Source organism: Panicum virgatum, chromosome 4N (genome assembly GCF_016808335.1).
Source record: "Panicum virgatum strain AP13 chromosome 4N, P.virgatum_v5, whole genome shotgun sequence".
Taxonomy (NCBI): domain Eukaryota; kingdom Viridiplantae; phylum Streptophyta; class Magnoliopsida; order Poales; family Poaceae; genus Panicum; species Panicum virgatum.
The window spans coordinates 46,477,626-46,547,054 of NC_053148.1; the positions used below are offsets into that span (position 1 = coordinate 46,477,626).

At 47.9% G+C, this 69,429-nt stretch overlaps 6 protein-coding genes across 8 annotated transcripts in view; 3 read left to right on the top strand and 3 right to left on the bottom strand.

Moving 5' to 3' along the window:
- Positions 1 to 2,757: 2,757 nt before the first annotated feature.
- Positions 2,758 to 7,081, top strand: LOC120668454 (probable beta-1,3-galactosyltransferase 2). The gene is made up of 11 exons (XM_039948171.1): positions 2,758 to 3,392; positions 4,002 to 4,098; positions 4,260 to 4,321; positions 4,419 to 4,630; positions 4,725 to 4,788; positions 5,298 to 5,370; positions 5,506 to 5,626; positions 5,929 to 6,016; positions 6,103 to 6,228; positions 6,327 to 6,436; positions 6,603 to 7,081. Exons 1-11 carry the CDS (start codon positions 3,286 to 3,288, stop codon positions 6,749 to 6,751), a joined length of 1,209 nt encoding a protein of 402 aa, XP_039804105.1. The 5' UTR covers positions 2,758 to 3,285; the 3' UTR covers positions 6,752 to 7,081.
- A 1,988-nt stretch (positions 7,082 to 9,069) lies between these two features.
- Positions 9,070 to 9,805, top strand: LOC120668456. Its single transcript, XM_039948173.1, has one exon. It carries the CDS (start codon positions 9,198 to 9,200, stop codon positions 9,600 to 9,602), a length of 405 nt encoding a protein of 134 aa, XP_039804107.1. The 5' UTR covers positions 9,070 to 9,197; the 3' UTR covers positions 9,603 to 9,805.
- A 151-nt stretch (positions 9,806 to 9,956) lies between these two features.
- Positions 9,957 to 13,531, bottom strand: LOC120668455. The gene is made up of 6 exons (XM_039948172.1): positions 13,184 to 13,531; positions 12,474 to 12,601; positions 11,616 to 11,785; positions 11,441 to 11,518; positions 10,706 to 10,850; positions 9,957 to 10,610 (listed from the first exon to the last, which is right to left on the bottom strand). The coding sequence occupies exons 1-6, from the start codon at positions 13,293 to 13,295 to the stop codon at positions 10,305 to 10,307; spliced, it is 939 nt and encodes a 312-aa protein (XP_039804106.1). The 5' UTR covers positions 13,296 to 13,531; the 3' UTR covers positions 9,957 to 10,304.
- A 1,514-nt stretch (positions 13,532 to 15,045) lies between these two features.
- Positions 15,046 to 28,625, top strand: LOC120668459 (heat shock 70 kDa protein 16-like). 2 transcript variants are annotated; one of them, XR_005672439.1, is made up of 10 exons: positions 15,171 to 16,337; positions 16,442 to 16,654; positions 25,320 to 25,412; positions 25,499 to 25,570; positions 26,085 to 26,285; positions 26,356 to 26,502; positions 27,212 to 27,340; positions 27,722 to 27,852; positions 27,967 to 28,126; positions 28,292 to 28,625. XR_005672439.1 is itself a non-coding variant. In XM_039948177.1 (9 exons), exons 1-9 carry the CDS (start codon positions 15,171 to 15,173, stop codon positions 28,058 to 28,060), a joined length of 2,247 nt encoding a protein of 748 aa, XP_039804111.1. In that variant the 5' UTR covers positions 15,046 to 15,170; the 3' UTR covers positions 28,061 to 28,617. The 2 variants fall into 2 exon arrangements, 1 of the variants encoding a protein (XP_039804111.1); XM_039948177.1 differs by having other exon boundaries at positions 15,046 to 16,337; positions 27,967 to 28,617.
- Positions 28,626 to 59,542: 30,917 nt separating this feature from the next.
- On the bottom strand, positions 59,543 to 61,214 carry LOC120670719. Its single transcript, XM_039950862.1, has 2 exons — positions 59,943 to 61,214; positions 59,543 to 59,706 (listed from the first exon to the last, which is right to left on the bottom strand). The coding sequence occupies exons 1-2, from the start codon at positions 61,138 to 61,140 to the stop codon at positions 59,672 to 59,674; spliced, it is 1,233 nt and encodes a 410-aa protein (XP_039806796.1). The 5' UTR covers positions 61,141 to 61,214; the 3' UTR covers positions 59,543 to 59,671.
- A 3,849-nt stretch (positions 61,215 to 65,063) lies between these two features.
- Positions 65,064 to 69,429, bottom strand: part of LOC120668466 — a 5,629-nt gene continuing 1,263 nt past the window's right edge. For both annotated transcript variants that reach the window (XM_039948180.1, XM_039948181.1), the window contains 8 exons: positions 68,950 to 69,060; positions 68,703 to 68,850; positions 67,952 to 68,139; positions 67,695 to 67,866; positions 66,873 to 67,084; positions 66,450 to 66,572; positions 66,266 to 66,369; positions 65,064 to 65,490 (listed from right to left, as the gene is read on the bottom strand). In XM_039948180.1, the coding sequence (XP_039804114.1) occupies positions 65,356 to 65,490; positions 66,266 to 66,369; positions 66,450 to 66,572; positions 66,873 to 67,084; positions 67,695 to 67,866; positions 67,952 to 68,139; positions 68,703 to 68,850; positions 68,950 to 69,022 (1,155 nt within the window). In that variant the 5' untranslated portion in view covers positions 69,023 to 69,060 and the 3' untranslated portion in view covers positions 65,064 to 65,355. The remainder of the gene's footprint in view (positions 65,491 to 66,265; positions 66,370 to 66,449; positions 66,573 to 66,872; positions 67,085 to 67,694; positions 67,867 to 67,951; positions 68,140 to 68,702; positions 68,851 to 68,949; positions 69,061 to 69,429) is intronic.

Sequence of the window (69,429 nt, forward strand, 5' to 3'; positions counted from 1 at the left end):
GGCGGCGGCGGCCCGCTCCTTCGCGGCCGCGGCGGTCTCGGCTTCAGCGTCGGCGGCGCGCTGAAGGGCAGCGGCGCGCGCGGCTTGGGCGGAGGTGGCGGCCGCCTTCTCCTAGGCGGCTGCATCGGCGGCTGCTTTGGCGGCGGCGTCCGCCTGCTGCTTGGCGGCTTCGGCCTGCGCGGCGCCAGGGGAGGAGGGGGCAGCCATGGCTAGGGTTTGGGGCGTAACACAGCAGAGCTGGTGTGCAGGGAAGGTGGGCGCGGCACGGCGGGAGGCCGGCGCGTGAGCGCTGCACGGCGAGGTGTTGGCGCGCTAGGGCAGCGGAAGACGAATCGGGAAGAAGACCAGCACTCGTGATACCATGAAAGCAAATATGGCACGGGAAATTGGTGATTGATTAACGAGAGTACATGTGGTACATTATATAGGCAAGGATCGGTATATAGGGTTTATAGAACACACCCAATCAACGGAGATCCTTGCCTAATCGAGAGATCAATTACCATAACCCATCTAACAGCCCTAGCCGCCTAGGCTGGGCGCCAAGGCCCAAAGGCCGGCCCACTATAAGCCTTGCTAACAGTTTAGATCCAAAGTTTTTACACCCCAAAACATCACATCGAATGTTTAGACAAATGCATGGAGTACTAAATGAAATCTATTTACAAAAATTTTTGCATTGATAGACTGTAAATCGCGAGACGAATCTAATGAGCTTACTTAATCCATGATTTGCAACAGTAATACTATAGTAACTATCCGCTAATTATGGATTAATTATAAATTAATTACCATCATTAGATTCGTCTCACAATTTACAACCCATCTGTGCAAAAAGTTTTGTAAATAGACTTCGTTTAGTACTTCAAATTAGCAAGATTCCGGTCCCAAAATTTTTGGGCCCATCATCTAAACACGGCCTTAGCTAGGAGCATAGGACTACAAAGTCCATGTGAGTATGTCGTAAGAGGAGGGTTCAGCAGCGTTTACATGGGAGAAAAATAACAATAATTTTGTAGTGGTTTACATATTGGAGCAAAAAATAGAACATTAGGCCTCAGCGACCTTCTTGTCTTGTCGTGGTAGTCTATAGCTCCAGAGAGACGAGTTTCTTCCTTGCAACTCAGCAGCAAGCGTAGGAGACGGTTCTCGGTTTATATAGACCACATCATGCCTGTGTTTCCACCGTTGCCAAGCACATAGGGCCTGTTTGGATGAAGGCCTGACTCAGGCAGCTGCTGCCAAGCAGCGATTTTGACCCCAGGGTACGAAATCGAGGGCCTGTATAAGCTGCTTGGCACAGGCAACTTTCCCAGGGTGCCATCCAAATAAGCTCATAGTAGCAGAAAGGTTTGGTACGGTTGAGTTGGTACCCCTACTGGCCTCTTGAGTAACCAGAATTGTGTCACCGACGCTACACTACTACAAAAACTGATTAACGACAACCTTTTGTTAGAGCTACGCGGGCACAAAAAATAATTGTCTCTGTTAATACCCATCATTATAATAGAGGTGGTCATGTCTTATTAACCGAGGCGGTTGAAGAAACCATATCACAAAATCGATTAACAGAGGCGGTCATCGTAAATGCGACCGCCTCTATTAATACTCATATTTTCTGAGGCAGTTTACTTATATGAGCCCGTCTCCGTTAAAAAACCGGACCCAATAAATTCAAATAGTCCGATTCTTCCACCAAACCCTAACCCTTTCTCTCTTCCTCTTTCTCCCTCCCTCCCCTCGCGCGCCACTCAAGGCCCGCCGGCTCCCCATCAGCATGACAAAAAAAAAACAAACACGTAGAACCCACCTAGATGTATAATTATTAAAATGTATCCATAGATTCGGACCCACGTAGGGCCCTGTGAGGGGCACATGCCCCCTCCAACGCATTTCTTCAAAACGAGCGCTACAACAATTAAATCTACCTACCTACGAAGAACATGGAATGCATCCATGAACTCTTAAAAGGCAAACATATAATTTTGAAGCATGTGTCATAATTAAAAGTTGATGATGACAACTTGTCATTTTAACTTGATCTTGATTGTTAACACATGAGTGAGGGATAATATATAATGTGTGGATTGTCGACATAAACTCTTATGTGGTGGTGAGTTAAGGTCGGGAGAGAGAACCAAAAGAATAGAATACATATCATTACTGCAAGCCACAAGAAACTGTCGATTTTGTATCAGGTATGCCTGAGGTTATGCATAGGAGGCCAGAGATTTTTAATACTGATTAACTGATGCTAAAAATATATAGTCTATACTTTTAATTAATGACACACCGGCTCATGCAACTACTATCAAATTGTGTATTTGAAAATTACGACAATTATTCTTTTCAAAAAAATTACGGCAACTAGAAACCAACTGTAACTTCTAAACTTCACGAACAAATAGAGATAGAGTCGGTAGAAGGTTTGATGCTTAGATACGCGGCAACCGGAAATGATGGCCAAAATGAGCATGTGTTCGTAGAACAAATGTTGTTTCGATAACCCTTTCATTATTGACTAGTGATGCTACAGTAATTATCTGCTAATTATAAATTAATTAGAATTATTAGATTCGTCTCGCGATATACAATCCATCCGCGCAAAAAAATTATAAATAAATTTTATTTAATACTTCAAATTAGTAAAATTTTCTTCCAAAATTTTTGAAAAAAATGATCTAAACACGGGCTAAGTGCAGCTCCCGACCCGTTCCCATTTGGATGGAGTCAACCTCCGACATGACATCACCGGCCGACGAGCAGAAGCGAAGCGCGCGCCCAGGAACGAGGTCGAGGAGACGACGATGTGCGGCGGCGGAAGGCGGCGGCGTACGGGGAAGCGAGATCCGCCTGCCCGATCCGGCCCGTGAACGGGAACGTCCTGGCATTCTGTACTGCGCCCAGCTGCTACGCCGTCCGAACTCTGAATCCGACGCGCGCCCTCCACCGATACGTCCACCAGAAAGCTCCAGCACCACCGCCAGCAAGCGAGCGAGGCGGAGCCTTCCATTAATTTACTCGCGGCAGGGCAGCCGGGCTGTACTGTGCCCTGCAGTGTCGGTGGCCGCCCCCCTCCCGCGCACATGGGCCTCATGGGGGAGGGTGGACTGTGGTGGCGCGCTCCCGGATTAAAGAATCCAGGACACGGATGGCTTGCTCGCCCCAACTCCCCCTCCTTCCTGGCCGTCCTGCTGCGGGAGCTGAGCGGAGGAAGGGGACGAGGAGCGGGCGGTGGCGGTCGTCGCTGCTGCTGCTTCTGGTGGCAGTGCGGCGGCGGCGGCCATGAGCTGGAGGAGGGGAGGCGGCGCCGGCGCGGATGGCGTGGCCAGGAGGTGGGTGCTGCTGCTCTGCGTCGGGAGCTTCTGCCTCGGCCTGCTCTTCACCAACAGGTACTCAATCACCTGTTGCTCCATGGGATTCGACCGGCTCCCAAGTGTTCTTACATCTTAGGATGCATAATGTGGGGGGAAGATCTGTGGATTTGTGGTCAACTTGCCTCTGCAATTCGGGGGAGGGAAGTAGGTAGGTTGGTTGGATCATACTGTTTAGCTCAACTCCTGAGTAGCATAGCAGCACTTCATTTGCATGAATTCCATGAGAGCGTTGCTAATTCGTGGATTGGGCGGGCTCAGTCATGGCTTCAAGCTTCAAGAATTCATTACGTTCAAAAAAAAAACTTCAAGAATTCAGACCCTGCAGCGTTACTGTGTTGGCTTGTTCGTTGACCTATTGAGCCTGAGCCCTGTGCGTCAGCGACCCTGCACATTTGGATTTTGCAATCGAATTGTTGAGTGCTGACGCCTAAACCAGAGATGGGGTTAGGCAATCGAATTGTCTGGTGCAATTGAATCGCAGGCACGTTTTGCTTCAATCCGATCATATTAATCGCTAATCGGCTTGGTTTCACTCTGATTGCAGCATGTGAATTCTTTCTGAACTATTTTTTAGTAGTGATTTCGCCAAATGTATGTGTACTTGATTGTGACTGTTTTCTCCAGGATGTGGACATTGCCTGAAGCAAGTGAGATAGCTATACCAAATGAAAGGAAGGGGAAAGAGTCTGAGCTTATGGCTGGAGACTGTAGTATACGAAAAGTATTTACTCTCGTCTCAGTTAGTTCTTGAAAGTATTTCAACATTAAAATGTAACTTTATGCCTCGTAACTATCGAATGAGCTACCTGCTATCAACATTCGAAACCCTGGTGTCATGTGGCCGATTGATCCTGATCAAAATTTATGCACTTATGTTACCAGGTTCAAGGAAAACGCGATTACGGTGACATGCTACATATGTCAGATACTCACCATGATGCACAGTATGTGATGATCATACGTATCTCCTTTCTGTTTCCTGTGATTCAGGTAAGCTTCAAGGAAGTTGTTTCTAATTGGTGTTGAACTGGCTTCTTGTAGGACTTTAGATAAGACCATAGCAAACTTGGAGACAGAACTCTCTGCCGCAAGGACTCTACAAGATTCTTTTCTCAATGGATCTCCAGTGTCAGAAGAGTACAAGGCTTCTGAGTCTACCGGTAGGCGCAAGTACCTTATGGTGATAGGTATCAATACTGCTTTTAGCAGCCGCAAGAGAAGGGATTCTATCCGCAACACCTGGATGCCTCAAGGTTTATTTCACAATGATTTCCCCTGAGTTCCCCATTCGTTCTTGATGCACTTGATGGTATGAAATATTGACAGTGAATTAATACTTAAAACCAGGAGAAATGAGGAAAAAGCTGGAGGAAGAGAAGGGGATCATAATTCGTTTTGTTATTGGTCACAGGTGTGCAACATCTCTCTTTTTGGTATAGATTCCATTGAATTTTCTCCATTAACTTACATAGGTTGTTGATTGCATGCATGATGCTTTCGCTTTGGCATACAAGATTTTATCTCGACATCATCGCAGTTGATAGTGGTGGTCCCTATCATGCACTATAGATATAACACTACAGCAGGAAGAAATCCAATTTATTACACATTGTACCTTGCAAAAACCTCTTTATTTGAACCACAATATCCTTTTTTACTATCTTTCAAGTGACTTAGCTTTGATAGCATATAAACTCAAAAAGCTTCTACCGAATATGCCAAATCAGCAAAATATGACATACTATGAGGAACATGATCAATAACAAATTAATCTCCGACTTAGGGAAACATCCTCTTACCTTTTGTGCCCAGCCTAAAACTTTGTTCAATTTTTTTTCTTTGTTTCACTCAAATAAATGTTTTCGATTTTATGTTGTTGTCAGCACAGGGAAGTGATACTTATCTATGCTTTTCTTTCAGTGCTATTTCTGGTGGAATTGTCGATAGAGCAATTGAGGCAGAGGATAAGAAACATGGAGACTTCATGAGGCTTGTAAGATACCACTTTATCTGCACTTACAGATACTTGATGCCTCATTCCCTTCTAGATCCACATGTAGTTTTGAAGCCATTATTACTTCCTATATGTTTTTTGCTCTAATTTTATCCATTTGCCCTTGAATTATAGGATCATGTGGAGGGATACCTTGAACTTTCGGGCAAAACAAGGACATACTTTGCAACAGCTGTTGCTTTATGGGATGCTAACTTCTATGTGAAGGTTGACGACGACGTGCATGTTAATATAGGTATTAAATTTTGGTCCAATGCCTTTTATCATTCTTAAGGTTGGGGCAGTGTGGTTACTATCAGTTGGTTCCAAGGTTCAATGAGGCCATTATTGTTGTCCTTTTGCTACCTGAAAATACTTCCTATGATAGGATAAGTATTTGAATGCTGATCTGAACTTTAAGTTTGATGTTGCCTAATCTGTTAATTCCAAGGGAACAAAGGAAAGTTTGTCAAGTTTTAAGACTGGTTGCGCTCCCAGCAATTGTCTTCTTATGTTCAGCAACACTCTGTTCCTAACATGAAAATTTTATGTTTGCAGCAACACTTGGAAATATCTTATCCAAACATATTTTGAAGCCCAGGGTATATATTGGATGCATGAAGTCTGGCCCTGTCCTATCTGACAAGTAAGTAAATGAAAAATAGTCTCTTTAATTTGTTACTTGTTCTACATGCTTTCACTAACTTGTTATATGTGATTGCTGCTGTCCAGGGATGTCAGATACTATGAACCTGAGCACTGGAAGTTCGGGGAAGTGGGTAACAAATATTTTCGACATGCCACCGGTCAACTATATGCCATTTCAAAAGATTTGGCAACCTACATATCAATAAACAAGTGAGATTCTACCTAGCCTTTCTGGAAAGCTAGCACCACTTAATCCTATTGCATGCCAGTTAGTACTAACCTCATCTCTGCTAATTCAATAATGGCAGGCATGTTTTGCACAAGTACATCAACGAAGATGTTTCTTTGGGATCTTGGTTGATAGGGTTAGATGTTGAGCATATTGATGACCGCAGACTATGCTGCGGCACTCCACCTGGTGAGTTTCTGTCACTCTGTCATCAGAATGAGTTCAGATTGACAGTCCGATTTACTCAAGGATTTACGTTACTTGCTCAAAAACTACAGCTGCAGTTACTAGGAAAAGTAATAATATCCCTTCTCATGCCAAATTTGCATCGTGAATTGATTGCTTGTTACCGCAGATTGCGAATGGAAAGCTCAGGCAGGGAACACCTGCGCAGCCTCGTTTGATTGGAAGTGCAGTGGTATCTGCAACTCTGTGCAGAACATCTGGGGTGTTCATAAGAAGTGTTCAGAAGGTGAAAAGGCACTGTTAACTGCCTCGTTCTAATCAAAGCAAGTAATCTCCGATTGAATTGAGATCTAAAGGGGACCATCGGCAAGACTGGAATGCGCTCTGTTGTGTACTTAGGTGTACATTGTGCAGAAAATGTCTGATTCATTTGTAGGCCTGTAACTAGCTAGATGCAGTTTAGGATTGGGCAACACTGCTGGAGCGGACCGGGATTTTACTCAGCGTCCGCTGGTGCCAATCGAGGATTTCTGAGGGGTGTAGAGCTGATTGATTCTTTTGTCTTGCTCCTATTTGGGTGGCCATTTTTGTAGACCTGATAAAAAGTACTAATATATTGCAGAACAGTGGTTCCGTGTTCTTTATTCAGTTGCATCTGATTTTGGTGTTCCGTCTGGTTATTATCACATAATAATACCAAAAAAATCCGCTTAAAATGAACATACTATATTCGAGCATTTCTACCCTTGGCACACCTTTTCCTCTTGGCATCCCTTTACTGTCTTCTTCAATTTTTGAAATGCGCGGGAGTGCTGCGCCAAGCCCAAAACAAATGGGCACTCTTTTGATCGGAGCGCCCCATTCTTCAATTGCAATGCATCATTTCAGTGTTTTTAAAAGGAAGTTTAAAAAGGAATACAGAGGCGCTCCTCAAGTGTACGTGTCAAGTGTTTTTTTTTTCTCGAGGGGTATGTACGTGTCAAGTGTTTTTTTAGGGGTATGTACGTGTCAAGTAGGGCGTCCTCGAACTCGAAGATCGGATCGGCTTACAGCCGCGCCTTTCCTGGCCCACACGCTGACACACCAAGTCGAGTGAACCCCCTTCCGCGTGGAGGGTTTTACATGTATACCATTACAGAAGATGGTCTCAACGTCCATACCACTAAAAAATTTGGTGACATCTCTATATCATCGTGTTTTTCGTTTTGACGTCTATACCATTACATCCACCATCCGTTAGAAGTTAACAGATCTAGAGCTCTGACATGTGCGCCTAACCTAGGAAAATGACCATTTTACCCTTGCATCAAATACTATCCTCCCAACTCTTCTCACGGGCACCACATCCACACATCTCACGCGCACCACCTCCACATTCCATGCCGCCGCCCCCATCCCACGCCGCCGCCGCCGGTTAGGCCGCCGGCCCCGCCCCTCTCCTCCCCTCCCTTCCGGATTCGCCTCGCCGCGGGGTGGGCCGCGCGTTGGGGGCGCGCGCGCACGGGGCCTGCGCGGCCTCTGGATTCGCCTCGCCGCGGGGCCTACGTGGGGGCCACGCACGACTGCTTCGTCGACGCGTACCTGGAGCTTCGGCTCGCGCGGAACCTCACGTTCGCGTTCGACCGGTTCGACGGCAACGCCGAGGCCGTCGTGGCCACGGACGGCATCATCTTCGAGGTGTTCGGCAAGGGCGACTTCCACGCCAGTTCCGAGGCGCTGCTGGAGGCCACCGGCGAGAAGCGGCGGTGGACGTACTACAAGCTGCTCGGCGTCTACCTCAGGAAGCAGCACAGGAGAAACCAAGTCTTCTGGAACTACTGAAGCTGATCAGTTAAGTAATAGGGCACTAGCAGTAGTCTGTGTTGGAATCAACATTGTAAATACAGTTATTAAAATGTGCTTGTAATCAAATTCAAAATGTGAAAAGAGTTTGGTTGGAGCATTCGGAGATTAAGATTTACTCACAAAAATATGGATTTATATTCACATCGACAATTTTGCGCATTTACTCACAAAAACCAAGTGTTTTCCTGTTAGCAGAGATCACACTAGATATGAAGACATGACATGATGATGCTGTCCAAATGATGGATAAAAAATATATTTTTATTTGTGTTGTCTAAATATAATTTATTTGTGCAAGAATTAAAAAATATATCGTATTGCAAAGCATATTACATTTTTGCGTGGAATGCCATGGAGTGGCATGGAGGACAAAAAAAAATTTAGTCATGTACTCAAACGTTGGAAGCAAAATAGAATAGCATGGAGAGTAAATCATTTTTTGGGCACCCAAGGGCGGCATCATGGACCTTTTACAGCTCTATTAGCATCTGTTACCCTCCAATTCATTTATGATGGTACAGACGTCAAAATAAAAAAAACACGATGATATAAAAGTGTCACCAAATTTTTTAATGATATAGACGTCGTTATCATTTTTTATAATGCTATACATGTAAAACCGTCCTCCGCATGCCTTCCTCGCCGCGTTGCCGCCTTGCCGGCGTGACGCCTAAGCCTCCCTGTCCCTGACACCCTTCCATTTTTTCGGTTTTCCAATCTCCCTCCGATTCATCGCCCTCCGCTCTCTTCCCGCCCGGCCTCGTTTTCGTTTCCCTCCACCATAAAACCCCCCTACTTCTCCCTCCCCGGCGCTCCCCACCACCTACCAAATCCGCGCTCAATTCCAAATCTCCCTCCCGCTTTTCCCACCGCTCCCCATCCCGATCCACTCCCCTCCGTCCACGCGCGCCCGCCGCCCATGGACCGCCGCCTCCGGTCCCCGGCGCACCGACCGCCGGCCCCGCGCGCGGACCAGCGCCAGCGCGGCGGCGCCAGCCCGCACCGCTTCCTCCGCCCGGGCGCCCTCGCGCGGCTCCGCGACTCCAAGGTCCTCGCCCGCTCCCTCCGCTGCGCCGCGCGGGCGCCGCTCCCGCCGCCGTCCTCATCCTCGCCTCCCCGCTCGCCCGCGCCTGCGGCGCCCGCGGGTGACGGCGTCCCGTGCTTCCTAGGCCCCGCCGCGCGCGTGATGCGGTACCCGCTGCGGAAGAAGCTCGCCGCGGCGCGGGGCGTGGTGTTCCTGCCCCCGCCGGAGGCCGCCGAGGCCTTCTTCGTGGACGCGCTCGCGTCGCCGCCGCCGTCGTCGGACCTCGTCGCCGCGCGCTGAGGGGTGCTCGGCGCTCGGTGCGCTCGTAGCTTGTGTAGGCGTTAATTAGATGGTGTGCAGACGGATCGGGTCGTGTTTCTAGCTTCTTGTAGGAATCTGGACAAGGAATATCCAAGATCTGATGCTCCGGTGTGTACAATATACAACTTTGCAATTCCCTCTCGTGCATTGATTTCGTTCCTGGCAGCAATTCACAGGAATCACGTCATCTGTATTCAAGAAACTTGCGTGCTGGCACTTAACATGAATCGGGTCGTCATGTTCAACAAATCAGATTAGGCAATTTGCAAGTATCGCTTCATTCAGATTCAATAGAAAACCAATCAACATGATCACATATCGGGCTAGTGGCAATTCACTCGAATGACCTTATATGTTCTTGTCAAGGAAAACTTTCCTTCCATTTTGGTGTATTCACAATTCACATTTTTCGTACATGATAGGGTAAAAGCTACCCCTGCTTGCCAATACAAAATTGTGTTTATATTATACCTTGTTTGACAAGATCAAACATCTCTCCAATCTCCTTTGTTTGACAAAACTATTGAGATACATACAACACCAAAAACATGCAAAGCAAAGCAGAGTTCCGCATCAGCTCTTGCGCAGATTTCTGCTTGCTTGAGCAGCAAGTGCGATCGACCTGGCATCTATATCATTCATCATGTTGTCCCTTTCAGCGCGGCGCCTCTGCTGCCTTTCTCACTTGGCTCTCTTGGGCGCCAGCCTTGCTTCCCTCTCCACATAGGTGAGTCGGAACCTCTCTGCTATCGGTATTTCAGGTGGAGCATTAGGATTTGACGAAGCAACAGGTCTTCGAGGGGCAGCAGAAACCGCCCAAGTTTTGGGGTCAATATCCTCAACTACGGAATGGTCAAGTGGTACGCTTGCCAATGCTTCAACTGGGACTCTGGATCCAGAGAGGTCATAAGGCGATGGCTGTGGGTTGATTGTAACACGAGGGCATTCGGCAGCTAGAGTTTCCTTTGAGTTATCATATATCCTTGGCTGCAAGCGAAAAGATTAAACACAAGACATGCATTAGTAAATTGTGAATACACAACATATCATTGTTAGAGATGAAGTGAACTTTGCAAGCATACCCAAACAAGCCATCTTAAAGACTCTGCACCACCTCCTATATCTAGTGTATCAAGTTCCTCCCACGAGTCCTCTTCAAGAGTATTTAATTTGGGTTTCAAGATATTCAAGCACCTCCTCGCAGTGAATTCACTCCTTGGACAGCCTCTGCAATCATGGGATTTAAACTCTTTTTAGTCAACAATGGAATGCCATATGATTTGCCAAAGTAAAAGAAAATTTTCACACAAGGATACTTGCTATTTTTTTTTTGAGGGGTAGGATACTTGCTATTCACTAGCATAATCTGGAATGCTGAAATAGACTTGTGCACACATGATCAAATATGCAATATGTGTACCCATAATTTTCAGTATCATAAATTAATGATTTAGAAGATGAGTTCACAAAAGGAAACCATTTATTGTAGTTGTCTATGAAGAGCCACCAAATTTTCAGTACCAGGCATCACATGTCCAGATGTCATGATTTCATCAAATATCAACCACTGCAGGTCTTACCATACTAGGTAAATCAAGATGCGGATATTGGAAAAGTCGTGCTTAAACATGAATAACCTAACACAAAATGGTATAGGCCTAAGGTTAATTTAATCTCAAACATGTCAATAACAAGGGCTCACACCAAGATCTTCATACTTGACCTATTCACAACAAAATTGGAGGCAAAATCATGAAGGCACAAATTTGAGATTGATCAACACTAAGGTTGCACATGCAATTTGTTGGAAGTCATACCCACATCTCAATATCTCCAAGGATGGGCTGTGGCACACAATTTCAGAAACACCAGCAGTAGTAATTTTTTCGCAGCGACTGCATGAGAAGATAACCATAAATGAGATGGATTCACTCATTGAAGTGTTTGTTCAACCTCTATTAAGTAATAACTCATGCAACAACAAAACCTTACCTAATATCAATAGCGCGTAAATTACTACAAACATTTGCCACAGTAGCTAAACCAACATCAGTTACATCAGAACCAGATATATCTAGGATCTCCCAGGAGCATTCAGCAAGAGAAGTCAAAACTTCATCATTCAGTAGTCTTCTTCTCCTCGCAATAGAAAGAATTGCCAACTGTATCATACAAGAAACTCAATTATCACTGTAACAGTAGATATCAGTATATTGCATGTCAATATGTGAACTAAATCAAACAATAATTGTTACTGGACTAGGCCTCTTCAAAACCTTAAAAATACATTGATGCATAATTCAGATTGATTTACTATTAGCTGTTGTTACAAGGTCATAAAACTAAAGAGCCTCGGGGCAGGTCACATCACGTCAACCTTATAATCAACAGTTTCTTCCTTCTACTGGTCCTAGTAGCAATTCCTATCTGGATTTTGCAAGTGTTTCCAACACTAAGTTACATTTGTGCCTTCTATCTATTATATGCTATTTGCATAAGAAGATTCGAATTCATCAGCAAGAAAAAAGAAAGAAAAAAAATGTAGATTTCTCACTTCTAGTTGTTGTTTAAACAAGAGTTACAACTTACACGTACAAAAAAGAGGAAAATCCTGTAAACCAAATTAATCAGTGTTGCAAGCCATCAGATCAACTAGAATTAACTACAAGAATGTGTACTTTCTTTTTGTCAGACAAAGAACTCTGCCACATCAATGAATTGTGCTACATTGTACAAACTAAAAAGTGTACTCTATCTAATGACAAAAAAGCTTACATACACATTTTAATCTGGCAGCATGGCAAGGGTGCATCAATAGAAAACCAAACAAAAAGTTCTGTTTATGGATACCTTAATGTGGGGTGGAAAGTAGGCAGCGAATTCAGAAATCTCAGTGATGATATCTTCAAGATGCTGACCAAGGGTGCCAAGGCACAAGCTCACCAATTTCCGAGGTTTAGCCTTCTTTGAGAAAGAATCTGAAGTAGTTACAATTTGCACATGAATACTGGAGATAATGTATGCATTTACAAGGACAATTGGATATGGAAGATTCAATCATTCCAGTCTGCACTATCAAACAGTTTGATAGCAAGCGCGTCATTCAATCTTTTCAAAGAAACAAAATTCATTCTCTGTTCAATAGAAATTAACTGTGGTATCCCTCAAAAAAAGAAATTAACTGTGGTATTCCTCAAGAAAAGAAATTAACTGTGGTATGTAACTTCTTGGCAGTATACCAGAACAAATATGTTAGCAGAATGATCAAAGTGAAGCACACAACACCAATTGAGCAAACTAAAGCCAATCGACCCCTTCACAGAGAATATTTCCACACTGTTTTATCACACTAGAAAGCTCTCAACTCATCCTTTACATCTTTCGCTTTGCAGGAGATACTAGCTCACTAAATCGATCATGGCAGCTGTAATCTGCCCTAACCAACACAAAATTCAGCTGACCACTCTTCATTTTGTTTTTCTAAATCACTTGAGAGACACAAGCACGGTTAATTACCCCGCATACGAGATGGATTAGGAGGAACAAGAACCGGAGCTTACAGAAGGATGCCGACGGTACGAAGCTCTTGGGCTTCGGGTTCTGGCGCGGCGTGACTCGGACATCGCTGAGCGACGCAGCCAGCTCGGCGACCACCGATTTCCCCTTGTCCATCCAGCCCCGTGGGGTCAGATCAAGGGCAGCCGGCGGGTCCTCGAGGCAGGGCGCGGGAGCGTACGGGACCGGACGCCGCGGCAGCAAGGTGGGCGCGGGCGAAGATGGCGGTGGCGCGCGAGCCGGTCGGGATGGGGCGCAGCCTGCCGAGCAGGGTAGCGAGGCACTAGGAGGTCGGCGACGGCGAGTGGGCGGGCGTTGGTCGGGCACGGTCGGCCGCCGAAATGGGAGAGAGAGGTCGTCAATTTCGGTCGGTCCCCTAATTCTTTATTATTTTTTACTCGAGTTAAACTAATGGGCTCGGATTATCTAATTTTTGGCCTTCTACATAAAAAGGTTGAACTTTCAATTCCAAGTGTGAAGTCCCACCTTTGAAATTAGACAGGCGTAAAAAAAGTAGTCCACGCAATTCTAGAGTCTACACCCTACTGTGATCTTTTTAGTAAACTCGAATTCATTTCCTCCCATCTCAGTGTTAATATTGTCACTGGCAAAAAAAAAAAACGTGTTAATATTGTTCCAACAATCATATACGCTTGATCACTGTGTATTTATAACCATGTTTAAAATCACGGGCTAAGACGTCACGGGCTAAGACGTTTAGCAGAAACTCTTCTAAAAAGAGAGCTATAGCAAAAGCTATAGCGGAGCTATTCATTTAGCAGTTTGCAAAAATAATATGCATAATGTGGCCAATAACATCAGTAATGCAACCAATTTCAGCAAACTTTTCATAGCCATACGTCCATAATACATACAAAATTAGAAGTATCATTGGTCTAACATTCTAAAATAAACTCAATATGTCTCTTGACTGCCTAACTGTGTCTGTGATGCTTTGTCTATGGTCCACCCTAATTATATTGATTCTTTATTTTTTTTGGCTACATCTTTAGCGGAAGTAGCGAATATTTATTATCACTAAATCCTGTAAAAAATTTTTAGCGGACAAATATTGTATAGCATAGCGGTAGATTTTTAAAAAGCTAACTATAGCGGACTATTAGCAAGCTATTTTGTACATGGATTTATAACAACACTAGAAATTTCATACATTACAAGTTTGTTAATTAAGCAAAGGTAGCGTTATTCTAATAACCATACATGATCCGCCCACCGGACTTTACTTTCGTCGAAATCACAAACACATCTCACGATTTCAATCATGTGCCGCAAAAATATTATTGCATTTCGTAATATTTTGCTGCGATAATAATTGAGATAAAAAGAGGTGCGTCAGAACTTTTCAAGATTAGCTAACGAATAATCTATTATTGCACTGACTGCTTATGGTAAAAGAGTTTGGCTCATGATGATGATTAGCAGCTCGAAATTACTCAATTAGGGTGTGTTTAGATGCCCCAAAACCCCCCAAAATCCAAATTTTCCATCACATCTCCATCACATCGAAACATTAAATATATCAAATGACCCATGCATGGAGTAGTAAATGTAGGTAAATAAAAAAACTAATTGCATAGTTTTGATGTACGTTGCGAGACGAATCTTGTGAGCCTAGTTAGGTCATGGTAGGACAATATTTACCACAAACAAATAAAAAATATTACAATGTACTACAGCGTCCGATGCGACTTTTCGCATCCCTTTTCTAAACACAGCCTTAGTAGGACAAGAAGAAAGAGACCGGAAGCTTTTGTGGCACCACGTCCCCACAGGCAAAAGGCAGCGGCCCCACCTGTCGGCGACAGGCGAGTAACCACGCCCCGGCCCTCCACCTCCGCGGCGTGCGCGGACCGTACCCTCCGGCGCACCGCTCCTCCTCCATCTCCATCTTCCATCGCATCGCGCCCCAAATCCAACCGCCCCGCCCCCATTCCCACCGATCGAACCCCGAATCGGCGGAGCCCGGCGGCGATGAGCGTGGTCGGGTTCGACGTCGGCAACGACACGCTGGTGGCGGCCGCCGCGCGGCAGCGGGGCATCGACGTGCTCCTCAACGCCGAGTCCAAGCGCGAGTCCCCCGCCGCCGTCGCCTTCTCCCACAACGCGCGCCTCATCGGCTCCCACGCGGCCTCCGCCTCCGCCTCCCACGCCCCCTTCTCCAGCGTCAAGCGCCTCCTCCTCGGCGCCACCGGCCGGGACCCGGCCTCCTCGCTCCTCCGCGACCTCCCGCGCCTCCCCTTCCCCGTCTTCTCCGCCGCCGCCGTCCACGCCGACCACATCGGCCGCCGCATCGCGCTCTCCCCGACCCACCTCCTCTCCATGCTGCTCGCCTACCTCAAGCAGGTCGCCGAGGCCGACCTCGGCGGCGCGCCCGTCGCCGACTGCGTGATCTCCGTGCCCTGCTACTTCACGCAGGCGCAGCGCCGCGCCTACCTCGACGCCGCAGCCGTCGCGGGGCTCAGGCCGCTCCGCCTCATGCACGACCTCGCCGCCACCGCGCTCGGCTACGGCCTCTACCGCTCCGACCTCGGCAGCGCCGGGGGCCCCACCCACGTCGCGTTCGTGGACGTCGGGCAATGCGACACGCAGGTCGCGGTGGTCGCCTTCGACGAGTCGGGGATGAAGGTGCTGTCGCACGGGTTCGATGCGGACCTGGGGGGCAGGGACTTCGACGAGGTTCTGTTCGAGCATTTTGCCGAGGAGTTCAGGGATAGGTATAAGATTGATGTCGTGGGGAATGTAAAGGCGAGTATGAGGTTGAGGGCAGCGTGCGAGAAGGCGAAGAAGGTTCTGAGCGCGAATGCAGAGGCTGTGGTGAACATCGAGTGCTTGATGGATGAGAAGGATGTCAGGGGGGTGATTCGGAGGGATGAATTCGAGAAGCTATGTGCTGGACTGCTGGAGAGGGTTGTTGAACCTTGCAAGAGGGCGGTGGCAGATTCAAGGATTGTATTGGGGAGCCTGCACTCTGTGGAACTCGTTGGGTCAGGTTCTCGGGTACCTTCCATTGCCAAGGTGCTTGCAGGATTCTTCAGAAGGGAACCTAGTCGCACACTCAATGCTAGTGAGTGTGTGGCTCGGGGGTGTGCATTACAGTGCGCAATGCTGAGTCCTGCATTCCGTGTTCGGGAGTATGAGGTATGATTGCACTTTATATTGTTGAGTATAACATGTATGTGGTAATTGAAGCAGGTGAGACTGCTGGTTGTATAGTGAGAATTGCGACATCCATTGTATTTCAGGTGCAAGATGCTATTCCTGCTTCCATAGGATTTAGCACGAGAGAAGGCTCAATTTCAACATTGTCAAGTAATGCATTGTTCCGGAGAGGCCTGCCATTTCCCAGTGTCAAAACCATTATTCTACAGAAGAACAGCAGTTTTAATTTGGATGCATATTATGTGGATGGGAGTGAATTGCCTCCTGGTACTTCAGCAAACATCGGTAGTTTCCAGGTATGCTGTTAGCTCATTGATCTATAAAAGATGATCATACTATAGTCTTGTTTTGCTCCAGATGTATGTTCCATTAGATTGCAATATTAATATTATTTTACTTCTGTATCGACACTATATCCTTACAACTCGCAAGACAGGTATACTTCATTTCATCACCAATGTTTCTGTATAAATGTTTGTGAATGCCTACCTCCTTATAGTGCCAAAAAGTAACTTGGACACCTGTGCCCAACTTTTTCATATGTGCTGATGGTTGGTGTCGGGTACCACGATTAGGGACACCCTAATCGGGGTACTAAGACCGCTTTTAAAAAAAACACAAACACCTGTTAAGGCAACTAAGCCCACGGCCTCCTTCCAATCTGGAAGAAAGGAAAGGACTCAAAGAAGCCCAGCGTGCGGCCCATTCGCATCCCTCTTGGGCCCGCCGGACAACCTCCGCCTCGCTCGAGGGTAGCGGACCAATCCTCGAGCGGGTGACTCATCTCCGCCTCGCTCGAGGGCTCCCCTCGGGACCCTCGACCGCGCAACACACCTCCGCCTCGCTCGAGGGTAGCGGATCTGCCCTCGAGCGGGTGACTCACCTCCGCCTCGCTCGAGGGTAGCGGATCTGCCATCGAGCGGGTGACTCATCTCCGCCTCGCTCGAGGCCGTCTCTCGGCACGAGGGACAAACAGCCCCGCCGCCCAACCGACCGCCGTACGAAGGCATTAAAGGCCAGCCACTCCGCCACGGCTCAAAGGACGGGCGGCGTCAGACTGCCACTCCCACAGTGGATGTGACCGGGGTCCCCATCCGCTGACTCCGGTCACCATTCCGCCATCCCGGATGCTGTAGCAGCACCTTGGGACTTGTAACACGGGATAGGACAGGCTCGGCACTGCTCCCGTTACTGTTCTGCCGACGCCAACCATCCAGACTCACCTCCCCGCTGGGGAAGGGGTCCGGCGATGTCACGTGTCCTTCCAAGAGGGGCACTCAGCACGCACGAGCGGAGTCCCGGACCTCCCCTCTTGTGGAGTCCGGGACCGCCGCGCGTCCCCCGAACCTCCTAGTGTGCACGCCCGCACTCCGACCGGGGGGGCCCGGGGCCGCCACGCACCCCGCTGCCGCTGGTGCATCCGGGACTCTAGTCCGCAGGGCCCACCGAACGCCACCGCGCCGTATATGGAAGACCATACATCAGCGACGACCATCCCTGCCTGCAGAGACACTGCAGGACGACCGGCGCGATCCTCGCAGAACCAAGGACGAAATCCAGGACGACAGCGACGCGCGCCGCCTTCCCACAGTGTACTTCCTACAGTATCCAACCACTGTACCCCCGCGATTCAGGAGAAAACGACGACTTCCATGCCCCCACTCATGTGCACCGCCCCTCCTTGTGACTATAAAAGGAGGAGGTGGGCTTCCTTTAGCCGGGCTGCTGGACTCTAGTCTGCTGGGTCTCTCTAGCTTCTTCCTTTCAAGAGAACTCTCAGCACTACTGAGCACTCATCTCAACCGACTCCACTCCTAGCAGAGACTTGGGAGCTTCCCTCCCTCTCTCGCCTCGCTTGTACCCCCTACTACAAGTACTTCGGGTGCAAGATAATACAGTGCCCTCGCACACCCCCTTTGCTGGACGTACGGCCCCGCGGCCGGAACCAGGATAAACCGTGCGTTACTGTGATTGCCTCTTGCATCATTATCTGGGACGAGGAAACACGCAGCATTTACTAGTTGTGATCCAGGCACCCGGGTCGGGACACCGACAGTTGGCGCGCCAGGTAGGGGCCGCTGCGTGACTTTTTTCTCTCTTTTTCCCATTTGATCTTCAGGGATGGCGGGCAGATCCAACCCATACCCTATGGGTGTTTCGGATCCGTTCCCGGCGGGACGCGTGATCTCGTTCGGGAGTCTCGACTCTCGAGTTCAGGGCAACCGGCAACGGTTACCTCATGCTGCTCCTCTCGCCCGGACGCAACCCCGTCACCCCGACTTCACCAGCCCGGCGCAACAGGCGCTCGGGCCAACGTTCGCGACAGGCACGGGCGGAGCGGCGTCGCGCGGCACGCCACAACTCCCCCGCGTGGGTCGAGGCTGGCATGTCGCTGCTCAGCATCACGACTAGCGGGGCCACCGCCTCGTCATCACGTGCCTCGGCGTCATCTGCGCCGACATCGTCACCTGCTGCGGCACTAGTGCCTCCCAGGGGGGGCTTGACTTCGGCGTCGCCCTTCCCCTTCGGGATGCGCAACGCTGCCGCCCACGCCTCGTTAACCAGCGCTAGCTTCATCGAGCATGAGGATCTGCCGGGTCATCATCTTCGGTCGATTCGCAGCCCCATCGCGTCGTCCCCTGACGAATCCTACCCCGAGACGGCGAGCTCGATCGCCGACGACATCGACTTCTTCATGAACAACTTCGTAGCCGAGGAGGCCGAGGCTACTCCGGGGTCCGCGACCCCGACACTCTCCGCACGTTCCAGCTGGCGACGGCTTACTGCCTCACCTGCTCCGAAGACTCCAGCGAGGGGGATTTCGATCCTTCCAGGGAATGCTTCATGGCGGACCTCGCGGACGAGCAAGACGACAATGCTCCAGCCAACGACGAGGACGGCAGGGCGGACGTGCGGGCAAAGCAACCGGTGGTCCCGCCTGCAGCCCCTTCCTCGTCAAGTTCAGCGGCGCGACAAGCTCAACTGGCGCAGCTCAACGAGCTTCAAGCCAAGCTCGACGAGCAGCGTCAACAAACCCAGGAGCTACGCGCCGCACTCGAGCAGCAGCGTACCGTGCGTGGTGCACACGCCCAGGCGGCGGGACGTGTTGCCCGGGAACGCATCCTGGCCGACGACAACGTCGACAAATCTCCAGAACTGAAGACGGCGGGCGAGAAGCTCGTCGTTGCGGCTTACCTACTCCAAGCTATGCCCGAGCCATCGACACCTTCGGGCCGCAATCTGCGCCGCGAGGCACAGGAGCTCATCGAGCAAGCTGCCGTGCAGCAGACCGAGAGTTCTGCGTCTCGTATGTGCTCGAATGCCCCGGAGCAGCGTGATGGGACTGCGCATCAGGACCGCGAGGTTTCTGTGCACGCACCCCCAGCGGGGAAGGGCAAGGCAGTCGTAGCGCCCGGCGCGAGGGCACCCTCGGTGCACGAGCGCATCGGAAGAGTTCCCGTAAGGGAGCGAATCCGTGATACTCGCGGGCACGCTGGCGACGGCGACGCCCGCAACGTCATCGACGGCAGGAGGTACACCCCTCGACGGGGTGGACGCTTCGACCCTGAGCACGACAGGGGTGAGTCACCGGAGCCTCCGGGCACCCGGGTGTTCAGCCGGGAGATTCGAACAGCATCTTTTCCCCCGCGCTTTCGACAACCCAACACCCTCGTCAAATACTCGGGCGTGACTGATCCTGCAGTTTGGCTCAATGACTACCGCCTAGCGTGCCAGCTAGGCGGCACGACGGAGGACGCGGCCATCATCCGCAACCTTCCTCTTCATCTTGCAGACGCCACACGAACGTGGCTCGAGCACCTGCCTGCTGATCAGATCCACAATTGGGCCGACTTGGTCCACATCTTCGTGGGCAATTTCCAGGGCACGTACGTGCGCCCTGGGAACTCCTGGGATCTCAAAGGGTGTCGCCAGAAGCCCCGCGAGTCCCTGCGTGACTATGTGCGGCGCTTCTCCAAGCAGTGCACCGAGCTCCCTAGCGTCACCCACGTCGAGGTCATCAACGCTTTCCTCGAGGGTACGACGTGCAGGAACCTGGTGCATGAGCTCGCGAGAAGCCGACCCGTCAACACTAATGAGCTGTTCGACGCTGCCACCAACTACGCCGCCGGTGAGGAGGCCGTTGGTGCCATCTTCGACGACAAATCGAGCAAGCGCAAGGACGATGCGCCCGCGGAGGGCAGCAACGCCAAGCCCAACGCCCCCGCCAAGAAACAGAAGCGGGGGAGGAAGGGAAAGAAGCCGGTCCCACCAAACCAGCGTGAGCCGGGGCGGGCAGAGGACTCCGAGGAGGCCTTCGCTGCCGCCCCAGACCGCAAAGGGCCTCGAGGCCCCCTCGAGGTGGTGGTGGCTAATTCGACGACATGCTCAAGAAGCCGTGCCCTTACCACAAGGGCCCGGTCAACCATACCCTCGAGCAGTGCGAAATGCTCAAGAAGTATTACAACCGCGTCGCGCATCGCGACGAAGACAAGAAGAAGGACGCGGGCGACAAAGGTGGAGATGACGAGTTCCCCCCAGTGGAGAACGCCTTCTTCATCTTTGGAGGAGCAATGACGAATATGACTTCTCGGCAGCGCAAGCGTGAGCGCCGCGAAGTCTTTTCCGTCACCAAATCCACGCCATCCTACCTCGACTGGTCGAAGGATACCATCGCCTTTGGCCGCGAGGACCACCCCGACTACGTCCCGCATTCGGGACGGTATCCGCTCGTTGTCGACCCCATCATCGGCAACACTCGCTTCTCCAAGGTGCTCATGGACGGGGGCAGCAGCCTCAACATCATGTACGCCCCTACCTTGGAGCTCATGGGGATCGGGCTGGACAAGCTCCGCCCCAGCAAGTCACCATTCCACGGCGTCGCGCCAGGGAAGCGGGTCCAACCCCTCGGCCAGATCGATCTGCCTGTGTGCTTCGGCACAGCAGCCAGCTTCCGCAAGGAGGTACTCACTTTCGAGGTGGTGGGATTTCGAGGGTCCTATCATGCCATCCTTGGTCGTCCTTGCTACGCCAAGTTTATGGCCGTCCCCAACTACACCTACCTCAAGCTCAAAATGCCGGGTCCGAAGGGCGTCATCACCATCGGCTCTTCGTTCGAGCACGCCTACGAGTGCGACGTCGAGTGTGTTGAGCGCGCGGAAGCTCAAGCGGAGGACGAGACCCTCGCAGCCACCCTCGACAAAATGGCGAGTGAGGCCTTGGACTCCACGCACCGACACGCCGGGAGCTTCGAACCCGCCGAGGTTATCAAGAAGGTGCCCCTCGACCCGAGCCACTCCGACGACAAGGCGTTGCAGATCAGCGCCACCCTCGACGACAAATAGGAAGTGGTGCTCGTCGATTTCCTTCGCGCCAACGCAGATATCTTTGCGTGGAGCCCCTCGGACATGCCTGGCATACCGAGGGAGGTCGCCGAGCACTCTCTTGATGTCCGACCCAACTCCAAGCCGGTGAAGCAGCGCCTAAGACGCTTCGACGAGCTCAAGCGCCGGGCGATCGGCGTGGAGTTGCAGAAACTTCTGGCGGCCGGATTCATCAAAAAGGTATTCCATCCCGAGTGGCTAGCTAATCCAGTATTAGTGAAGAAAAAGAGTGGAAACTGGAGCATGTGTGTAGACTACACTAGCTTAAATAAGACATGTCCGAAGGTTCCCTTTCCTTTGCCACGAATCGATCAGATTGTAGACACTACCGCGGGATGCGAACTCTTATCCTTTCTTGATGCTTATTCCGGTTACCACCAAATCAAGATGAAAGAGTCTGACCAGCTCGCGACTTCTTTTATCACACCCTTCGGCATGTACTGCTACGTCACGATGCCCTTTGGCCTCAGAAACGCCGGAGCCACATACCAGAGGTGTATGCTCCACGTTTTCGGAGACCATCTAGGGTGCAGCGTAGAGGCATACGTCGATGACATCGTTGTGAAATCCAGGAAGGCGGACAACCTGGTTGCTGATCTCAGGATCGCATTCGATTGACTACGAGCCAAAGGGGTAAAACTTAACCCCGAGAAGTGCGTGTTCGGGGTGCCTCGAGGCATGCTCTTGGGCTTCATCGTCTCCCAGCGGGGCATCGAACCCAACCCTGATAAAGTCTCGGCCATCACTCGGATGTGACCGATCCGAGACCTAAAAGGGGTACAGAGGGTCATGGGATGCCTGGCGTCCCTTAGTCGGTTCATCTCGCGTCTCGGCGAGAAAGGCTTACCCCTGTATCGACTCTTGAGGAAAACCGAGCACTTCGCGTGGACCCCCGAAGCTCAAGAAGCCCTCGAAAGGCTGAAGGCATCGCTCACTCGCGCCCCCATTCTCACACCACCCACGGACGGCGAGCCCCTCTACCTGTACGTAGCCGCGACGACCCAAGTGGTCAGCGCGGTGATCGTGGTCGAAAGACAAGAGGAGGGCCATGCATTGCCCGTCCAGCGGCCGGTGTACTACATTAGCGAGGTGTTGTCTGAAACTAAGACATGCTATCCGCAGATTCAGAAGCTGCTCTACGCAGTGGTTTTGGCTCGGCGCAAGCTGCGCCACTACTTCGAGGCTCACCCCGTCACCGTGGTCTCATCTTTCCCCTTGGGAGACATTCCGCAACCGGGAAGCCGATGGTAGAATTGCCAAATGGTCTGTGGAGCTGATGGGAGAAATACTCACCTACCCCCCGCAAGGCGATCAAGTCCCAAATCTTGGCTGACTTCGTGGCTGAGTGGACGGACACTCAGCTACCCCCACCACAAATCCAGGGCGAATGCTGGACTATGTACTTCGACGGATCGGTGATGAAAACCGGCGCCGGTGCCGGCCTACTCTTCATCTCACCCCTCGGAGAACACATGCGGTACGTGATACGTTTGCATTTCCCCGCCTCTAACAACATGGCGGAGTACGAGGCCCTTCTCAGTGGCCTTCGCATCGCCATCGAGCTCGGCGTCAAACGCCTCGACGCACGCGGTGACTCTCAGCTTGTCGACCAAGTAATGAATGAGTCTAGCTGTCGCGACCCGAAGATGGAGGCGTACTGCAATGCAGTGCGCCGTCTCGAAGACAAATTCGACGGCCTAGAGCTCAATCATGTCCCACGTAAGTACAACGAGGACGCCGACGAATTAGCGAAGATCGCGTCGGGGCGGACTACCGTCCCCCCGAATATCTTCGCTCAAGACATCATTAATCCCTCCGTCGAGTTCACGAACCCGACGGAGTCAGGCCCCTCGTCCGCTGGGCCCTCCGGCGGGAACCCTCCGGCGGACGAGGTCGAGCCCATGGACATTGACTTCGAGACCACCTCCGCGGACGAGGCCGAAGCAATGGAAGTCGACGAGGCCTCCGCATCGCGAGACTGGCGCGTCCAGTATCTAGACTGGATGATTCGGGGGGACCTACCCTTGAACCGCGCTCAGGCGCGGCGCCTCGCCAGGCGGGCCAAGTCCTTCGTTCTGATTGACAACGAGCTACACAAGCGCAGCCCCTCGGGTGTTTTACAGCGATGCATCCCCATCCCCGAGAGCAAGGAGCTGATCCGCGACATCCATGCTGGCATCTGCGGCCATCACGCCGCGCCACGTACCCTCGTGGGTAACGCGTTTCGGCAAGGATTTTACTGGCCCACCGCGCGCCGCCTTCCCACAGTGTACTTCCTACAGTATCCAACCACTGTACCCCCGCGATTCAGGGGAAAACGACGACTTCCATGCCCCCACTCATGTGCACCGCCCCTCCTTGTGACTATAAAAGGAGGAGGTGGGCTTCCTTTAGCCGGGCTGCTGGACTCTAGTCTGCTGGATCTCTCTAGCTTCTTCCTTTCAAGAGAACTCTCAGCACTACTGAGCATTCATCTCAACCGACTCCACTCCTAGCAGAGACTTGGGAGTTTCCCTCCCTCTCTCGCCTCGCTTGTACCCCCTACTACAAGCACTTCGGGTGCAAGATAATACAGTGTCCTCGCACACCCTCTTTGCTGGACGTACGGCCCCGCGGCCGGAACCACGATAAACCGTGCGTTACTGTGATTGCCTCTTACATCATCATCTGGGACGAGGAAACACGCAGCATTTACTAGTTGGGATCCAGGCCCCCGGGTCGGGACACCGACAGTTGGTCATCTAATGAATGCTATAGCTTATGGATCTTCTGCTGAGGACTTCAAGGGCCTTGTGCCTACTTAGTTGTCCTTGGTAGGTCAATGAATTCAACTTCTAGAGTGATCAAATAGCTGCACAGCACAATCTACAAATGACCTTCTTGGGGTTGATATTAATGCATAGCTTGCCTCTTCACAAATGTTTGTCTCACCAGTTGTAATTTGATCAGTTTCTTACAAAAAACTGACCATTGGAGCAGTAGGGTTCCTAGAAAATGTCTTATTTCGTAGTTTTGCCACTCCATTCTGTAAGAGCCAATGTGTGTTAGCAGAAAAACGAGTACTTTGATGTGTGGCAGTGAAGGACTGTTATGAAGCATGTAATCTAATACAAGTTCTGTGGAAATTGGCCTGTTGCAAGATGGCTACTGCTGTGGGGTGTACGACCAGCCCAGCAGGGTTTGATTTTGAGTCCAACTCTGTTGTTGTTTACTGATTGTAGGAGCACCCACATGCATGTGCGTTCAGTGGGAAAGGGCATACCCACGTTTTGTGAGGCCTTGTGTTGTCTTCATTCTTCAATGTACTAAAAAAATGTGTTGTACTCTGTCAAAATTTCTTTCACTCTGAACTCTAGGTTCTCAGGCCATAACTTTTCATTTATGCTAACTCCACATGATTCTTGACATTGTCTTTAAAACTTCTTATATTCTCTTGGTTAGTGCTAATCACATACGTCACCTGACTGTGGCCACAATCTCCTAGCGATTCATCCAATGATGTTGCACTGTTCTACTCTTTGATCCAAACCTTGATTTGTTGCAATATTAGTTATAATTCATTTGAGTTGTCTTGTTGCAGATTGGCCCATTCCAAGCACATAGCGAAGCTTCTAAAGTCAAAGTAAAAGTACGTTTGAATCTACATGGTCTCATTTCAGTCGAATCAGCTGCTGTAAGTGTCAATTTTCCTAGTCATAGCCAGCTTAGTTATATCTTGCAGTTGATGTATGCAATTCCTAACTTTTCAAATTTCCGCAGTTGATAGATGATTATCGAAGGGATGCGAATACTGCTGACCATATGGAGGTGGATTCCAGTGGTGATGACATGGTAATGAAATATTTATCATATATGGAACATGATAGTGTGTGTTCCTCGGATTACCACAATAGGTTCTTATGCGGATCCCACCATCAGCAGCTGGCATTCTTCTAATGTTTGCTTACAATAAGCAGTAAATGTTGTGTAGTTGTAGTAACTAGCAAACATGCAACATTTTGCTTGCATTGTTTCCGTACCAATTGGATTTACTATGCCAGTTTAACTATTTAAGATGATAAATGTGCAAGAACCTTATTAAATCTGCTTGTTGAAGAAGGTTTCTTATGATTAATTGTGTTAGGAAACTGAAAGTAATATGAAAAGTTCTGCCCGCAATTTTCTCTTGAGTTTCATCTTCTTGCGAGCGGCTGGTCTTTTTACATTGGCTCTGCAACCCTCATCCTTCTGCGGAAGGGGCCCTTCCACCTTTATCCAGGCTTGGGTCTACATAACATAATTATAGCTTTAGCATATCTCAAATTATGCCCAGTTATTGAGGTGCCTCAACTGCCATTATATGCAGGGTGACAAGTCAAGAAACGAAAGGTCTATCCAACGGCAGGATTTGCGAATCATTGAGTACATTTATGGTGCAATGAGCAAGCAGGAGTTGCTGGAGGCTCAAGAGGAAGAGCAACAACTGGCTTATCAGGATAAACTTATGGAACGAACAAAAGACAGGAAGAATGCATTAGAATCTTATGTATATGACACCCGCAATAAGGTAGTGATCTATAACCTTTTTTATTTCTCCCCCGTACCTAAAGTTTGTTGGCTTATAAGTTGTTTTCTAGCTTTCTGAGAGGTACCGGAGCTTTGCTACTGATTCAGAAAGGGAAGAAATATCAGCTAATCTACAACAGACTGAAGAATGGCTTTACGAAGAAGGTGATGATGAGACAGAAGAGGTTTACTGTAGTAAACTTGAGGAACTGAAAAAGGTAAAAGGAAATTCTTGTTGATCTTCTGTCTGGATGCATTGGACCTTGAGTCTTTCTTCAACTCATGCAATTATATTTTCTTGTTCTTTGCTCTGTAGTCTTCAGTCTTGTGTGGTTTTCTCAGTCACTGTTCTGACTGTCCTATCAGATGTACATCTTTCTACAGTATGTTGTTCTGTGACCTATCTTGGTATTCCATGCTATGTATTGCTATATAAGATGGTCTTATCTGCTTCCATCCATGAAGATTGTCATTATTTCCTTGTGTTGCATGGAAATATTCTACGTTTCCTTATGTATACCATATTGCTAGTAGATTACAGATAAACAGAAAGGGGCATACACTTGTCCTATGCTTACACTGATTCGAACTCTAGAGACAGTGGCAGCTCAAATTGCTCAACTGTAAACTGTCTTGACCCCAAGTTTTTGCATGAAAGAGGAGAGTAAGAAGTGGTAAAAAAACTTGAAGGCAAATGGTATCATTGCATCCAGAAAGTGATCAACCTTTGGATATTTGGTATTTGGACTCTAGTACTCTGCAATTGTGAAAAAAAAAATAGTAGTCAGTGATCAAGCATGTCAAGAACTAGTTTACCATTCTATTCTACACCTAATCCTGGTGGAGCATCCGCTTCTGAGCTTTTAACTTTTTTTTTCTTGCACCTCTCCATGGAACTTTTATTTATGTCTATGTTTATATTTAAAGCTTGTAGATCCTATTGAAAATCGTTGTAAAGATGATGAAGTGAGAGCTGTAGCCACGAGGGAGCTTTTGAAGTGCATTGTTGACCACAGGATGGCTGCCAAGTCATTATCCACATCCGAAAGAGAAGCTGTAAGTTATTTAAGATTCAGCTTTTATCTAGGTTAACATAATCTATAGGTCTACTGTTCTATTCTAATTTCAGCAAAGTGATAATATGTAAGACCACGTAGGATAATAACCTTGTTTTGCATTTTCCCCCACCCTTCAACATAGTGGATGTGCATAGGAAATCATTTATGATCTCACAATATGTTGGATATATGTAATTCATTTTCTTCGCTGAATTACAACATTGAGCTTTTAAAACGCTCTAGATTACTGAAAAAATATTCGAAGGTTGATGCTTAGCAATGATTCAATTTAATTGCTTTCTGTCTTTCATGTATGCTACCATAATATTGCGGTGTGGCTAACTTGTGATTCTGTTGATGGCTTGACTGTTACTATCAGGTCGACAATGAGTGCAATAAATCTGAGCAGTGGCTAAGGGAGGGGTTGCAACTTCAAGAGTCCTTGCCCAAGAATGTCGACCCTGTACTTTGGTCCTATCAAATTAAGAGAAGGGAAGAAGAGTTGGATATGTATGTATCCTTCCCTCCCTATGGCCACTTAGCAGCTGTTTGAGCTCTTTGGCAAAAATATTTATTGTTTTTGTTCCAGATGATATGAGAAGCTTTGCCTGATTCCACTTGTAGGTTCTGTCAAAACATAGCAAGGCACAAGGGCTCTCCAGCGAGAACGGATGGCAGCAGGGGTTCGGATCACATGCACACACCAGATAGAGATTAGATGTTCATGAGGTTTCTTCACTGTACGACCACGATTGTCTCACATTCTGTAGCAATATATGAATGAGTGAGTTTTTGCTAACACCATCATATAATCAACCCTGCATTATACCGGGCCCGCCATTGGGCAACTGCCTCGTGGTTCTCAAGGTTCAGGGTGCAGTTTTCACTTGAGAGCATACTAACCATGATTATTGATATCTGTGAATTCTTTTGCTGTACTCGGAGCAAGGTTGCTGTCTGTCTCAGTTTGTGCTGAATGAAAAGAACGAACAGAAGATTTGTACGCAAGCCACATGAGGCCAAGGGGTTCTTTAGCCTGGCAGATTTATTGTTTGTTGATCCAAGGAAGTTTCCCTGCATAGTTTTTCTTTCTTATATTTTAAAGACCTTGTATAGTGTACATTGGCCAGAGTTCCTTCATTTCAAATTTGAATATTGTATGGACGTTCCTTTTCTGGTGGAGGTTGTATGTGTACGTCAATCATAGCTCATCTTACTATTAGGAATTTGGATTGCTTCTACTTTAGAATAATTTTTCTTGTTCTTTGCGATTGATGAGCAAATGTTTGTAATGGGTTTTCAAGCTAATGGCACTCAAACCTATTTTGTGATCAATCTTACATGCGACTGGTTCGAGGTACGGTCAAAAAACTTCTTAGTGCTGCGACCGACGATCGTGTCTTCCACAGAGTTGTCCAGCAGCGCATCAGCTCCGTGACAATGTACATTCCTGAGAGCTCGCGCCTTCAAATTTCATCCTGCTAAGTGCCGCCTCCTATCAATTTAATCCTGGCACCTCCTATTCTCAACCAGAAAATCATAAAATGAATAATAGAGGAATACCCCCAACATCCTCCATACTATGGTTCCAGCCTTCCATGCTTCATGGATATGTACACACTAGGAATATTGGCGCGCTTCGCCGCGCCCGCTTATGAAGTCACGGGCTCACGGTCACGGCCCATGTCCAAGTTTGTTTCACCGATTTGCTGTTTTGGTGGCCAGTATTGTGAACGGCAGTCTATGTCGTGTAACTCATTCAAACTGTGTTAACTCGTCCGGTAGCTTTTCCTTACTAATGGATCAGAAACTAATATTGATGGAAGGCATGAAAGACTGCAAATATAAATATAAACATGAGAAAGGATCTATACGGATATCAGAAAGATTCTTGCAACTTAGGACATGCTTATTGTATACAGATCACTGTGAAATCAGTGTGAAAATTATCTCAACCGAGCAGGTATTATAGTAGCCATACAAAGGACGGATAAATTAACCAAATTTTGTACAAAGAAAAGGCTACTTCAGCTAGTGCAAACCATCAACTAACTTGGCGATGAAGAATATGTCAATCTTGGTCTCATTGATTGGTCACATGTTACCTGTGGAAACATAACACAAAGCTGAGGTAATCATAGTGAGTGCTGCAGTACAATAAGAAAATAGAAATTTCCAGTGGTAAAAATGAGAAAAAAATATATTTGTTGTACATGATGTAGTCAGTCAGCATGTAGGCAATGGACAAATGGATTATAATGGGCCACCACCTTGAAACATGTCAAAGCATTGAAATTGCAGGAAGGTAAGCTACACACGTTCTTTGGTCAGAAAGTGTCATGGTAGAGGAAATGCTATAGCAATCCAATTAAATTTATCAAACCAAAATATACTGAACTTATGTGCAAAGACAACTTCAATAAATAGATCACACAAAGAACTATCAGAGACTGCTGTCTATAGTTGAGACAATTCAATATACATCCCTGGCCTAGCTAATCAGTAAAGCTGAATCAGTAAATAGTTTTTTGCTGAATGTGTAACAGGGTAACATTGTCCATTGTGGTATTAGAACTATTTCTCCCAGGAAAAACACATGATGGCATGTCAACAGTATATCTCATCTACAGAAACACAGAGCACGACAAACACTAAAAAGCACAAGTCAGAACAATCTTATCGTCTATAAAATTAGCATGAAACCAAGTGGAGAACTGAAAGGTTAACAGATAAAATCCCTGAATCTGCATATATTATCTGTCATTTCATAACTGAGGTAATCAATGACAAAAGGCACCGATTTCACTACTACCGCAAGCTCGGAAAAAAGGCACTAATTTCTTGACGCTACAAATTTAAAACCACTGCATATCGTTTCATGCAGTCACTAATGAACACCATGAAGTATTGTAAAACCGAGAAAAGGCAAGGATGTGCAGTATCTCTGCTTTCGTCATCTTAGCCCAAATATTGCATCCCAGCAGCAAAAGGCAAGCTGAAATAGATGGAAAAGTAGAGAAAATCAGTATTGGCATATAGCAACGTATTAATTGATTAAATTGTTAGCTGAATCTGCGCGTTTGGCCGCCAAATCTGTTCAGATAGTGGCATTATGAACCTTTCTAAAACCCAGCCCTAAAGATAACATGAACTATGATCCATGACATTGATGCATCCTCATCATCGAGTAACATGACTTTATGCGTGCAAAAAAAAAGAGATGCACCTTAGGGGAAAAACAATTTAGTATTGTACTCAGCAAACAGCTAACTTAAGGAAATTTCAAGAGCTGGTTGCATTTAACACAAAGGACTCTTATCTTATGTTTCATGAAGTCCCAAAAAGGTAAATATAATGGAGAAACCTGAGAGCCCAAGTATTCACCTCTTGTTTAGTTACTTATAAATCTTCTACAGTAAAACACAATTAGAATGGTACAGAGGGGGAAATTGACAGTATGAACCAATGTGCAGGAACAAAATCAGATGGACTATGCAACCTAGGCACTGACTCAAGTAACCAACATGGGCAAAAAAAACAAATATTCTGCTGGTTCTACATAAGAAACATCAAGGTTCCATGGATACACTTTAGTCAGTCTTGTGATCTCCCTCTAGAATTGCAGGAAAGCATGCCATCAAAATAGGTGAAGGATCACCAACACTAAAGGCTACTAAACCGAAATTCATCTAAGTGAGTCAAGAGTTCTGAGAAAATATAAAAAAAATCAGTTGGAGGCCATGATGCATTTCCATACCATCCGAACCAAGAAGAAATGAGAATGGCTGTTTTTGCTCATGGTCCTTGTGGATCCATCGGCATCGTCAACAGCTTTGTTCACCCTGGCTGGGTCTCTCATTGATTCGCCATGCCGCGGCCACGCCCAACATGGTGTGCTCACCACAGCACAGCCGCACGGGTCCCAAAGATCTATCCTGCGGGCGGCCCAACGTCGCTCGACCACTAGCTTAGGCGGTGTTGATGCATAAATCGGAGGATAGAAAGGTGCCGACGGAGACAACGATGCGCAGCTCCACAACAGAGAGATGGCCGTAGGAGAGAACGGCGGCGGCGGATTCGTCGGGAAAGGGCGTGGGGACACTAAGCGGTGCCGTGCACGGGAACAGGCAAAGGGAGGTGCAGGATTGGGGAGCAGTATGGAAGTCGGCCATGTCCGATTTGGATGTTAATGGTAGGAGGAGGGAGCGGTGGTAAAGAGATCAACAACGGGCTCAAGCGCTCGATGGAGGACTCGAGGAACAAGCATCAATCAGGAAATGCGAGGGAACCGCACAATCGAGTGGATCTGGAACTTACCAATGGCCTGAAGAGAACCAAGGCAGTTCAGGAGAGGAGCTGCGGGCCAGCGGTACCGCGCCGGGAGCATGGCGGCGTCAGGCGGCCTCGGCGCCGACGCACCGCTGGTGGACTCCTCTGCCGCCGTCCTCCTCCTACGGCACCGAGATTTCGCCCTCCCCAAACCCTAGGCCGCCTCCATGAGAGGAAAAGGAAAACAAAAAAGAGGTGCAGTGAAGGCGGTGCGGCAGGAAGGAGCCCCACGCAGAGAGCGAAAAGAGGCCGGAGTGTCCATGGCGCAGCGAAGGCGGTGCGGCAGCAGGAGGCCCACACGCAGAGGGCGACGCGCGGGCGCGACGCCCGTGCGACCAATCCACAGCCCACGTCGGTCGTCCTCTCCCCGGCACGTGTCGATCGGCGAGCGTCCGAGTCCTCTCACGGCTCCCTCTTCACGGCGGATAGTAACAAGAGTATATATTTCTTTTGTGGCTGAAATCAACCACAACTAAATACCTAGAGCTCCCTTCAGCGAAGGGAGAGGAAGGAAGCAGGGATGGAGATGCTGAGAGGGAAAGTACATGAGTAAAGAGTGGTCATTCAAACCTATGCAGCACGGATACGGATACGTGTATCGGTATCGGAAGGATACGGATACGCGGATACGACAATTTTCTAAAAAAACCCGATACGCGGATACATTTTACTATTTTCTTTAAATAAATAAATAATGGTACATATTAAATTTGTGAAAGTAGTAAAATAGTAAATTACCTTGCAATAGCAATTACTAGCCAAAACAAAGACCAGAAGCAAAATCGACCGAAAATAGAAATAGGAGATTGCCTCAGTTAATAGACCAAGCCCAAATAAACCTATATGAGCCCTACTCAGAACAACTATATAAAAAGAAAACTCTACTCTCTCTTTCTCCACACCGTCCGCCGCCCCTTCCCTCCTCCTCCTCCTGCTCCCACCCCCGCCCCTCCCCTCCTGCTCCGGCCCTCCTTCCCCTCCCGCTCCCGCTCCCACCCCCGCCCTCCCCTCCTGCTCCGGCCGCCGCGCGGGGCCAGTCCGCTCTGGATCCGGCGGCGGCGCGGCTCCTCTCCCTCTCCCTCGAGTGATGGCGGCGGCTCCTCCATCTCCTCTCCCTCGAGCTCGGGCGGATCCGGCGGCGCGCGGCTCCTCTCCCTCTCCCTCGAGCGACGGTGGCGGCGGCTCCTCTCCCTTGAGCTCGAGCTCGGCCGGCGCTCGGGGAGGCTGGATCCAGCCCCGGCGCGGGCGGATCCGGCGGCGGAGCGGGGCCGCAGCGGTGCGGGGACGCGGTGGCAACGGCGGAGCGAGGCCGCGGCGGTGCGGGGACGCGGCAGAGCGGGGCCGAGGCGGAGTGGGGCCGGCGTGCGTGTGCAGCCATGCGAGGCGTCGCCGCATCGGGACATCGAGGCAGGGGAGCGTTGGCTTCTTGTTGGGCTGAGCCGTATCCGAACTGGGCCGAGACGTATCCATTCGTGAGTTTCCGGCCCAAATAAGCAGGGATATGCGGACACGCCGTGGATACGTATCCCTGCCGTATCCTGGCCGTATCCGTGTCGGATACATATCCGACACGAGATACGCACGTAACCTGCCGTGTCCGTGTTTCTGAGATTCAAACCACGGGGGAATAAATGAGCAATGCTCTCTCTCTCTCTCATCAATGTTTAGTGAGACAAGACACTGTATTAAATCTTGAGCAAAAGGCAGAGGCTAAACGAAGGTCTTATTCCAAATGGAACTTTAATAGAATGATTTCCCAAACGAAGCCTAATTACTGAGTATCTCCTATATATTCTAGGTGACTGAAATCTCACGAAGTTCAGGTCGATACTGAATTGAAGGTTCCAGCAACACGTAGTAACAAGGATGAGATTCCATTAGAGCTCACGAATCACGATCCAGTCCATCTGTCCATGCATGAGCTGAGCTGAATATAAGCTGATATGTGACTAATGGACCTGGGCATTCATCAGCTTCCTCTCAGCTCCTTTGGACCAAGGGCATTTTGTTTTAGTAGTACATGTGCTGATTGCTACAATTTGGAGAGAGTGTGTGTATCTATTAGCAAATGCTTTGGAATGGCTTTCATTTTCAACAGGGATTATATTGGGATTTCTAGTGGTTGCAACTTTGAGTAACAACTGAGACATGAGGAAAAGACTTGGGTTCAACAAGATGCTGCAACTAACTGATATGATCTTTTCTTTTCCTTCTGAGAGCGGGGGCGCTCTCTTGAAGGCGTCAGTGGCTTTGGCTCTTGCCTGTTCTCCACCACTACACTAGGAAGACCAAGCTCAAGAACACATGATCGATCAATTTCCCCATTCTGCTTCCCTGACATCAAGATGCTGCCTTTGTCCCTAGATGCAGAATCGATGATGGCTGAGACGCGCTGGTGCTTGAACTAGAACATTCAACGATCATCCGCAGCACACCAGATGTCCCGGTGCCTCCCTCTCCCAGACAACCATATCGATCTCGGACGTGTACTGGCGAATGGCGATTCAACGAAATCATGGAGGAAGCAAGCTCCAGTTCTCGTCACGCAGGGAATGGGAAGTCGAGGTCCTCTTGATCAAACTCTGAAACTCCGTTGGTTTATGTATGTCCCGTAGTGGCTGCGGCGGCGAATGGTATAAATAAGGGTCGCCGACAAGACGGAGTGGCCCAGCCCCGTGAACTGAATCCCTCCGGCGGCGGCGGCGGCGGCGGGCGGTGCACGACGGCAGCCCGTTCAGCGTCAGCCGTCAGGCCTCTCTCTCGCTCCTCTTCCGTCCCCGAGGTTGACTGGCGCTGTGCTCTCATCGGTCTTCACGCCGCCGCTGCCGATCCGCGTCCCGGGCGAGTGAGGTGAGCGACGCTGGGATCCTCAGCCAGGGAAGCTGATCCGCGAGCTCCTCCGCTCCGCTGCTGCGCTGCCGCTGCCAAGGTCGCCGTCGATCTCAGCGGCCGGAAGATTTGCAGAACGCCAATCCGAATATTTGCAATAAAACCCCTAATATTTTTCATACAGACTAGATTGGATCGCGATTAGTAACCACGATTCCAATATTTGCAAAAGAACCTCAATATTAAATACCTCCCTAATTTGGATTGTCATGAACTCATGATCCGAATATTTTTTTAAAAAAAACCTCAGTATTTGCATGTAGCTCCTTGGATGGGATGGAATTTTGCAGCTCCTTGCATGTAGCTCCTTGGATGGGATTTTGCATCTGTCGCTGAGGGGTTCAGTTCAGACTCCAGTTCAGGAAAGACGAGGCAGGAGCAGGAGCGTAGCGAGGTGGTCATGGCGAAGCTCGCCGCGAATCAATGCGTCCGCTGCATCATCACCGTTGAGAAGGTAACGCACCCATCCACCTCGCCCTCTCGCCCCCATCTCTGCCTCTTCGGCCGGCCAGATGACTACAACTTGAGGGTGCCACGGTGGCACGCACAGGCGCTCGCGTGCACCCCCTGTCTCGCTGCACGACACCTGCGCACCCAAAAAACATCCGACGGCGAAGCTGCTGCACACCCAAGCCGAGTCGAGCCGATCTCTACGTATGGGAAACTGAGCCGCAAGCCTCCTCCTCCGTGATCCATCTTCCATCAACGTCTAATGTTTTGGATGGCACACGTGTCGAGCATCGCGGCAGGGATGCACGCGAGCTCCTGGCACACCCCAGTTTTTTTTCCGCACGGTAGTTTGTAAGGGTAGATATTTCTGAGACACGCACGGTGGATGTGCCGTAAGCCTCATGTTTTAATAGTTGATCACCAAGGGCGGGTGAGTAAATAGTAAATCTTGTTCTACCAAGCCGCATGTCATCTACATTTAGTTTTTTTCTTAATCTTTAATGAATAGTCCAATGCCTATAGTGTTGGATTAACATCTCTAGGGAGTACATATATACAAAATCTATATACTTTTTTTTAGAAAAAGGATTATGAATCCAGCCTCTACACCCGTGTATATGTACACAACCAATTATTACCAAGTTTACATAGAAAGAAGAGCACAACCAGTCTCTAAATTGGACAAAAGACTACTGCAAACGATAGTTTTACTTCCACCCTCCCTTGACTAGCTCTATAGAGTTTGGCCAATTGAGTTTGTTTTTCTACTTAGTGATGAAGGAACATCAGCTTCCAATTTCCTGCCGCCTCCCATCCTCAGTCACTAGTAAACAATCATACAATCAAAAATAGAGGAATTGCCTCTCAACACTCAAAAATAGAGGAATTGTCTCAACATGTCCCCTCCAAACTATTGCTCTAACCTTCTAGCTAGGCTTATTTCTCTTGCGACCACAGTGACTGCAATGCATCGGATGATCAAGTTATATATATGCTTTGCAACTCCCACAACACTTCTAGTGAAGGGACATGAAGGAAGAGTGCCTGATATATAAGAGACGAACAACTTCAACTCCCCAGCTACCCTCTAGTATACTTGGTGGGCATGCCAAGAGGCTAGACCAATGCTTTATTTATTTGAGACAGGAATTTATTATAAATTCCCTAAAAACAATGAATAATGCGTGGACTTAAAGAACCCTGTGTAACGTTTCTACAGTCCGATACGTATGCTATCCTAGATGCTAGTATTTCATCTGATAAGTTTGGAATTAAGAAGTGCATTAGCTAAACAGTGCTCCATGAGGAGCCAATTGCTGCGAATCACTAGTTAAGAATTAAGCACACTACCTTGTAATCCTAGACATTTCATTTAGTAAGTTTGTTACTCTATATTTGGTAAGAAGCATACAATACAACGCTGCGCAGTGAAGAGATTTCTTGGAGAACGTCCGTTATCTTAGGGATTAGTCAAAGTTTTGTTCATATGTCATACTCATAAAGTACATGCCTGCGTCAAGCAGATTTCAGTATCGTCTAGAAGAAGACACTAGTTTTTGGCAGCTTAAATTGCATCTTGAGATTTCTTTTCCTGGAGAATCTTTTCCAACATCATCCCAGAATATGACCCTCACGAAAACCTGTGTGCGTTGAATCAGCGAACAACCGCCGGCAGCTTCTAACTTCGGCGATGGCGACGACGGCAAGTGTTCACGGTTCCTAGTCACCACAGCAGGACAGCGCCAGTTGGATCGAAGGCCATGATGATTAGAGGCCCGTTCATGCACATCCACCCTCCAATGAAGCCCAAAAGACAAAACCCACAAGATAAGATCAAAATACTTCGGAGCTAAGCAAAGCAAATAGATATTTAAGGAAGGATTTTCCATCCTATCCTTCTCCTCGAAGAAATCTCGAAGATAACGACGTCTAAAGGGGTGCAATCGTAAAAGACATAAACTCTAGAAGATTCCATGAGACTTGGGGAGAAAGATGAACACGAGCCGGCGAAGGAAAGTGCCAGGCTGGCCGGCCTAGGCTCATTGGGCCGGCCGGCCCAGCCCTTTTTTAGGTCGGTTCGACCTCCCCTTTGACCGAGGGTTCCCTGAGGCTATTTAAAGACCCCTCCCCAAGGTTCACGCAGAGATCAATTCGGGAGACGACGCCAAGGAGCAGAGAAGATAGAGGGACACCTCTCGGAGAACCGAGGGTCGTGCTAGTTGTCTAGGGTTCGCCTTAGCCGACGTGGGAACCTTGCAAGGAAGACCACGTCGGAGTTCTGGAGCTAGGATCATCAAGATCAAGGTAGGGCCCCGGTTGTGATCTTGTGATGTACTATCATTTATGGTGAAATTATTTGTGATTCCGAATGTTTAGCGACCATGTTCTCTCTTTCAATTTCGTTTTTTTCTTTGGGTTCGCTTCATCCTAGATCTATTATCGAGATAGATCACTTAGCATGATCTTGTAGTCATGGTGGCTAGAGGTTCATGGCAGAACTACCAAAGGGGGTTCGACTTGCTTCAAGGTATCTTTGTTGAAAGGGGTGGCGTCGTGACAGGCCGTTGCCACTAAGTAGGTGGGGTATCGAGGGATCGGATTGGAGATTTTGAGTTTAAATATGCTTTTCATTGAGATTCACATCTATCTTATTTCACTTCATCTAGCTGGAACTACAACATATGCATGATCTAGGTGATCTAGATTGGTTATCTCTAACTTTCTCTTGTTACCTTCGGTGTTTGTCGTGTTTTTAGTAGATTAGATTCGTTTTCACCATCTCAACACAAAGGAATCTCTATGCTAGTAGATTGTTTCTTGTCTCTTTGGTTCCGTGGATTGATAAACCTTGGGGGAATACTCTAAGGGAAAAGCTACACGAAACCGTGCGCTTACGGTATATAAATTGGGGGCGCTAAGGAGCGTCAACAACACTTGATTTTCACATTATTATGTTGTGCACACGCTTTGTGGAAAGCTTAGCTCATGTCATGCTAGTGTCATGTTTTTTGTTCCACCTTAGTAATCACTCAATTTGTATCTTCATTGATATTATACAATTGGATTATGATTCATGAGACTAACTCCCTAGGCTACTAACTTTTCCATTTGAGCTATATTGTTTTGCCAAAGTCTTTTTATGTGATTTGATTTAAAAGGGGGAGAATTTTGGATCAAAACAAGGTACAAATGAATATCTTCTCAAGGGGGAGCAACTTTGATTCAAAAGGGAAAAAAAGAAGAAAAAATTGAGAGAAACAAAGGGGATAATAGTTTTAGGGGGAGGCCAAGTCATCGTTGGATGATGGTAAGCATCCAAGCAAGTATAAGTGGTTTTTAATTGTTTTCAATTGGTATAAATTTGTCAATTTTTGCAAATTTATGCTTGTTTTGATTGTGTTGTCATCAATCACAAAAAAGGAGGAGATTGTAAGGAAAATGGCCTCATTAAGCCATTGTTTTGTGATTTTGTTGATTGAGTAACAATGCAATCAATGGGACTAATGCATTTGTCAAGTGAACATTAATAGATCCCAGGGATGAAGCAAAAAAGGCCAAGCAAAGCAAAACACGAAGAAGGAACTCAAAGAAATGCTAAATTGGACGAGTTCTGCAAAAATCAGTTGCACCGGTGAGCCAGCACCGGTCTATCCGGTGGGGCTCGGATGCACCGGTGCCCTAGCACCGGAGCAGGTTGCAGTGCTGGTGCCAGCAAGTCAGTGGCACCGGATGCACCGGTGATGCCAAATTGAAGCACGGGTGCAAGCACCATGCTACTACTCAGAGAGCATGTCAAGTGGCCTGGACGAAGTTCTTCAGCACCGGTTGAACCGGTAGTGCACCGGAGGAAGCACCGGTGTAATGCCGTGACAGTTGCAAAGGAGAGAAGCAGCACCGGATGCACCGGTGACTATGCACCGGTCTATCCGGTGATACCACGTCAGCTGTCAGAGACCCAACGGCTATCCCATGGCGCAGAGTGACCGGATGCGCCGGTGCTATATCTTCGGATACACCGGTGCATGCGCAGAAAGTTGGATAACGGCTCTAAACGGCTAGTTCGACTTGGAGGCCTATATATATGCCATCCCCCGGCCATTTGGAGTTTGCTGGAGTTCAAAGAAGTCACAAACACACCCAAAAACATCTCCTAGCCATCCAAGAGCTTAGCACTCTTATCCTTAGCGCTTAGCATACATTGAGAGTGTTGTGTAAAGGATTAGCTCTTAGTGAATGAGATTGCAAGGCCAAGTGACTTTGTGTGACATCCCGAAAAATCTACCAAATTAAAACACGCACTCAAAATAATTTTCAAAACTTTTCATCGTTGAGCTCGATCATCGCTAAACCCCTAATTCCTTCCCAGAAATTTACGTCGTCCCGACACCGAATCCAATCACCGTTCCATCTCCCTTTTTCCTCTCGTTCCGCGCAACACGCTGCGCATCGCCGACCGGCGCGCGTGCTCGTTCGGCCGCGGTTGCCGCCGCGAATCCCGCCGGCGCTTCTTTTTTTTCTCCTTTTTCCTCTTTTTCCCTTTTCTCCTTTTCTTTTTCCCTTCTCCTTTCTTCCTTCTTTTCCTTCTTTCCCTGCCCACGCACGTCCTGCTTCCTGCCCACGCGCGCACGCGTGCCCCTGCTGCCCACGCATTCCACGAGCCCGGATGCTCGTCGCGCCGCCCGTCGTTCAGCACAATGCCGCCCGCCCCTGCCTGACCTGTCCCATCGCCGCGCCGCCCGGCACAGCACCCCCTGCAGCCGTACCACCTCGACGCTTGCGCTCGCCGTGAACCGAGCTCGCACAGCACGCGCCGAGCAGCACAGCACCGAGGCCGCCCCTTCCCTGCGCCGCAACTCCCCTGGACGAGCCTCCCCCCCTACGCGCCACCGCCTCTGCACAGCAGTCACCTTGCCCTCGACGCTCACGCCACTCAGCGATGACCGCAAGTGGCCGCACGGCCACAGCGTCGCCATTGATGGCGAGCGGAGGAGCGTTGGCACAGCATGCCCCCTCCGGCCTATAAAGGGCGATGCCGAGCTGCTCTCCAACGCCGTCCCCAGCTCGCTGAGCCTCGCCGCTCCGCCAGCTCCCTGTCACTCTCAATTTCTCTCTCCGCTCCACGAAACAGAGCCACCAACGCCATTGTCGATCTCCTTCGCGAGGCCATCACAACTCGATTTCTTCGACGGTGAGCAGCCCCACACCCTCCTCGACCTTCCCCAAGCCGCGACCTTCTTCTTCCCTGCCGGAGCAGAGCTCCCCACGAGCTCCCGGGACAGCAACCATGGCCGCCCGACGCGGACCACCTTCCACCCCCTCTCCCATGCCCGGAGTCCCCGGAACGGAATCCCCTCACTCTCCTCTCTCTCCCCGAGCCCTCAGATTCTGGAACGGAGGCCGGGAGCGCCGTTCAGGCGATGCTCCGGCGAGCAGCACCGTGGCTACCGGCGGCGCAGCCTGAGAACGCCGTGTTCTGTCCCCTTCCCGTGAACACATGCCCATGGGCCCTGTGGACCAGGTGCCCACACATCACCAGCCCCAAAATACAGCCCAAAATATTAGCCGCAAAAGCCCAAACCAGCAGACCAATTGTGCCTCACGCAATAAGCCTTGCTGACAGCCGTTTACTCCTGTCCAAAATTATGTCATCTCAATTTTCGGAATTATTTAAGCATCCAATCTTATAACTGCAATATCTTACTCATCCCAGCTCCGATTCAAGTGATTCTTCTTTCTAAATTCCTATAGAATCATATACTATCCACTCATCCTAATTTCATCTCTCCTTGAACCCCGGTTTAGCCCAAAACCCCTCGTTAGCCTATCATTTTATGTAGCAAAAATCCTCCAATTTCTCCAAAACTCTACCACGCCCTTTCCAGTATTATTTCGGCCAACTTCATTCAAAAATACTTCCAAAAATATTTCCCCATCTTTATTTCTCCATTTTCTCCGATTCGAGCTCAACGATAAAACATTTATTTCTTTTTGTTTATTGTGTGTTTGTTTGTGTGTGCCGTAGATACCGGTGTGAACGAGGGAGAACCCGTCGAGGAGTTCGCCGAGCAGTATCGCGAGCCGGAGCCTGAAGAACTATACCACGAGCAGGAACTCCCGGAAGGCTTTGAAGATGGCAAGTTCAATCCCGCCCTTTGATGCATATTTTGTCCTAGTTTTTATAAACACAACCTATTGGCCTGTTTTATAAAACTGCATGTGTTTTGATTGCTGAAAACATGGTTGGATAGCCACCCCTTGATTTGTTATGACCATTCCTTGACACCTAGATTAATGTCTGAATATGATTTATTCTATTTGGATGTTAATCACTGCTAGAACGCTTAGAACTTTAAACACGGTACCACTTGTTTTATAAAAAGAAAACGTGTGAGTGCGTGTGGGAAGGGGAAAATGGGAGATTTTCGAAATATAAGTTTAGACGGGATGGATGACATTTCTGTGTGAATTGCCGAACGGTGTGCTCGTACCTGCATGGTTGAACAAGGAAGGGAGATACCCATCTTGTCACAACCAAGGACCGAGTTGGTGTGTCATCTCACCTAACTCCACTATCGTGCAAACCACTCGACCGTTGTATGGGCAACGGCTTAGCATAAACCCCACTAGTTAATCTGATAGCCATCAGGAGAGCTGAGAGCAATGGGTGATCAAGGAGAAGGGATTAGCTCTGTGTGACTTATGCCCTGGTTAAACCTCAGTGATTGGTGATGTCGGTCGAAACCCACCGGCGAGCAGCGACGGGCAACACGAAGAGCCGGGAGGTTGCTGGGGCGCTGGCAGGCACTGCTCCCTCGTCGACGGCCCACAATTCCGTCACGCGCCCGGAGGATGTGTGAAAGCCGGGTGTGCCACCTGACCTATACCCGATCAGGAGGGTGCAGACGTGCTCCGAACAATTTCCTGCATACAAAGACACGTGTAAATGTAAGTCCGAGCCGTGGTCGGCTCCCCGGGACGACTCTTGCATCGGCTTTAAAGAGCCGATCGAGTCCCGGTGTCAGATGGGATCTGATTGTATCTAGATATGATGAATAAAGCAAATGACTATAAAACTGCTTCAATTAAATCTAATTGATCTAATCCACGATGGTAACAGCTTCACTGCTAGATCGGAACATCCTACACGTGACTAGGCCTAATGAACATAACAAACAACTAAACCACAACCCACAACAGAGGCCTAAGAACTAGCAAGAGCCGATTCCCGGAACAATCCGTATCTGGGCTAAGATAAAGCATCTATTACACCACCGGATCATCCAATCCGTTTGCAAGGCCTAACCTAGCAGATATCACGCCAACTCTTAAAATAAGAGCAAACCATAACAGATCAGATCTACTAGACATAAAAGAAGCAAGGTGTTGCCTCTATGTAACTAATTCTATGCGATAAGAACTAGCATGAGATTGAAACGTGATTGCACAGAGACAACATGATATTCGTAGATGATAAGTAACGAAGCACAACAGATCTACTAAAAGCCATGCTACGAACATCAGGATAACTAGTACTACTCACCATCAAAAACGCTTCAGTACGAGTAATACCAAGGTAAAAGTAAGAACAATACTGCCCTGATCGCAAGAAGCGATCAGGGCAGCATGACACTTACTTGGATGAAACCCTAGGATTAGGGGTGGCGATGCGCCGAGAGTTGTTGTTTGCGAGATGTGATGACGCTCTCTTTTACGAATAACAAAGGATACATATTTATAGTCCGGAGACTTGGGAAACAATCTAAACTAATCTTGTCCCGATCGGACTCTATCTCTAACTTTGAACTAAATCTAAAGATACATGGCCCATGTGGCCCAGATGCTCACGTAGGAGCCGATTTACAAGTGTTCTTCAGTCTTCTGCTTTAAGCCCATCTTAATTTCGGCCCATAAATTAATCCTGTTAATTTATGGTGATAACACATGCCCCCTGGTTTTGGCAATGATAGTTCCAAAACCAATCCGTCGCTTTATCTTCTCGTTAATGCTCATTAAACACACTGTAACCACCAAGGAAGATGCAACGTCTCTGCAACTGGCTCCTCGTAGAATGTGAAACTGCCGATCCGTCTTCCATCTTTTCACTATTTAATCTCACCCGAATCGGCTCTTTTCCACAGCAAACTCCTTCTTCCTCCTAGAGCCAGTAGCGCAGAAACCCCAACTCTCCACCAGCCATGGCCATCTCCTCTTCCTCCGGCTCAAACTCTTTTGGAGATTCCTCTTCTTCCTCCTCCTCTCCTCCTTCTTCTTCCTCCCTCTCGGCCTCCTCCATCGACTCTATCCCAGAGAGCCGAGAGCCGACCCCCGAGTGGGACCCGACAGTAGCCTATGAGGCGCTGGCTCCTCTACACTGGGATGCAGAGGAGTTCGATTTCGGGGTCGCCTCCGAGGAGGACGAACCCACAACTGAGGGAGAAGACCTCCAGTTCCTGCTCCATGAGGAACTGGAAAGCAGCGAGGACGACACCTTCTCCTGGGAAGGAGCTGACTCCTCCGAAGAGATCGACTCTTCCACCAGTGACGACACGGCGGCAGGGGGAAACCCCCATCAATTCCTCAAGGCTCCCTCAGAGGGGAGCGAAGAAGGAAGCAGCAGCAGCAGTGGTGGACGAAGTAGCAGCAGCGCCGATGACAGCGGCGATGGCAGCAGCGACGACGACGATGATGACGATGACGGCGGAGACGCACCATCACGAAGCCCGAAGCGCCGTAGGTGTTCAAACACCTACGACTGGTAGATGTACGTAGCATCGTAAGAATAGGACCTCAAAGCCGAAGGATTAATTCCTTTGTAAAATCGGCTTTCCTTGTAATGAACTTTCCTTTAATGAAATCGAGTTCCTTTAAATTTTGTGTGTTCGATTACCTTCCAAAAAAGCCGATGGCAACGCATCAGGCTTCTATAAATATCCAAGAGCCGACGGAATTCAAAATAGAAGCAACCCGCAGAAGAATAGAGTAATACTTTCAGCCCGAACCGAACTCTTGAATCCGAGCAAAATTCGAAAACCACGCTCTACAAATCCGAGCAATAACTCTCCAAGCAGCCGGAATTCGAATCAGAATCTCCAGCAATCAAACCCTAAGTCAACAGATCTGACCATGGCAGATTCTGCAGCTCAAACGATAAGCTCTGCAATCAATGATGCGGCAATCCACGGCTTGAAGGTAATATTCGGCCTAATCCTTTAGTTTTCTTCAGCTTATTAAGCTTCTGAAACTAAAATTCTGAAACATGACACCATACGTATGCTTCTGAATCTCTGAACTTCAGGTGTCAAACATCCTTCTGCCGCATCCCTCCGATCCAAAATCCTTCTGTCTTGGCCCACAAACCCATGAAAACCCCATAGATTTGATCTCTTGTGAAGCAAATAGGATCCCTTTTGTGAGTCAAAACATTGATCTGAACCTCTGGGCCGACTGCTTAAGAGCCTGGCCTAATCCACCTGAGAGCTGGATTACATGGTACAACAGAGTAGCAAAAGCCCACATGCCCTTGTGGCAAGATCTGAACATAGCCGATGCACTTAGCTTATCACTGTCACCCCTTGACAAAGATGAAAATCTTCTGAAAACCATCGGCTATTTCTGGTCTGATGCTCTGAATTGTTTCCTTTTTGGTCATGGACCCATGACCCCTACTCTACTAGACATCACCATGATCACTGGACTAGACATTAGCTCTCCTAATCCTGCTGCTCACAAAATAGCAGAAGTCCCCTTTAAACTTTCTTCCAAAGTCAACTGCACAAACTGGGGTACTTACATGAGTCAGCACATGAAAACAAAAGGTCCAGTGACTGAGAAGGAACACACAGCCTTCTTAAATATTTGGCTAGAGCACTTCATCTTCTGTGGCCCTTCCTTAGCTCCAACTAAGAACTATCTCCCCTTGGCCTACCACCTGGCCCATGGTAATCACACCGGCCTAGGCAAACTCTTCCTTGGAGAAATTTATAGATATTTCCATTTGATGACATCTAACTTGCTTAATAAAAAGAAACTGAGAACTGGAGGCCCTTGGTGGTTCATTCAGTTGTGGGCACAACTGTACTTCCAACATCATATTCCCAACTTCCAAGGCCTGACCAAGAACTCTTTCCCCGATGAGAGTGGCAAACCAATCAGATGTACTAGTTACGGCCAAGCTTTGTTCAGTCTCCCTGGCAGTAAACTGAATTCAACAGATGCAGCAAACTGGTTTAGAGTCTTCTACAAAGGACTAGACAATCCTCTCTACTTCCCGTTTACTGAATCTGAATCCTTTGAGAACCCCACTGCCTTTAGATTAGATAACTTTGCCGATGACGACAGCACTCGGCATCTATATTCTTTGATGATTCGACCCGATTTCCTTCCTGTTGGCATCAGCACTTCTAACAGAATTATCAAGCCAGGTTATGAATCTTACCAACCAGTTATAGCAGCTCGGCAATTTGGCCTAGGACAGATCCCTCCCCACTTCCATATTCACCACTTGGTGGAGAGCAGAGCCGATCTGCCTGATGGTCTCACTAGCTCTAGATGCTACAACATGTTTGACAATCTCCACATTCCAATACCAGCCGATCTGTCCTTCACTTCTTCATCAATCGGCTTTGATACCTGGTGGAACATGTGGAAAACTCATGTCTTCAGAAAAGCTTTAGGTCCTCGACTGCAGCAAATCGACCTTGAATATGCAATTCCCGAGGAAGAGGTACTAAATTTATGCAATCATCCTTCTAAGTCCTCCATCCTTTGCATCTGTCTAATTCTAATCCACCCTGTTTGCAGCAACAAGATGGTCCAGAACTTATGACCAGCACTGGGGAGCCACTCCACTTTCTTCCAACTGCTCCTGATGTACTCTTTTGCAAAGGATCACCACCAATGAAGAAAGTGATAATGACTGTTCAGCCAGACTTACTTCAGTCGGCTTCCAAGCGAAGACAAACTTCTGCAAGCGTTGCCCCCCGAGTCTTGACCAAGAAAAGGAAGATGATCACAAGGCGAGTGGTCAAGAAACTAGCACCAGCATCCCCAAGTTCATCAGAGTCCAACACCAACCAGGTAACTCTTCTTTCTAAAACCCCCTTTTTATTTCGTATACGTATACTCCGGTTGACTGTAGTTCTATGTTCAGGATGCAGCTGAAGACATCCCCAATGTAGAAAGCCTGGATCAACATGAGATGGCTGCAACTCCTGATGCACTGTCGGATGCAAACGAGGAACAAGCCGATGCAGTAGATGCTCTTGACGTCAACACCAGCTCTGATAGGACGATTGCTTCTGAACCGCCCAACACTTCTTCTTCAGAACAGGTAACATTACAAAACCAATTCTGAACCAGCCGATAACTCCATAAATACATCTTGCACTAACTCCAGACATGCCCATAGAGTTTCGATATTTCAGGTTTGCTTTCCTTTGACCCCGCATCAATGGGCCTGACTACCCCTGGAGCAGAAACATCTTCTCTGCAATAATCGGCTAACTTGGCACATCAGCTTCAACTTATGAAGGATCTTCTATCTGCTCCGATCATTGCTCTAGTTAACGACTCCAGCAAGACAAAGAACATCTTCGAGCAAATAGAATCCTAACTCCCGGAGCCATTGCAAATCAAGCTCTGGTCAGCCAGCAACCTTTCATTCTTTCGGATAGAAGTGAGTAAAGCACAACAAAGAATGATAGCACGTCGCTCCCAAGCTTCTCTGAAAGCTGACATTATCCAAAAGTGCAAAGCCCTTAACCAGAAGAAAGCAACTCTAGATATCAAAGATGATGTGTCTGCCAACATGAATCGACTCGACCTCCTGAAGAAAGAACTGTCGGAACTTGAAGAAAAGGTCCGCACTACCAAGGAACTCATCCAGGCCGAGGAAACTTCCATTGCAAACTCCAAACAAGAAACCCAGAAAATATCTGAGCAGATACAAGCAGAGTTTGCAGAGATCAGCACCTTGAGTCGGCAGATAGTTTCAGGCAATGACAAGGATGACGAAGCGATTGTAGCACGAGCAGATGCCGTCCGTACTGAAGCCATCCATGCCATAGAAGAATTCCTGAACCAATAGATAAGCTCAAGAGACAATCAGTACTGCCTGTTAACCTGAAACTTGTACTTGTTTAAAAACATCTTAAGTCGATGGTTACACATCGGCTATCTTACTTCTCATATGCATTTTTTCTTTACCGGCCAACTCAATGTGTTGGCCTATCATCAATTTTTTTACCGGCCAACTCAACGTGTTGGCCTATTACACTGCAGCCAGATGGATCTCATCGGCTTTTCATTTTTTTTTACCGGCCAACTCAACGTGTTGGCATATTACACTGTAGCCAGATGGATCTCATCGGCTTTTCGTTACTCGCCTTTCCACATGCTCGGGAAATACTTCTTCAGATGCTGACCATTGACAGCAACAGGAAACTTGACGCCGTCCAATTCCTCGAGCATGTACGCATTCCCAGGCAAAACCTGATCAACCTTGTACGGCCCATGCCAAGTTGGAGACCATTTACCGAACTTTTTATCTTTAGTTCCCAACGGCAATACTGCCTCCCAAACCAAGTCTCCCACCTAGAAATCCTTAGACTTGACCTTCTTGTTGTATGCACGGGCGACTTTAGCCTTATTTTCTTTGATCTTTTCCAACGACCAAAGCCTTAGTTCCGTTAGGTCCTCCACGTTGTCATTCATCAAGGCTGCATACTGTTCAGCAGATAGACCATTCTGAAATTCAACACGCCTTGATCCGGCCGTGATCTCCCACGGTAGCACAGCATCCTGGCCGTAGACTAGATGGTACGGCGACGTCTTGGTGGACCCATGACACGAAATACGATATGCCCACAAAGCTTCTGACAACACCTCATGCCAGCGCCTAGGATATTCATCGATCTTTCTTTTTATGAGCTTGATGAGGCTCTGGTTGGATGCTTCAGCCTGTCCATTAGCTTGGGCATAATATGGAGATGATCTAATCAGCTTAATCCCCATGTCATCGGCAAACTTTCTGAATTCCTCTGATATAAAGACCGATCCTCCATCGGTCGTAATGGTCTGAGGGATCCCAAATCTGTGAATGATGTGCTCTTTGACAAAGCTGATCACATCTCTCGATGCTACCGACCTCATGGGCACTGCCTCTACCCACTTTGTGAAATAATCTGTGGCAGCTAAAACCCATTGGTGACCCTTGCTGGACGACGGGTTGATTTGTTCGATCATGTCCATGCCCCAACCTCTGAATGGCCACGGTTTGATGATCGGATTCATCACTGACGCCGGCACTATCTGAATTTTGCCAAACTTCTGACATGCCTGACATCCTTTATAGTATTTGAAACAATCTTCCAGCATACTGGGCCAGTAATAACCCGATCGCCTAATCAGCCACTTCATCTTATGAGCCGATTGGTGAGTACCGCAGGCTCCTTCATGAACCTCATACAAGAGCCGATTTGACTCTGAAGGTCCCAGACATTTAAGTAGTAGCCCTTCCAAGGTCCTGTAGAACATGTCATCCCCTATCAGAACATACTTCATGGCCTTGAGTCTTATCCTTCTGGGTGCCCCCCCGAGCCGAATCCTTCAAGTAATTGAAGATATCGGCTCTCCAGTCTCCGGGTTCTAGAAACTGAACCTCCACCTCGACTCCATCGGCTGTCTCCTTGTAGCCAGAAGCCATCTGTGCCAAATCATTGGCTTCATTGTTCAGAGTCCTGCGTATCCAGTGGAAATTGATGTACCTGAATCGTGACATCAACTCACGGCACTGCATCCATATCGGGAAAAGAGCCTCGCTCTCACACCTATATTCCTCCGTGAGCTGAGAAATCACCAGCTTCGAATCTCCAAAAATTTCCACCGCTTCTACACCGGCTTCGAGAAGCAATTCCATCCCTTTGCGAATGGCTTCATATTCCACCAGATTATTGGTGCACAGGGCAGTCATTCTGATGGAGAAGGAGTAAGTCGCCCCACGAGGCGACACCAGCAGAATTCCCACACCGCACCCAGCATCACAAGCCGATCCGTCAAAGAACATAGCCCAAGCACGAATAAATAATGCAGCAATATCAGTACTGATCCTGTCCGCAACAAGATCCGCCAGTGCTTGTCCTTTGACTGCTTTTGCAAGCTGGTACTGGATATCGAACTCTGACAATGCAAACATCTATTTTCCAAGTCGGCCTTTAAGGACAGGAGCCGACAGCATATGCTTTATGACATCCGATTTGCATATGACAATTGTTTCCGCCGAGAGCAAAATATGGCGAAGCTTCGTACATATAAAGTATAAGCAAAGACAAAGCTTCTCGATTTCAGGATACCTGGCCTCGGCGTCTAACATGCATCTGCTGAGGTAGAAAACCACCCTCTCTTGGCCGTCATGCTTCTGGACTAGCACCGAAGCAATGGAAGTGTCACCCACGGATAGGTATACATAGAACGGCCTATCTTGCTGAGGAGGAACCAATACTGGAGGCTTTGACAAATACTCCTTTATTTCATCGAAAGCTTGTTGCTGTTCTGTCCCCCAGCGAAACTCATCATCGGATTTGATCTTTACTAACCCTATAAACGGCTCAATGCGTCCGGACATATTAGAAATAAATCGCCTGACAAAATTAATTTTACCGATGAGTTTCTGCAACTCCTTCTTTGTAGTAGGTGGCTTCATCGTCTTTACAGCTTCTTGACTCTTTAGGCCGATCTCGATTCCCCGTTCATGCACCAGGAATCCCAGAAACTGACCGGCCGACACACCGAAAGCGCACTTCTTTGGGTTCATTTTGAGCCCAAACCTCCGAGTCCGCTCCAAAACTTGACGCAGATCTTCCAAATGCCCCGCAGCTGATTTGGACTTGACCACGACATCATCAATATAAATCTCTACCAGCTTACCGATGAGATCATGAAAAATATAATTCATAGCACGTTGGTACATTGCACCGGCATTTTTCAGCCCGAAGGTCATAACCAAGTACTCGAACAAGCCAACTGCACCTGGTACTCTGAACGCAGTCTTGTTCACGTCCTCTGGGGCCATGAAGATCTGGTTGTAACCAGCATTGCCATCCATAAAACTCATCATTTTGTGGCCAGCAGCTGTGTTGATCAATGTTTCTGCAACAGGCATCGGGTATTCGTCCTTTGGTGTTGCTCTATTGGGATCCCTAAAATCGACGCAAACACGCCATCGGCCATCCTTCTTTTGTATCGGTACCACGCTAGAGATCCATTCTGCATATCGGCACGGCCTGATGAACCCAGCATCCAGCATCTTCTCCACCTCTTTCTTAACTTCTTCTAGGACTTCAGCCTTCATCTGACGTGCTCGTTGCTGAAACGGCCGAAATCCTTTCTTGAGCGGGAGACGATGCTCGACTATGCTTCTATCCAGTCCGGGCATCTCGGTGTAGTCCCATGCAAAGCAATCCCGGTATTCTTTTAGCAGTGCAATCATCTCCTCTCGCGAAGCCGGATCCAACTTCTTGCTGATAAATGTCGGTCGTGGCTTATCCCCGGGACCGATGTCAACCTCTTCCAAATCATCAGCTGATGTGAACCCGTATCCGAGTTTGCCGTCATCTGAAAAATCAGCTGCGAACGCTAGCGAGTCTTCACTATCCACAGGATCAGCGGCAAACATAGGGAGATGACAAGAAAAATTATTTGGCCAACCGCACGGGCTGGCCGCTTCTATACTTCTATTATCATTCAGAGCCAAATAGTCAATGAGTGGCCAACTGCCAGAGCAGGCCATCATGTGTACATGATGTAACAATTCCGACCACAAACAGAATTTTTCTATTTTTTGGGGCCGATCGCTGGGACCGGCCTCTCTATTTCTATTACACCCCGTGGCTTGCCAGGATGCATCTATTCTGTGAGGCCAGTGGATAAGACCAGCCTCAGTCTGTTTTTTGTCGCCTCGATCCGATCACAGTCTTCCAGGGCGATCCCTGAGATCGGCTTTTGTCCTTCCGCATCCCAGGCGTTCATATCTGCGACCGAGACCTCGCTGGAATCATCTGCAGGGACCACTTCTACTTCATCGCCATCCCATTGGACGAGGTACTGATGCATTGTGGAAGGGATACAACAGTTGGCATGAATCCAGTCCCTTCCAAGCAGCACTGTGTATGTACTCTTGCTGTTAACGATGAAGAACGATGTTGGTACAGTCTTGCTGCCCACTGTCAGTTCCACATTAAGAACCCCCATCGCCTCTGATGGCTGTCCATTAAAGTCATTAAGCATCACATTGGTCTTGATCAGATCGGCAGAAGAACGACCCAATCGGCGCAACACAGAGTATGGCATCAGGTTGACTGCGGCACGAGTGTCGACCAACATCCTGTTCACAGGCTTGCCATTGATGAAGCCCTTGAGATATAACCCCTTCAGGTGCTTGTAGCTCTTCTCCTTGGGCTTCTCGAAAATGATTGGCCGTGGGCCGAGATCCAGCTGCGCGATGGCCAATTCCTCCGGTTGGGGTGCTCGAAACTCCGACGGGAGCACGAACACCATGTTCACATCAGCCGATGGCTTCTCATCGGCTTTTGTCTGCTTGGGGCGCCACTCTTTTCTCGGATGGCGCCTTTCCTCCCTTTGCGGTCGTCTGACTTGCTCCGCGAGATCCGGACGCGCTTTCCTCAGCACATCAAGATAATTTGCTTCTGACTCTTCCAGATTGCGCAAGCGCTGCACCCTGCGCTTCTGCGAGCGATTGAGCCCACCAGGATACCACCGTGGGCGATGGTACCTGTCTTCTTCCTCTGGCTCGGAATCACCCCTGGACGGGTGCCTCACCTGGTCATCCTGACGCGTTCCAGTCCCCAAGCGCCGGAACACCGATGTCTCGTCCTGCTGGCGTCCTCGAGGCCTGCACTCCAAGCAATCATCTATAGTAGGCAATCGGCTCATGCCAGAATTCCAGCAATACCTGAAGAACGGGCAATGCCAGTGGTCGCGTATAGCCTGGCGTCTCCCCAGTGTCCTCCCTGTGCGGTGTTCATACTCGTCCTCCTCCGATTCGTATCGGCGGCGCAACTTGTACTGGTACTGGTACTTTTCCAGAAGCCGATTAGAAGCTGGAAGCTGGTTGCGGATGTGACGCACTTGCTCTTCAGTTACATGTCGCTGTTCCAGCTCACGTTCATCCTGCGGCCGTTTGCCAGAAGCGGCCTCTCTCCTCTGCTTGTCATGGCGGCGCGTGGGTCCCACCATGTTGATCTGGAATGAAAAATTCTGACCCGTAGGAGTGAAGTTCGACAATTCTACTACATTGGCTTGTGGGAAAGGCTTCGTGTCGACCTTCATCGTATGCTGAGCCAAAATTAACCGGCCTTGCTCGATAGCCGATTGTATCTGACGACGCAACTCTTTGCATTCACCCGTGGAATGAGTGAACGAGTAGTGCCATTTGCAGTACAGTCTCCCCTGCAACTCTTGTGGCGTTGGTAGCTTATGATTTTCTGGGAGCTTCAGCTGTTTTTCTTTGAGGAGCAGATCAAATATCTGCTCTACCTTGGTCACGTCGAAGTCGAAGCCCTTCACAAGCCCCTACTGTTTGACCCACTTGCACGGGACAGGGTTTGCCCCCCGAGTCCACTCTGCCACGGCCACTTCTTGCTCTTCGCCAGAGTCATCAGATTCATCTGCCTGGGCCATGTTTACATGGCGCTTGAACTTGTCCTGGTACAGCTCAGGATAGTAATGTTCGTATGTTGTAAGCTTCTGCACCAGGTGCGCCAGAGATGTGAACTCCAACTGAAAAGCCGCATCCTTGATCGGCTTAGCGAGTCCCAGGACAGCTAGATCGACTGCCTCCTTCTCTGTGATGCGCGACGAGTAGCATCGGTTCTTGACCTTCATGAAGCGCTGTATGTATTCTGACACAGTCTCTCCTCGCTTCTGCCTGACTTGGGCGAGGTCGGCAATTCCAGCTTCTGCAGCTTCCGAGTGGTACTGGGTATGGAATTGATCTTCAAGCTGCCTCCAAGTTCGAATCGAATCTGAAGCCAGTGATGCATACCATCCAAAAGCTAGGCCTGTAAGGGATTGGCCGAAGAACCGGACTCTCAACGGATCCGACACTGAGATCATCCCGAGCTGCGTTAAGTATCGGCTCACATGCTCGATGGAGCTGGCTCCCTCTGACCCGTTGAACTTGGTGAACTCAGGAAGCCGATACTTGGGTGGCAGTGGGATCAAGTCATAGTCGCTTGGATACGGCTTGGAATAGCCGATCGCTTTCCTCTTGGGCAGGATGCCGAACTGGTCCCTCAGTATTGCACTGACCTGCTCCACACTAAGAACTCCTGGGGCCGATGGCTCAGCACTCGGCCCAGTAGCGTACTTTGCCAGCCACGCTTGTTTCTCCGCGTCTGCTCCAGAAGCTCCTGGGTTTACTATCTGCACCGAGCGTGTTGGACTGACGCTGTCAGGGATGTAGGCGCACGTGTAGCCGTGCGGGATCTCCTTGGGTGGCTCGGTGAGGAACTGGCCTTCTCTAGGATCACCGCCGATCTTGTGGACAACGTAGATCGGCGAGCTCTGTGGTCTGGGAGCTGCAAATGAGAATGGCAGTTGCGACCTAGAATGCAGTGCAGCTTCCTCTGTGTGACTCCCCAGGGTTGGCCCCGATGGAGAGTACTGGTTCTTGATTATCTCCTGGATGACGCGATGCGCCATGCGCTCGAGTTCGTTCATCAAGCTCTGAGAGTGCCGATGAAGCGCATGGGCCACCATGTAGTTCATCTCCTAACGCAAGGCCCTGGTGCGCTCCTCTGATGGTACAGACAAGTCCACGTTGTCGAGAGTGCCTTTAGGTGAGAACCCCTTCCACCTGATGCCATGGTTGCGGGTCCTCTCAAAAGAGCCAATGAAATCGGCTTCCAGCAGAGCTTTGATCTCATCATACTTCTTCTTGTGTTCAGGAGAGAGCTCATCATACGTGACGGGCTTGGGAACGGGTTCTTGCTCTTGAGCCCCAGTCATCTCTACGGTGGGTGTTGCTGTTGACGAGTGTCCCACCAGGTGTGCCAGAATGTGTTGTCGGTCGAAACCCACCGGCGAGCAGCGACGGGCAACATGAAGAGCCGGGAGGTTGCTGGGGCGCTGGCAGGCACTGCTCCCTCGTCGACGGCCCGCAATTCCGTCACGCGCCCGGAGGATGTGTGAAAGCCGGGCGTGCCACCTGACCTATACCCGATCAGGAGGGTGCAGACGTGCTCCGAACAATTTCCTGCATACAAAGACACGTGTAAATGTAAGTCCGAGCCGTGGTCGGCTCCCCGGGACGACTCTTGCATCGGCTTTAAAGAGCCGATCGAGTCCCGGTGTCAGATGGGATCTGATTGTATCCAGATATGATGAATAAAGCAAATGACTATAAAACTGCTTCAATTAAATCTAATTGATCTAATCCACGATGGTAACAGCTTCACTGCTAGATCGGAACATCCTACACGTGACTAGGCCTAATGAACATAACAGACAACTAAACCACAACCCACAACAGAGGCCTAAGAACTAGCAAGAGCCGATTCCCGGAACAATCCCTATCTGGGCTAAGATAAAGCATCTATTACACCACCGGATCATCCAATCTATTTGCAAGGCCTAACCTAGCAGATATCACGCCAACTCTTAAGATAAGAGCAAACCATAACAGATCAGATCTACTAGACATAAAAGAAGCAAGGTGTTGCCTCTATGTAACTAATTCTATGCGATAAGAACTATCATGAGATTGAAACGTGACTGCACAGAGACAACATGATATTCATAGATGATAAGTAACGAAGCACAACAGATCTACTAAAAGCCATGCTACGAACATCAGGATAACTAGTACTACTCGCCATCAAAAACACTTCAGTACGAGTAATACCAAGGTAAAAGTAAGAACAATACTGCCCTGATTGCAAGAAGCGATCAGGGCAGCATGGCACTTACTTGGATGAAACCCTAGGATTAGGGGTGGCGATGCGCTGAGAGTTGTTGTTTGCGAGATGTGATGACGCTCTCTTTTACGAATAACAAAGGATACATATTTATAGTCCGGAGACTTGGGAAACAATCTAAACTAATCTTGTCCCGATCGGACTCTATCTCTAACCTTGAACTAAATCTAAAGATACATGGCCCATGTGGCCCAGATGCTTACGCACGAGCCGATTTACAAGTCTTCTTCAGTCTTCTGCTTTAAGCCCATCTTGATTTCGGCCCATAAATTAATCCTGTTAATTTATGGCGATAACAATTGGTCAATGGCCCTTTGGTGAATCCCATGGTGGCTAGTCAGGTCTAGCTAAGGTGGGTAATGGCTTTGTTGGGATCTGCACCGACACTAAGGTGATCGTGCTGTGGTACCCCGCTTGTGGGTAAAGTTGCACACCTCTACAGAGTTAAGAATCTATTCGAATAGCCGTGCCCACGGTACTGGGCGAGTTACGGTGTGGTCACATAACTAGTGTTTCTTCTGGGAATGGATGGGTTGGCGTGAGTTGTTTTGGAAAGGTGTCCGGCAGTTGTGCCGTGTGCTACAGCGGATGAGGAGTCCGGTAGCAACTTAAAACTTGGATCCTATGTGGATCAACACTACGTGTTACTTGGTACAAGAAAACTTGCTTTGAAAATCCTTTCTTTCAAATGAACCCCTGCATAAAAATTAGCTTTCCGCAAATAAAACCCTAGCCTTATCCTTGATTTACCCTATGCATTATATTCAGTTTGTACCCCCTCTGTGGGTGTGGTTGGACTTGCTGAGTACGTTTGTACTCACCCCATTCTTAATTTTTACAGAGGAAGATCCAGACTTCATTCCCGAAGACGTTGAGTAGAGGTTCCGTCCTGCACCCAATCTTGCCTGTGGATAGGGTCACCCGCAGGAAGTTCCGTATGGCTCAAGACTCTGATGACCCCCTTTTCGTAGTTAATATCGTTGTGTAGGTGTTAGTTGTTATCCTCGCGATAGTGGCGCTTCACTGCCCACTTCCGTTTAGAGTTGTACGGTGATGTACCATCTGATGTAATAAAAGTGTTATCAGCCTCCTGGGACTGATATTGTATCACTTTTAAGTCTTCTCTAATGAGGGGACGCTTCACTTTGTCTTGAGGATCTTAGGTGAACCAAAAGAAGAATTCGGTGCGCCGGCACCTTGGAGCTTTGAAGGCTCGCCGGCACGTCATCGACCCTCCGACTTGGTATGGAGTGGTGACGACAACATTGTGCGAGGGATGTGGAGACCCCCATCCTTTGTGGAGAAGCTCCTTAGTGGAACCCGGGGCCAAGGTGACTGTGATTGTGTTCACGGAAGAGACTTGGTGGCCAAGTAGCAATACTCTTAGTGAGTGCTACAACAATATGGATGTAGGTGTGTTTTTGTGGCTAACCGAACCACGGGATAAACACCCGCATCAAGAGTTTGCTTTCTCATATCCCTCTCTTTAAGCTTTCGCATTTCATACTAGCAATTTGTGTGCCTTTACTTTCATAGAGTAGTTTCTTGATAGGAAAGGCTATAAGTTGCTAAACTCTTTTGGGATAGTGGTTTCACACTTAAACAACCATAGTTGCACATCTAGATAGCATGTTTAGTTTAATTTTGTACAAATAGTTGGAGCCATATGTAACAGCCCAAAAAAAATTCACTAAATGAAATCACACGCTAAAAATAATTTCCAAAACTTTTTCGTCGCTGAGCTCGAATCGAACTCCAAATTCCCATAAACCTTCCTGGTGATTTTTTCGCCATCCCGACACCGAATCCTATCGCTGTCCCGTCTCCCTGTTCCGCACGTCACGGCGCGCGTGCTCGACCGGCTCGCGACCGCCGCCGAGAAATCCGCCGCGCCCCTCTCTCTCTTTTTCCTCTCTCTTTTTCTTTCCTTCTCCTTTTTCTTTTCTTTTCTTCTTTTTTTTTCTTCCTCCTTCTCTTACCTTCCTTTTCCTCTGCTCCCTGCCCACGCATGCCCGGTCCCGGCTCCCTGTCCACGCCGCGCGCGCCTCGCCCCCACGTGAACCACGCGCCGCGCCGCCCGTCGTTGTACATTTATATGCAAAATAAATCTCATTGATGTGTGCGGTGTACATTTATACATGTTCAGAGGCTGTTAGCCACGTCTAACCAACTAACAACCAAGAGCTAAGTCAGCTAAATACAAGGCACGAACAAGTCAATTCAGTTACATGCAAAATCAATTACCAACACCCCCCTGCAGTCTGTACATCGGATCTCGGATGAACACACAGACTGGATCGAAATTGCTCAAAGACCTTGGTGGAGAGCCCCTTTGTCATTACATCAGCAAATTGTTGATCTGTTGGAACATGTAGAACTCTGAACTCCCCGAGAGCAACTCGTTCTCTGACAAAGTGAATGTCCAGTTCAATGTGCTTTGTGCGCTTATGATGAACGGGATTGGTGGCCATGTAAACTGCTGAGATGTTATCACAATATACAATTGTCGCCTTGTCAATGCTGCATCCGAGCTCAAGAAGGAGTTGGCGAAGCCACACACATTCAGCTACTGCATTTGCGACCCCCTGTACTCAGCTTCGGCACTTGATCGAGAGACCGTAGGTTGGCGCTTTGAGGACCAAGAGATCAATGAATCACCAAGATAGACACAAAACCCAGATGTTGATCGTCGGGTATCCGGGCAGCCGGCCCAATCGGCGTCCGAGTAGGCACGAACCTCAACAGATGGAGAGGCGTGAAGTTCAATTCCAAAGGAAGTAGTACCACGGACATACCTCAGAACACGCTTCAGCAGAGCTAAGTGAGAAAGACGAGGGTCGTGCATATGCAAGCACACCTGTTGCACAGCATGAGCAAGGTCTGGTCGAGTCATCGTGAGATATTGTAGTCCACCAGCGAGACTACGAAACTCAGAGGCATCAGGTACTGGATCGCCATCAGCAGCAGCAACTTTCGGCGATGTGTCGATCGGTGTAGAAGCCGGTTTGCACTGAAGCATTCCGGCACGATCCAAGAGGTCTTCAGCATATTTTTCTTGTGAGAGAAAAAAGCCTGAAGCTGATCGTTGAACCTGAATGCCAAGGAAATAGTGAACCGGGCCGAGATCTTTGATGGCAAGTGCAGATTGCAGTTTGGTGATGATGGACTGAAGTAGCACGTCAGTGGACGCCGTCAAAATGATATCGTCGACATAGAGAAGTAAATATGCCATTGCCGAGCCATGTCGTAGGACGAAGAGGGAGACGTCGGAGCATGTCGGCCTGAATCCGATGGTGCGGGCGACATCTGTGAACCAATGAAACTAGGCCCGAGGCGCCTGTTTCAAGCCGTACAGAGAACGCTCGAGCTTGCAGACGAGACCAGGATGTTCTTGGTCGATGAAGCCGGCAGGTTGATAGCAGTAAACTTGTTCGTCGAGGAAGCCGTGCAAGAACGCATTCTTGACGTCAAGTTGATGCACCGGCCATGATCGGGACACAGCAAGAGTGAGGATGGTGCGGATGGAAGCCAGCACGTGCGCGAGTGAGCATTGGGTGCTGAGACTGGACGGGTGATGCGGCAGGGGGCGACGAGGCAGATGTCATTGGCGAAAGCGAGGAGCTTGCTGGCGAAGTGGATGCAGACCGAACGGGTGGAGGATGTGGCTGCCTGGCGATCTGATCGTGGCAGTCGGCATTGTTGATGCGGGCGTGCGACTCGGCGTGCGACTCGGCTGCTCCTGCGCAAAGGGAAAGCAATCTTCCTCGAAATAAACATGCCGAGAAGTAAGAACACAGCCGGATGATAGATCAAGGCAACGATATCCCTTGTGATCCGGCGAGTAACCAAGAAGGACGCACCTGATGGAACGGGGAGCAAGCTTGTGGGGTGCGATAGCTGTAATGTTAGGATAACATAGGCAGCCAAATGTTCGCAAGTGCTGGTAATCTGGTTGGATGCCGTAGAGTTTCTGGAAAGGAGACATGGCAATGGTTGCTTTGCAGGGTCTACGGTTTAGAAGATAGGCTGCTGTGGCAAGAGCTTCTGCCCAAAATCGATACGGCATGGATGCCTGGAGAAGAAGCGTGCGAGTGCAATCATTGAGGGTTCGTAGAATGCGCTCGGCCTTGCCGTTTTGTGGTGAAGTATATGGGCATGACAACCTGAAGAGAATGCCACGAGAGGTGAAGAAGTTGCGCAGGACTTGATTATCAAACTCTTTGCCATTGTCGGACTGAAAACAGCAAACGGCACGCTGGAATTGAGTCTGAACAAAGGCACAGAAAGAAATGATAATTGAAGCAACTTCAGACTTTTGACGTAAAGGATAAACCCAAACAAAGTGAGTGTAATCATCGAGTATCGCTAAGTAATACTGAAAACCAGAAACACTCGAGACGGGTGACGTCCAAACGTCGCAGTGGAGAAGCTGGAATGGCCCTGTTGTCACTGAACTGGACAAAGAAAAAGGAAGCCGTGTGTGTTTACCCAGGCGGCAAGCATGACAGTGGCTGGATGGCTGCTTATTACATTGAAAATCAAATGATGTAAGAAGCTGAGATAAGTTTTTATTGCTGGGGTGGCCCAATCGACGATGCCAACGAGCAGCAGCTTGAGTGAAGAGGGCCTGTGCAGCCGGAGCAGTGAGAGGGTAAAGATCCCCATCACTGTTACATCGGAGAATTTCCATCTTGGTGCGCAGATCCTTGATGGAGAAGCCGAAAGGATCAAATTCAACCGAAACAGAGTTGTCACGGGTTAGATGGCGCACAGATAAAAGATTCTTAACAAGATTAGGTGCAATCAGAATATTGTGAAGATGCAAAGGACGTGTACTAGTTGGAACGGAAGAAGAAGCCATGTGAGAGACAGGAATGGACATGCCATTGCCAACGAGAATACGAGAAGAAGAAGGAGCAGTTGAGATGGTGGGAAAAGTACCGTGGTTGGACATGTGCGTTGATGCACCAGTGTCCATGACCCAGTCGCCAGCGGGGGAGGTCTGGAGCGCCATGTTGTTGAGAGCAGCGATCAGTGCAGCTTGATCCCAAGAGGGAGCCTGTGGCTGCTGCATGGGCGCAACGCTGTAGTAGGCTTGTGCCAATGGAACGCCGGGACGTGGCCCCAGGACTCCAGTGCCTGGAGGCGGGAGCGGTGGACGCGCCATGGTAGGCCAAGCATGGAATGTTCCAGACCACGGGTTGACTTGCGGCCACTGTGGTTGGACGGTGGAGGCGTTCCCGGGACGGCCATTGTTGGAGGAGGAGCCGCCCCCGGAGTTCTTCGTCTTGTACCTCTGCTTCTTGCCGGAGCCGCCCGCGCCACCAGCAGATGTTGGAGAGGCGGCGACGCTGGGCTGGGCAGCGAGGGCGAGCGGCGCACCGGACGCGACGGATGCACCGGACGTGGCGGATGCAGCGCCACTGGAGCCGTGCATGTGGGCGAAGAAGGCGGCGGCCTGAGCCCGCTTGGCCGCGGTGTCGACGCGATTTTCTTCAAGGCGACGTTGAGATCGCACCTTCAGGAATGACGGCAGCCTTTTGTGACTGGTGATACTGGGAATCACATTGTGGAGCCGTTCATTGAGACCACGCAGCAAGGTGATGACGAGTTCCTGGTTCGACACAGGCGAGCCGAGATCGCGGAGTTGATCTGTGAGCTGCTTCACCTTGGAGCAGTAGGCCATCACGGACATGTCGCCTTGGTAGACGTTGTGGAAGTCGGCGCCGACGTAGACTGATCGTGTCGCCTTGTTGTTGCGGAAGAGGCCGTGGATGGCACACCAGAGAGAGTACGCCGTGTCCCGGCTGGTCTGCACGGTGCGAAGGATGTCGTTGGAGATGGTGCAGTACAGCCAGGAGACGATGGAGTAGTCGTTCTGGACCCAGTCGGAGGTGCCCTCGGCGTCGGAGCTGTTGACGTGGTCGAGCAGTCCAAACTTGGCGAAGACGGCGAGGAAGCAGAGACGCCATGGACCGTAGTTGGCCTCATCAAAATCGAGTACCATGGGAACGTGGGTTTTGATGTTGATCAGTTGAACCTGGGAGGCCGGAGCAGGGTTGGTGACGACTGGAGGGATGTCAAGATCCGAGGAGGACGAAGATCCGCCAGGAGAGGAGGATCCATCAGAGGAGGCCATGAGGGACGAGGAGAGGAGGAAAAGAGTGCAGCGGAAAAAACAGATCGGAGTAACTAAGCTGATACCATGAAGGAGTTCAAAAGAATGACTGATGCAACATAAATCTCATTGATGTGTGCGGTGTACATTTATACATGTTCAGAGGCTGTTAGCCACGTCTAACACTCTAACCAACTAACAACCAAGAGCTAAGTCAGCTAAATACAAGGCACGAACAAGTCAATTCAGTTACATGCAAAATCAATTACCAACAATAACAAACCAAGTTCAATTTTGTCATGTTGGGAGTTCAATTTCTTTTTGTGACGTTAGGAGGGGGCATGGCCCCTCCCCCCCACCGCAACTGGAACAGGAGGGATCCAGAATGGATAGGTTCTCCGGTTGTTGGATTGCCTTGAACGTGGTATCAAGTATAGTTGTGCGTTTCACGCTGAGAGGCTTAACTCTGCGCGTCCCTATGCCTCCCATACCCACTGATCATCATGGCAGACGGCAGAAGGCGAGATAACGAAGGATGAGATTGTTCTCCACTTCTCGGTTTCTTATTTCCACCACTGGAAGAAGAGGAACAATGGTGGGGGACTTCAAAAATTGCACTCAACATGTCATGCTGCAAAGGCTGACCCGTTCCTAGATGGGCTCAAAAACTAAGTACTACAGCGAGCACAGCACTTGCAAGTTACAACGACGATGGCAGGAGACGAAGCTGGAGCATATATAAATAAGGACGCCAAGAAGAGTGTACACGTACGTGTAAAGGACGAAGAGCGAGGCAGTTGAGTTTCATAAAGAAGAGTTTGTATATGAAAACAAGACTGCGTGAGAGTGAGTAGTATAGGCCACAAAGTTGGCACCTACTCATTTACTGGAGAGGTTGCAAATTAAGGTGTATAAAACGACAGCTCATATTAAAGTTGAGAACTTGATATTAGCTAGATGCAAGTAGTAGCTGGTGCAAGACAACATATAAACAGGATAAAAGCAAGACAGTGCAGGACAGGTGGGGACACTGGGCAGACGGAAAAAAGGGACCTTCTTCAGGCTGAGATGATGATCGAATCGAAATAAATGGATGCATTTTGGGGAAGTCAGACTGATAAATGGGAGTTGGAAAAAAAAATTCATGCGCTGAGATTTTTATCAAATTGAACTAAATGGGTAAATTTGGTGGAAGTTGTTGATAAGAAAATGTGCCGGCAATCAAGCACACCAAGCAATTTGATTGCAATCTTGAACCACAAACTTGGAGCTTTAGTAGATGTAGTAGATAAGGGAGGAGTAAAGGCAAACGATCACTGCGACCTTGTACTGGGAGATGCAACTCAAATGTCCTTCAAAGTTTCAAATGATAGTGGTTATTTTTGTATAAAAAAAAGAAGAAGAAAATAAGAAGTTACAATGTTTCAGGCTAGGTGCAGAGAGCTCGGTACTCCTGCTGGCTGTTATCAGGGCAAGCAAAAAGATGAAACTCCAAATTGAAGGGCCCGTTCCTCCAGGCTCCAGCTTGAGGCTTTTGGCAATGCTTATGCAAAATGCAATCCATGGCATACTGTGAGGGCATGCGTCGGACCTCAAGACAAGCTGAGTTCGCGCCAACCTTCGGAGGGAGAAAACAATTTGGCATGCATGATAGTCTCGACGGTTGAGGCAAACAAGCTCTGCTAGAACAGGAATCGCTTGTTGAGCATCGATGTCTTTTTTTTTCACCTGGAGACAGGCGGCCCTGCTGCAGCTCTGGGTGTCCCGGTGCCTCCCGTGCCCAGCTAACAATCTGAGAGCAGACATGCTGGAAGCAGCAGAGGAAAGAGCAATCTCCATTTTCATTTCCTCATCATGGTGACTGATATGACGATCATCCATGCATGCATAGCATTTCTTATGAGCATTGCTGATTACCAGTTCCTCTGGGACACTGGTCCAGGCCTATTTCTTCTAGGTTTCTGTTGTGGAATCCTATTGCAGCGAGATAGATAACAGAGGTGAGGTGAATAGTACAAATAAGGGTTGAGAGTAGTAGGCAGACGGGTGAGTCAAGTCCTGCAGGGAGACGCACTGACAATGCATGTGGGAATAATGAGGCACGGTGATGAATCTAGTAATATCATTTCTGCCTAGGTGATCTTTATAGGTTCTTGCGTTTATTGATAATCAAGGTAGAAAAATGTTTGGCTTAGGAGAAACTAGAAATTATGAATGTAGGGAGTATTTTACAATCTAAATGGTTGAGACACGAGACCTGACAGAACAAGGTCGTGCTAGCAGCAGCGGGGAATAGGAATTCAGAAGAACAGCAAGTTCTAGGAATCGAAGAACAGAGGGATTGGATTGATAACAGAACAGAGTCTTATTTGCTCTTTTTTTTTCCTTGTCGTCTCTTCCTCTCCGTTATCTCCATGTATTACAGATTCAGCCGATTCAGCACCTCACACACGCCAGCTACTTCATCTCGTTGGGCTTAACCCATTTGGGTCCAAAACCACGCTGCTGGTTGGGCTGCCTAATGGGGTCAAAATATATATAAAAATTAGTAATAAAAATGGGGCCTTGTGTTGAAGATATTGTTGTAAGAAACTCAATGGTGCAATCCCAATTTAATTTGGATACACCATTTAAGATCTATTTTTTAGTTCTAAGCTTTATTGGATGTGGGATGATATTATCACCTTTTTCTTTTCTGCATACATGTACTGATTCTTTCCTTTTCACAGTTGAACTGCATGGTTACACGGTTAATTAACTAAACGTCCTGTGATCTTAGCTGGTTGGGCTGACAGTCCATTTAGCCGTATGTGGTTTTGTCATCTAAATGTGCCATGCCCACGGGGTGCAATTGTGCATCACTTGAGGAAACACAGGCAAAAGATGGGAGGAAAAGACACACGGCAACATAACCAATCAGGGTGCATGCCTCCTACTTACCTAGGTTTTCCTTCCTAGGAATGTCCTGGTGCCTCCCTTGCCTAGAAAGACACAAGGGAATTAATCAGCTACTAGCTAGCATCCTCATCTGCAGTGAGACAGTGACTGATACAGCGACGACAGATCATCCAGCTCCCGAATTATCCAATCTGCTGCTTATAGCTAGCAGGTTTGTTCATGCATGGTGTATGATCGGTTGTCGAATACTCCAATCCTAGGTAGACAGGCGAAGGTGAAGGGGGAATATATAGTCGATCGACAGAGAAGGCAAGGACAGGGAGGACGTGCAAGTTACTGCTCATTTGTGCTGCGCAGAAGCCTAGCCCGTGTCTGGACTCTAGCTGCAGCGACTGGGATTGTGCCAGTGGGCCTTTATGCACCGTAAAAAAAAATACAGTACGGAGACGCGGAGGAAACAAGAGGGGATTAAAATAGCTGCTTTCAAGGTGACCATCAAGTGAACTGAATACTGATCAGAAAGTTTCAGCCCTTCAACGATCTGATTGGGAGATCAACGGTATTCGCCGGTTCACGTAGTGAAATATATAGAGAGAAATGAAACATACAAATATATTTTTGCTTCTGTTTTTTTTTATTTTTCTCCTTTCAGTTTTAGTACACACGTGCCACTTTCCAGTCCATCTGTCCATGCGAAGTGACATGGACATGGACTTGCATTTGGAGAGAACGTTTATCAGCCAATGCTTTGGAACTGCTTCCATTTTCCACAGGAATTATATTTGGGTTCCTAGTGCTTGCAACTTTTAATAACAACTGAGATACGAGGGAAAGATTATTTGGGTTGAACAAGAGGCTAAAACTAACTGATAGGATTTTTTGTTGTTGTTCTTTTTGGGAGGTGTCAGTGGCTTTGGCTGTTGCCCGTTCTCAACCAGGAAGACCAAGCTCACAGAACACATGATCAATTTCCCCTCTCTGCTTCCCTGACATCAAGTTCGCTAAAAGCAGAATCCAAGATGGGTGTGTAGATGTACAAAAATCCATCAAACAACGACCATGTGTATGATAAAGTGCTTAAACAATACAAAGATGGCACAATACGCGGGGTCCTGCAGTAATGGAAAACCTAACATAATATAAAGTTCCTCAACAATACGTCCGGCCAATATATACAAGCATGTATGATAGAAACAGGTTTGAGTGTCTTGCGTAACCTTAGTCATGCATTGGTGCCATCAATCTCATTATCTAGAGGGTATTTCTAGGTGTGTACATTGCTAGCTAAAGAAGGCGAAATGTCTTCCCTGTTTTTCTTATTTACAATGCGGGGCATAGTCACAATTGCAACAATTTATCTGAAATTCGAAGCAGAAGGATCATGATGCAGAGGAAAATAATGGTGGCTTCGATTACTGCATCTAAGGCCATCAACCGCTCTGCTGCATTCTTAAAAGTTTCACGCCCACGCACCTGCCCAATATGAACTTTGTTGTAACAGGGAAATCTTTTTTATTTTACAGAACGATCTAACAAATCTAAATTCTGACAAATGACAGGAACGGCAAGATGTGAAAAGGAAAATAAAGAAAGACTACCTACATACATGTGTTTCTAACTAGACGCTGAAATATCACTAGAAATAACATGTTGAGGTAGAAAATAAACAATGCAGGTTTAGTTCTCCTTTAGCTTTATATGGACTATTGATTGAATGATAGTTAAATGTTAATACATGAATGGAAGACTATGGTTTAATAACATAATTCATGTATTAACTTGAATTAAACAATAGTCTTACTGAAACAGGAGATTTTAATAACCTTTTGTGCTAATTCAGATTTAATTCATGTATTAACACAATTGTGCAGGGTATGTGCACTAGAAATTGTTTCTACTGCACAACTTTATAGAAGAATAAAATAAGGAAGTATGTGCAGGGAGGATTCGCAGACTCAAAAAGGAGATCTTAGCTAAAGAAAACAAGCATGTTACTGTCTCGAGTCAAGCTTCTAACAACATTACATTTCCTTAAATAATGTTCAATTGTGATGATGTGATGGAAAATGAATGTTTCTGGGCAAAACGAGAATGGAGATCTAAATTACTCTGTAAAGACAATGGGTGAATTGTCACTAGAAAGCTCTTTTTTAAAAGAAAAAAAAAGAGCCTACGTGGAACTGCTAACTTTTTATGCTGTATATGAAAAAAAGCTATTTATCCATGATACGAGGGAAGAAATTCAAACCTCTAAAAGATAATTCAATTTAATGGGGAGGTTCTGCTCAGCATGTTGGATACAGTAACGTAACATATCCAATATAGCCAGATCAGTTTGGTAATCTTCAGATCCTGTGTAGAATATATCAGATGTAGTACATTAATAATACTTCATATTAAAAGTTTGAAACATGATATGAGCAATGTAATACCTGGTATATCAAAAATTTGAAGGACAGGAATGCCAAGTACTTCTGCTAACTCGTTTTGAACATGTGCACGCTGGAGCGTCGATAGTCTATCACCATGTGTGACCACAACAACAGGTTTGTCATCTGCAGAAATGTTTGTCACAATCACATCCATGCCTACAATAGCTAGTTTTAAATATCAATGCAAAAAGAGCATTGTTCACAAATCAAGTTAACAATGCAAACCAATAATTTATATACAGATACATTATTACAAAAAATAATAATATGTACATGTATCTTTTCTCTAACAAGAATCGTACCAGTTACAGGAATATGAAATTAACTAAATGTATATTTATTCATCTGTGGGAAAAAATGTATTAGCAAAATTCATATTATAAAAGGGATGCATAAGCCTAAAAACATCTTAGCAGTCCCTACCTCCAATTGATAAAAATGGATACATAAATGTTTCACGCAGTATGTCAATGTATCCTTTCTTGTTGCTTTCAGTTGCCTCAATTATAGAAACACCATCAACAACAAATATAACAAAGTTGACCTTCCTGGTTTTGTAACGAAGAAAACTGAATTGTCTCCCAAATGGTTTGATGCCCTTAGTCTTATAGCCTTCATCAGTATCCCTGCTAAAACTGTAAAACAAATTCATTGAGGTAGGTGATGTTGAGTAGTCTTGATATGCTACGTCAGCAGCTTAAGGCTACAAGAAATTTAAGAAAATGAAACAGACATACCAAGAAATATTACCACATAAAAATATCCTTGATACCATGTTATGTGCATTCCAACGTATAAGTCATGTAACAAGCTCTTGAAATAACTTTTCATAATTTTTCTATTAAATATTAACTCAAGCATAGGTTTTCAAGTATAATTAATTGGGTATTCAGAAGCATGAGGTGAAAATAGAAATAATATGGCAGAATGAGGACTTCTTTGGATGACTACAACACTGTTACATCCAAATTCAAAAGATATCGTGATCCTGGCTAAAATCTGCTCAGATATGTTGGCTGAAAAAAAGAGAGGAGCATTTTGAGTTTTGCTCACTCAGAATAAATCACTATTCATACAAAATCACTATTCATACAACATCATTCAGTGTATACTGTTTTGATAAATTCAGCACAAGAAACAAAAGGCTACCAAGTTTTAAGTGATGACTCAGAAGTTGTCACAAATGTAAAGCTAAATAAATGCTAAAAACACAAAGATAAGAGAATTTAATTACAAACTGCTTACCATGTCGTTGTTTCCCCATGGCTGATTCCCTTTGTCATCCACTGCTGCAGCATATTGAAATTTTTCTGTGGATTGCTTGATAAGCTCTGTGTATCATAAATACATATAGCAGTTGAATTCCTCGGAATGGGGTACTCCCGAAGAAAAAGTGTACCATTTGATTTTGAATTTTCTGGCAAAATAAACAGTAAGAGATAAACAAGTTCAGTTGCACATTGCCATGAAACAGCATCCTAAAAAACGATAAAGAAACTTACGTGACACTTGCGCTCGATCTGGTGCAAAAGGGTCATCATCCTTGTCAAAGACCCTTGTAATTCGGTTCACAAGTGTGCTCTTGCCCGCACCTCTAGGGCCCACTAACAGTAGTGTAGTGATCTCGGGCAAGATATAATCCCCAGCTTTTGTGCCGCCAGCTCCCTCAATGCAATCCCCAGGCTTATACCTGCTCATAGAATGAGTTTCTAATAACAAACTTACGAGTTGAAGATCAATAAAGTGAACTTAGGGACTTGTAGCGCATCGCAACACTGCACTGTTAGGTGACAGTTATTAATCTTTTCCAGTAATTAGATTCAGTGGTTTAATTGACAAAACCAGAAATTTCAGTCTAGAAAACAGTTACAATATTATGTTCAAGATGAGATCGTTGTATTTTGTATTAAAAACTGTAATTTGATTATTGTTGTATTCTACATTAGAAACCATAATCAATGTTCAAGAAAACGCTAGGCGCTAGGCAGACATTAGCCTACCGACTAGCACCTAGGAAGGTTAAACGTAGATTAAACGTAGGTTAAACATAGACATTAGCCCTCCCTTTAGTGTTTAATCTCGATTAAACAATGTTTAATCACATTTTTTGAACCATGACCATAATTAGACACCAAGAACATAGTTTTCGAAAAGATGGGCGGAAAGGGAGAGATTTATTCTTAGAATTTTGGACTCTGCCGATTGTGTTGTACTGTTGTTCCAAAGAAAAGGGAAAAGAAAAATCAGGTTTACCTCCTGATGAACTCTTTCGCCTCCCGCAGGCGGTCCTGCAGCCTGCGGCCGAAGTAGAGAGCCTCCACCTCGTCGTCATCGCAGTCACAGCACTCATCGGATGCTTCATCATCGCAAACCTGTGAGATGGCCACGTAGTCGGCGAACACTACACTCTCACAAAAAAAAGTCAAGTTCAATAAAGTGATCGTTCCAGATTTGGGAGCTCTGAGATCATAGGGTGGTGGGCTGGTGGCAGAGCAATCACCTGGAGGAGCCTCCGACAAGCACGACAGTGAGGAGGGGATGCTGGTGGGGGTGATATCGCCGCCGCCGCCCATGGAATTTACCTCGAATTTCGCGGAGTAGGGGGGGGAGACTGAAAAGAGAGAGGAAAGAGGGTGCCTGTCAGGGAACAATCTTTGATTCTGGATATTATAATAAAACTGGTATTTGCATCTTGCCTATCAACTTTGTTACAAATTTATGATACAACCTTTCTAGGCCCATGTGACTATGGGAGGCAAATGAAATGTTTGGAAATACGGTGTAAATTTACCACGCAGTTCAAACCTCGCAAATGGTTTCAGTACTAACCTCCGACTGTTTGTAATATTTTCTATGGAACAAATTCCATTCAACGGTTTCTACGCTCTAGATTTTTTACGGAACGGTGTATTTGATTAGATGTGGTATTTCACTAATGTGTCTACCAATTCAAGATTTCCAAATAACAGAACTATTTGGA

What these genes read in the sequence shown, in the direction of transcription:
- LOC120668454 (XM_039948171.1), top strand. Translation starts at nt 3,286, where the DNA reads ATGAGCTGGAGGAGGGGAGGCGGCGCCGGCGCGGATGGCGTGGCCAGG. An exon ending in GGCCTGCTCTTCACCAACAG is followed by an intron (nt 3,393 to 4,001) that starts GTACTCAATCAC and finishes TGTTTTCTCCAG; the next exon opens with GATGTGGACATTGCCTGAAG. An exon ending in GATACTCACCATGATGCACA is followed by an intron (nt 4,322 to 4,418) that starts GTATGTGATGAT and finishes GGCTTCTTGTAG; the next exon opens with GACTTTAGATAAGACCATAG.
- LOC120668456 (XM_039948173.1), top strand. Translation starts at nt 9,198, where the DNA reads ATGGACCGCCGCCTCCGGTCCCCGGCGCACCGACCGCCGGCCCCGCGC.
- LOC120668455 (XM_039948172.1), bottom strand. Translation starts at nt 13,295, where the DNA reads ATGGACAAGGGGAAATCGGTGGTCGCCGAGCTGGCTGCGTCGCTCAGC. An exon ending in CGTACCGTCGGCATCCTTCT is followed by an intron (nt 12,602 to 13,183) that starts GTAAGCTCCGGT and finishes TAACTACTTCAG; the next exon opens with ATTCTTTCTCAAAGAAGGCT. An exon ending in ACTTTCCACCCCACATTAAG is followed by an intron (nt 11,786 to 12,473) that starts GTATCCATAAAC and finishes TGTATGATACAG; the next exon opens with TTGGCAATTCTTTCTATTGC.
- LOC120668459 (XM_039948177.1), top strand. Translation starts at nt 15,171, where the DNA reads ATGAGCGTGGTCGGGTTCGACGTCGGCAACGACACGCTGGTGGCGGCC. An exon ending in TCCGTGTTCGGGAGTATGAG is followed by an intron (nt 16,338 to 16,441) that starts GTATGATTGCAC and finishes ATTGTATTTCAG; the next exon opens with GTGCAAGATGCTATTCCTGC. An exon ending in AACTTGAGGAACTGAAAAAG is followed by an intron (nt 26,503 to 27,211) that starts GTAAAAGGAAAT and finishes TTATATTTAAAG; the next exon opens with CTTGTAGATCCTATTGAAAA.
- LOC120670719 (XM_039950862.1), bottom strand. Translation starts at nt 61,140, where the DNA reads ATGGCCTCCTCTGATGGATCCTCCTCTCCTGGCGGATCTTCGTCCTCC. An exon ending in AACGCACATGTCCAACCACG is followed by an intron (nt 59,707 to 59,942) that starts GTACTTTTCCCA and finishes TTCTCCATCAAG; the next exon opens with GATCTGCGCACCAAGATGGA.